Consider the following 72089-nt stretch of genomic DNA (forward strand, 5'->3'; position numbering starts at 1 on the left):
AGTTATTTTACACAGTAGCTCTTTGATAGAAATATTCAGTATCACAATCAACTCAAGAATACTATATCCTGGTGTTTCGTCCAGATTTAGAGTGGGCCTTCTTTCTGGGGGCTCAGAATAGCCAAAGATTTAGTTCATAATATCAATTCTGCCATCATTCTCGTATTGGACTTTAACATTTAGTAAGGGCATAGGCATAGAACACATTAGCTCCATACTGAAGGGTTGCAAGAACACCTGCTGTCATAAGAACAGTTTTTAACTCAGGTTGGAAGCAGATTAAGAAATAACAGCAATTCATCAGACATTGTTTATTGATTTGAATTTCACTAAGGGCTCCCACAGAAATTTGCTTTTGAAGTTCAGAAAACACCTGGCTTGGATATCAAAATTACCCCATCATGAAAGATTTCAGGAAAGTGGAATTGGAACTTAATACCATGCAGAACTTACACATAACCTTACAAAGAATTCATAGTCTATTCATTTTCCCAAATCTTTTATAAATTAACATATATTTGCTTCCTATGTTTAAAGAAAGCTTTTCTCATCTCCCTCTTTAATAGTTTAACGAGGTTAAGATGTTAGAGAGGGAAAATGCATGGGCAGCTCTGAATGGACTTACATGTCAAACTTTTGTACACCAAAAGTTTATTTACATTTTCACTGAAACAGCTTTGACAAGAACTGATGAAGTACGACCTATGCTTGTGACATTAGCCTCTGTAAAATACATAAAGGCTGGTTATTGTCTGATATACCTCATCTACGCATGTGGCTTTACTATATAGTTAATATTTTACTATACTATATATGCATATGTGTGTGTACATTAGAATGGTAGTGTAATCATAAAAGGCGATCTGTTTCAGGAACTGCTACTCAGAAATATTTTTCTTATTACCTCTAAGATTACGTCATCTGTCTGACCACCAGCACCTTTATTTGCAGTCATACTTGAGATTTCTTTAGTATATGGTCCATTCATCAGGTTTTTTGCAATATTTTCTGGAAGGAATCACACAGCTCCCTGCCTTCAGTCTGTTTGGGTAGTATTGTGCAAACATTTTGATTAATACAACTGCATTTTCTTCTCTTGTGATTTTCCAAACTAAATACTGTTGCCTAAAACTTACGTGTGCTCAAAGCCTCGTTTTCTCAACCTTCAAATCAGATGCAACAGAGTTCCTTTACAAACTAGGTGGCAACAAAAATCCCATGATGGGATGGGACTCCTTGCTGGCAAACAGCTGACCAAGGCAAAACTCCTATGCAGATCATTTAATAAAATCCAATGTGTCTTGCTCCCAGTCCAAGGGAGCCAAATATATCTGTAAGAAGTAACTTGCACAGTTAAGTGGGCTGCCTGTGTTTTTTGATTTAATTTACAACTCTTGCAATCTACCACCTTCCCATATTGTCTCCCAGACTGCGGAATGAACAGTACCAACTTATATCAATACAGTTAGAATAAAGTAACGGTAGAATTTAACATTTAGAATTATTCTTAAGCCACATAAAACAATGTTGTGCAAAGTGCGGTTAACCGTAATAACTGAATATTCAGCAGGGGGAAACCCTCAACTCATTCTTCCACAGTGCCGTGCTGGTTCTCCTTCCGTGCTTGGGAGAGCATTGTGTGAGAGATTTTGCTAATTAAAATCCAGGCCCTGACTCTGTCACTGTTTTCACCCTCAGAATACAGCCAGGGACCATCTGTTGAACAGTTATTTGCAGGCCAGCGTGCAGTACAATCTTCTCATTCAAGTCAAGCCTAAATAAAGAACTGCAATTGTTGTATTTCTTAGTTACATTGTATTAATGTTGTCTGACCTGCAAATTGCTTGAGAGCATTGCTAATTATTTTTCTGATTTCAGTCGGGTTATTTTACCTTGCAGGATTTTAAGCTTTTAATCTGAATTTCAAAATATGCTTTAAAACCAACACCTTTGTATCTTTGGAAGGATGTCTTTATGATATAGCAGGAGTAAACATACATCCACAGAGGGCCTTTTTATTTCCTGTTTAAACTGTCAGAGAACAATCGATGTACAGGCAGATTGTAAATAGACTAATATTTTTACAGTAAATGCAACTCACATTTGTACAGCACCATGTCCACCTTAAGATTAGCAGTTAAGTGCTAAGGCAATTCCTTTCTTGAACTAATGTAGATGGACTAATATTTATACAGCAAATGTAACTCCTGTTCGTACGGCATCACCTATACCTGAAGATTAGCACCTGAGGGCTAAAGCAGTTCCTTTCTGGAAGCAGGAATGCAAGAACTGCTGGTTCTGAATTCACAGTAAGAGACATTTCCTGGGATTCCATGGGCAGGATTAGAGTTGTTTGTTGGGGAAATCCTTGTAAAGTGGCAGATTTAACTGAAACAACCCTTGCCTTCCCAGCCACTCATGTCTACATTGCTACCGGTGCCCACTCTGCTGCTGCTCGAGTTTCACTACTTCCAGGCCAAAGCTTTGCAGCAAAGCCCCGGGGGAGCGCTCCGCTTTGGCGGTGTCTTTGGCTTGCCCTGTCACAGAAAAATGAGACAGTCATTTCCAGCCCCCTCCCCAACTCTTCTTGAGGGGCGTAACAGCCTCCGCCCCGCCGCTGTGCGGTACCGGGAGGAGGTGGGAGCTCCTGGGCTGCGGGCGCCAGCGGAGCAATGCCGGCAGCAGGAGCAGGTAAACGGTCTCTCGCTGCTGCGTTCGTCCTCAGTGCCACACGCGTCGGGCCGGCTCTGCAACCCGGAGGAGCATCACGCACACGAGCCGCTGCCTCCCTAACGCCGCCCGGGTGTAACGCCGCGGGCCCCAGGCGGGCTGCGCCGGCGGGGCGGGGCGGGGCCGCGGCGGGGGCGGGGCCGCGGCGGGGGCGGGGCCGCGGCGAGGGCAGCAGGGGCGGGCTGCCGCTGCGGAAGTGGCCACCTCCCGCCCCACCGCCCACCCTGGCGCGCGTCACGGCGCAGCGCACGCGCGTGGCCGGGCTCCCGCCCGCTCCCCGCCCCCTCCCCTTCTCCGCCCGCCGGGCCGCGGCTCCTCCCTGCACCACCTTTGGCCGAGCCGCGGGCGGGGGCGCGCACACGGCACCGCTCCCCGGCGGCAGCGGCAGCATCGCGGCAAGCATCCGCGGAAAAGGCGCGTCCGCTTCTCCCCTCCCTCCGCTGCCCCCGCGGCCATGGAGCTGCCCGAGAGCCAGTGCAAGAAAGTCAAGCTGAGCAACAGGGTGCCGAGCTGGGTGAGCGGGCGGGCGGCGGGGCGCCTGTGGGCGGGTGGGCATGCGGGGGAGCGGAGCGGGGCGGGGCGGCGGGCGGCCGAGGGAAGGAAGAAGCGGCCGGCGCCGCGGTGATGTGGCAGCGGGCGGCCACGGGGGCTGGGACGGGGCTCCCCGCACCGCTCCCTGCCGCGCGCCGGGGACGCCCCGAGCCGGGACCGTTAACGGAACGGTCGCGCGAGCTCCCCGAGGGGAACGCCGCCACGGAGCCTGGCGGGGGCGGCCCTGGGGAGCGGGGGGTGCGCCCCGGGCCGGCGGGCTGGGTCTCCGCCGCTGTCCGCGGGCAGGCGGGGGCTGGCGGTGGGGAAGGGCGGGGAGCCCCTCCGGAGGGGACCGGCGGTCGGGGGGTTCATCCCTGCCCCTTCCGCCGTGAGCCCGCAGCCTCCAGCGTTCTGGAGGAAGGAAGAGTTACGAATGCGATGTACAATGTGGCCTTTCATAAACCTGGGCTGGCCAGAGACTGAGGTTCTTTGTGTGGCGGGTGTTATGTGGAAAACTGGCGAGACTGAGCTTGGAAAAAATCTAGCCAAAGCCTTCATTCTTGCTCATAAAGATGGGGGAAGGTATTTTACAGCAAAGACCAAAATGCAGCTATTTAGAAGATACATTGCAGGCCGTTGAGAACATTTCATAATTTTGATGATGCAAGATGAGTGGGGAGAAAAAAAAAGGTATGATTTCTTTCAAGCAATGCTAAGCTGAAGGAGATGAGAGATAAGATCCAGAAAACATTTGATATGCAAGTAATAGTGTAGAACAGTCTTTGAAGTCTAGCTGTGAGTAGTACAGGCCACAACTTTTCTATTTAAATGACAGATCTATTACAGAAGAAAAGAGGCTTAAAGTTGCCTGAAAACCAGGGAAGATGGTATTGTACTCAAAAGCATTCAGTAGATGTGCCTGTCCAAGTCTCTTCCACTGTGTACAAGTTCAGACTTGTTTATGCAAGAGTAATTGGTAAATTACGTTCAATTTCCATGAGGAAAAGACAAAATCAGATGTTAGGAAGGTGGGAAATAGATCATGTTGGGCTGGGGGTAACAAAGTGTATTTAAAAATTACTTTTATCATTTGTCAGAAGCCAAGCCAAGATGAATTTGTCCTAACCAGGGAAATAACTTATTAAAAAAAAAGAAGTTAACTGACATTAACTGTTTGCTGAGTTCAGCTGAGGTTAGCAACCCCCTCAGTGTTATGTGGCAAGCAGAGGAAGTCTTCTGCTTCTCTCTTTTTCTTTGGAAGACCTCAGCTGAAATGGTCTTTATAACACAATAAGCTTCACCAGGAAAAAGAGTGCTGCTGATTCACATGCTCCACAGACAAATGTTCTGGCACTTCTGACTCTGCATCTGTTTAGCTGAGAGCAAAGTCAAAGCAACCTATTATGCCCCAATGGAATTGGCAGCCCCTGGGAGAGTAGGTAGAGCCTTGTCTTCAAAACTTTCCCTGGGAATCCAATGCTATTCAAAATACACCTCTGTCTGTGGAAACCCCCTCATCAAGCCCACCTCTTGACCATAGCAAACTCTAGGTTACAGAGCAGCAGACAACATAGCCACAAGTACTGTTATTACGCTAGCTTCATAGGAAGACTTTTGGAATACTTTCTTCAGTGTAGCTCAGATTCCTACCATGGCCGTGCTGTTGCATCGTTTTGCAGGTGACTCCTAATAAGATCTTGCTCCAGCTCTTGTTTCAGAGAGCATATTCAACACAGGCATTTCTGGCTTTGTTTTTGTCCATTCCCTCTGATGCCAGCTAACGACTCTGCTCCAGCACTGGTGAATAAGCTGTCTCTGCTTTTGCTCATGCTGTTACTGCAGCGGGTGGCGAGTGAAGATATACTTGTAGTATGGTTAATCACAGAGTTGCTTGTATCCACGGTGCTGTAGAAGATTCTGGCTGCTTTCTGCTGCTGTGATTTTTGAAACTGTGTCAGCATTAGAACGTTTGGCAAAGATGAACTAGTTTGTGTAAGTGGCAGGAGAGCATGCATTTGGCAGAGTGGGTGGTGCTACGTGCAGAGGTGTTTAGGTGTCTTACTGTATCAGTATCACTTTTGCAAACTGCATTCCAGAGGTCAGTGGTGAGGATAACAGTAAGAATTTTTGTTGCAAGTGGGAGAAAATGTAATGCTGTAGGCTATGGCAGAATATGGTTTGGTGAGTTGTTAGTTTTTAGATCACTGTAAAACACCTTATTGTTCAGATATCACTTCTGGACTTGTCCTTCTTTCCCCAGCATGGCTGTCCAAATCAAAGCACAACTTTCACACCAGAATTTGAGAAAGTAGCTATTGGAAGTCATGCCAATGCAGATCTTTTGGTGAATGGTTCCTGAAACTTTATCCAAATACTTGAACAAACAGACTCTCAGGTGAAGTGCCCTTGTTTTAGCATCTGTGGTAGTCAAGATTTTTAGGTTGGAGCTATGTCTGTTCTCCTTGCTTGTGTTTGTATATAGATGAAGAAAACTGGCAACGTTCAGTCTGCTTGAGCTGCTGTTTGGTTATTAGGGAGAGCAGTTTGGAGGGGGAAAAGGAAACCTATTATTTGGTTGAGTTATGAGTGCTGTAAAGATATATTGTTATTGGGGTGTCCCTGGCTTACAAGAGGCACGTGGTGGGCAAGTTAGCAGATTGCCTAGAAAATATCGGAGATAACTGGGAAATGGTAAAGGCATTAAAGATAAGACTACGTTTTAGAGGTGATGCAGGGTATGTTGCTATTGTTAGCTTGTGGAAGTTGTTAGCCTGGGAAATCAACAATCTTATCTTAGAGCAGAAGAATATGGAATTAGTCACAGCTTCCTGAGTATATATGGTTTGTGTAGAAACCGTGCCTGTTCTTTATACAGTTCTTTTCTGATGCTTCCAACCTCAAAGCTGTATCAGGTTGGTGCTGTAGCTTGGGGAGTCTCTGCTTGCCATTGAAAGCTTTACTTCCTACCCCAGAGCTCTTGCTTTGTGAAAAGTTAAAATTTGATGTAAAGTGACTATAGAAGCACAATGTTTCATTGTTGCTCCAAAGTAATGAAGGATAAATTAAGTTAATGTCAGTGCAGTGCTCTGTTAACTATGAAACCATTAAGCAATAATCTTTTCTTTCTGCTGCCTTTTGATCTTGGTGTTGTAACTTGGGTTTGCTCTTCATCTGGATGTGCAATCTGAGCTCTTACATCAAAGGTGTTTGGCACTGATGGTCGGATTTGGGTTTAGCAAAAAAATAGTTGCAACTGGGCAAAACATCAAGAATAAAATAAGAAAAAAATGGGTCAACTCTATCTTGGCAAATGTTTATGTAGAGAATTTGACAAGAGTATTTCCTTTTAGTCCCCATCTTCCTTCTGTTCCCATACTTCTCAGAGGTCTGTATTTATTTCCCTGGTCAACTATCTGCAAAGCTAAAAGGTTACCTTTTTGCCAAAAAAAGCGTGCTGCAGAGGCATCCTTCCTTGCTCTCTTTATCATTACAGCTCTTCAGTGCACAGCTGTAAAAGACTTGTTATTTTAATACTCCATGTTTTATTTTTTTTATTTTCAGTACAAAGTTATTAGCACTTCAGATTTCATGTGAGAAACAAACTAGCATAGTGGGGGAGAAGAAAGGAAGGATATATGGGTCTTCTCAGCTGACATTACTGTTAAAATGAAACAGTGGACTGAAGCATTGTTTCTATTTAACATGGTGAGTAGTAGGGAAAATATTAAAATGCAGTATTTGTATAAGTAGTGTGGAAGAACTTAATGTGTAACACAGCGTGGAAGAAATATTTTTGTGGACAAGTAGGAAATTTCAAATGGTTGTAAAAAAAGCAGATAAATAGACCTTTGAGATGAATGCCCTTTTTTTGTCAGCCCCTTTACAAAAATCTAGGTGCCCTTTCAGTAGTGACTATTATAGTGATTGTAATTAGGCTAAGAAGTTTAAAATAGCTTTTTTTAAAGAGTACTTGCTCATCACATTGAGTTTTTCTGTTACTAATTTTAATGTTTCATTGATGATATGGATCTCAAAAATGAGTGATACTTTGATGTAGTGTAAAAGGAAATGGTTGGTCTTTATTTCTTCTGTCATTTTGGATGGCCATTTAATTTCATCAGCTGATAGTCATCAAATTTTATGTACAGGGGTTTGAAGACTTGCTGAATAATTTAAGAGCACAAGTGTGAGCCACTGATTTCTGCTCCTGAGTATTTTTCTGTGCCACATCAATATTTGTAGTGAATGTATGTCAGAGATAGTAATTAAAAACTTAACCTATTGAGGATCTGGTGTTCAGCCTTTGTTGCTCAGTGGTGGTAGTGAATCATCTAGTAGCAAAGTGGACATGATTAGGAAACGTTACTAGTTTTCTCAGTTTGTTTTTTTTTCCGCAAGAGAGAATCGCTTGCTAAATTACTACATCTTTAGAATGTATCTATAAAAAGCTGTTTTCTATTGGAAGATAAGAAAGATTTTGGTGTTACTTTGCCCAGGAATAGTACGGAGCTGTCTTGTTTGTGTGCATGTGCACATGAACAAAAGGTGGGGCTGCTGGGGATGGGTGTGTTTTTGAATGCATGGAGACTGTTTGGGCAGTTTAACCTTTAGTCTTAGATGCCTGTGTCTGAAGTACAGTTGTGTTATTGTCCTATTGCTGAGCTTGCTGGCTGCGCTGTTGCACTTGTGTGCCTTGTACTCTAGCTATGTTGGCCTTGTTGCTGTGGTTCATCATCTCTGCTAATTTGTTAATTGATACTTTTTTTTGTTTTTTCTTTTTTAAGGTTGTGTCTTTTTCATCATTTTAAGAATCCTGCTTGCCTCAGGATTACATGTGTTTTGTGAGCTTAGTGCAATACCCTGATCAGTTTCATTGCTGCTTTACTAGTTCTGGAAAACAAAGAAAACTGATGCAATTTACTGAATATGGACTGGAAGAAGTCTTGGAGGAGACCAATGTATATTGATCTCCGAAGTATTTGAGTCTGATAAGAGACTCGTTGCCAGGAGTCAGAAGCAAAGCATTTGTGTTTTTATGTTTTAATGTAAAAGACCTTACTGAGACAGTGGCATGGGAGCTGTTCTTTGAGACTGTCTTCTGTTTATCCAGTGTCTGGTACAATACAGTACAACTGGAATTAATGAGAAAGGATGTTGCTGTTAAAGTACTGGTCTCAATTAAAAGAAAGATACGCTATGGGTAATGAACATACACAGCAATTCAAACTAAGTACTGAAATTTTTTTTGTTGTTAATTCCACCATTTCTGCATTTGCTCACTGAGATCTCTTTTTATGTCGTGTATAGTTGTTTCTACTATAAGAAAAATGCCTGATTTTTTTGACTTCTGGTTTTAGTTAGCTGTATTGCAATGACTTCATGTGCAGAACAACTTTGTTTTAGGACATAAATTATTTGAAGGTAAAATGATTAGCAAGTATAACTTCATTTTATGTGTTTTAACCTGTTTGCAGGTGGTGGTTTCTAATGAGTTGGTATTCAGTCTTCATCTAATTTTAGATGCTGGACTGTAACCACTGATTTACGGAGTTGTTTTATTTAAAAACTTGAACATCTGTTCCCACCTTGAGTTTCTGTTTGTATTAACTATGAGTCCAGCTGTGTATAGAAGCAGGGACATACAATCACAGAAAGTCATAACTTCCAATTAAGTTATAGATAACTTTTGAAATCTATTTCTCTAGAAGAATGGTGTAGTAGCAGTTCTTGAAGCCACAATTAGTTGCCATTTTTCTGTTAACCCTACTTTGTGCTGTTTCTCTGTAAAACTACAAACAGCTCGCTGCCAGTACTCCATAGGTTTATATCCTGCCTTTTTCTTTTTTATTAAATAAGTTCTTTCCAGCTAGCACTGATACAGTGATGAAGATAGTGTAAGTATCTTGCAGTATGTTTGTAAGCAAGAGAAGTCAAAAAAGCATTACATATACCACTAATCCTTCCCACTGCCCCCTTTTTTATTTTGTTTAAAGCCTTCTTGTCTGTTTGATTGTTCGTACTTGGTCTGGTTATCTAAGGTCTTGATCTTTTATAATCAAAGTTCATATAACTAGAAACCATTAAAGCTTAAGGGAATGCTGAGGCTGATCTTCCTGTGGGTTCCCTCAGCTTGTGAAATGTGTTTGACAGCAGTGTAATTTTAAGATACTTGTACAGCAGCTTATGATGAATAAATAGCTGTAATAAAGTCTGTAATCTTTGTTTTAATTTTGGGTTTTTTATTTTTTAATTTTAAATTTATTTTAAAATTTAATGTTAAAATTTTTTAATTTTGTTAAAAGCTTTGTTTTAATTAAAATTATATTGGAAAAATCCCATCTTTTCCAGTAAATTCTTTAGTAAGTTGCTTAGAAATAGTACTTTCTTTAAATGCTCAGAATATATGATAACTGTCTCAATTCTGGAGACTTAGTATGTCGCAGATAAAGGCAGAGTGATTTGGAGGTGTGTCTGCTGAAGTGAAAGTTGGACTAGATGTGCAATGAAAAGGCCTCTTCAGAGTTATAAATGAGCCAGTGGTTGACTGTTTTATGATGGAAACCTTTAGCTCAGAGTGAGAGAGAATTCATTTGATTTTCTTAGATTTAAATGACGTAATTACAAGTCAAGTCTAGCAGTTCATCTCTATTTTTATAGTTGATTTTTCTTAAAGGACTCGTATTTGAAAGTAGTAGTTGACTAATCTGGCAATCCCAAGTTTCACAGAAGGAGCAGAAGGGATGCTATTTGCTATGGGTGGCTTTTCTAATTTCCATTGTATCCTTTGAGCTATGCTGCAGCTGATGGATTGGGTATTGATTTTACTTCCACTGGTGTGTCTCCAAGTCTTTCTTTGTGCCTGTGAATAAGTTTTAGTATGCTTTGCCAGCTCACCCTTTCAGAAGTTAAAAACCTAATCAACTTTTTTTACAGGGAATGCAAAGGGCAACCAATGTTACCTACCAAGCTCATCATGTCAGCAGGAATAAGAGAGGCCAAGTGGTAGGAACAAGAAGTGGTTTTCGTGGATGCACAGTCTGGTTAACAGGTACAGTCACAGCTTTCTGAGGATGCTTTTGTTGTAGTTACTTTTCTGAAAAGGCACTTCGCAGCTGATTTTTTTCATGCAAAGTTGAATGTGTGTGGAATCTATGCAATTTTATTATGATTTTTAGCAAGAAATTGCTTTGGGATGGATAGTAACCTGAGAACGTATTTTGTTCAGTGCTCTGGGAGCATTGTTTTTTGGCACTGTGCACAGCTTAATTCCAGTTGAGTTTTGGAGTGTATGGCATGGGGGTTTTTTTTTTGGTGTTTTAATCAATTCTGGCTGTTCTTGCTGTCCTTTTTAGCTATTAACAAATGAAACCTAACTTTTTTTTTTTAAGTCTGTATTTCTGAATCCTTTGTATAAAGGTCTCTTCTCTTTGGAATGTACTTGTCTCCTTGGGTTAAACATTTCAACATAAACCTATGCCTTTGGACACCAATTGCATGTTGAGGCAGTGCATACAGGGAGTTATTTTTGAGATCAGCTCTGTGTTTTTTTCACTGAATTGTTTTGATTGTAAAAAGAGGGGGTAAGTAAATTCTGGAAGACAGCTTTGTTTCATAACTGTGAGGAGATTTTTGCTCTGTCTTTCAATGTTCCTGGAAGCTTTAATGTATTTCCTTTGAAGGTTTTTTTCTTTTTCTGGTTAAAACTTAAAATAAAAGATAAATATCACAAAATGTGTTATTAGTTTGTAAACAGTTTAGAGCACTGTTGTGTTGTGGTACAAAGGATCTTCAAAGAGTATTAGAGAAATTTACTACCCAAAGTAAAATTTGTTTCCATTAGTGTTAATGAACATGCATAAAAGTTAAAGCAGTAGTTGAGAACAAATTGCTGAGAGCCATTCCAGACTGGTTTGAAACAATAGCTTGTTGTCATGTATTTCTTTGGTAAAAGAATGGAGCCCTTTCTCTCCCTATTTTTGTCATGTAGCTCCAGCCTGTCTTTCAAGGCTCAAATGATCTGGTAGGCTGCCTTTCTGTTTCTGATAACTTGTTAATATCCTTTTGCAAAAGGTCATGATAAAAATGTGTTTTCAGTTAGCTACATGGCAACATTTTCCAGTCATCGTTCTTTTTAAACAAATGTAATCCTAATGCCCAGTTTCCTTTTTTTCAGGAGGAAGAAGGGTGGTGGTAGAATACAGAAAAGTAGGAAGGCAGTAAAGTATTAATAGGTTATTGAAGATGTTAGAGCGCTTATGGTAGGGAGTGAGATGGACTATAGGTATTGAACTAAGCAATACTACCCATTCTAGAACTATGCAAACATGTCTCTTCAAAACTCTGCTAGGTTTTAGAGTAAAAGCTGAAATGGTATACTTCCTTCAAGATTCTCTCATCTCATCAGCAGTCATGGGGTGGGAGTGTACAGAAAGTTTTCAGGTGTCACTTTTCATTTTTAAGCTAAGATTTATTTGAGAGCTAAATACTAATGAATGTCTTGTGCTGTCAAGTGAGAGAGTCCTAGTAAAAAAACCAGAGTAACGTATCAAAAAAATGGAAAAGCATTACTTTTGTGTGTAAAATAATATGCCATTTTGGAAGTGTAAATTATTGTAAAGACTTTGTCAGGTCAAAAGATGTTTTTAATTTTCGTTATTATATAACCTTAACTTTTGCATTTAATCACATGTTAAAGACCAAATGATGTGTGAAAAACTAGCGTTTGGGTGAATAGCAAGCTAGATGTGGGGACAGTAACTGCAAGTCAAAGACTGCATCAATGAGAAGTAAATGATGAAGTTGCTGAAATCTTAATTTGGACTACCGTGCTTATTTTCTAAGATGGGGGTGTACTTAATTGCTGCCAAAAGACAACTGTTCTGTTTCCAGCCTTGCTTTCCTTCTCTTGCCTTGCACAGCTGTAGTGCTTGCCTAGTCCAACCTTGAGCTGATTCAACTTGATAAATCAGTGAACTTAATACAGCCTCCTTCCACACACAAAAGGGAAAAAGAGAAAAAGAAAAAACTTGGGAAAAAAAATTAGCAAACAATTGGCTAACAGGCACAAGAGGCAGTGGAATAATAGAGGTAGGATGGAGTGGAGTGGAGACAAGGGAGGGCAAGAGAGCGGGACCTCCCCTTTTGGAAACTGGTTCTGGCCTAAGTTGTAATACTCAGCTTCATCTTGTGTAACTGTTGCTCTTGTCAAAGTAGACAGGTGAACATTGACACAAAAACCTGGAGTTGTCCAAGAAAATGATATTTTTTATAGATTATGATAGGTCATTATTCACAACTCTGCAATTTTTTGAGTATGAGCCAAACCATACTAAAATCTGTGAGATTGAAGAGGGTATTGGCTTAAGTTCTTATATAGGACTTGTCCTGGGATACACATATTCTTACGTTTTCAGTAGGCTGCTCTGCATCTTCTGGATATTGAGTGAAGGTGGAACCAGTGCAGTGACACCTCTTCTTTAAATTACCCCAAAGTATCAAGGTTCCCTTTGCACTTTCTGTTTTCCTAGAAATGGTTGTTAACATGATTGTCATCCTTTGCTGTAAAGGTCTTAGAATTAAAACTAGACCGCTGTTCTGTGTGATTTTTTTTTTTCCTCCTTCTTTCTCTGAAAGCTATAAGAAGTCTTAACCACCACTGATAAAGATCACAATATTTTTATTCAACCACTAGTGCTATTTTTTTTAGACTACCATTACCTTGTATTTTTTTTCCTTACTCCAGGAATTGATGTCATCTTATGAAGATTTGAGTTCGTATTCCATGTAGGAATTGATTGATCCCTAAGCTGAAGCATGTGTTCCAAATAAACTCCTGAAATCTAGTCTGGAAAATTATTTAAAAACATTTCCAACTTAAAGCAAACAGTACGCTTTTTAGCGCCAGCAAAAACTCTCAATTGTTTAAAGGTTTGTTGCTGAAGATTCTGAACTAGATCAAAGTTTAATGTCTTTGCTTGGTGCTAACACACTCCAGTTAGTGGAGCATCACTGCTGCGTGTGAGCCTTGAGTGAGTTTTGTTGTGTCTGTTGGGTCTAATTCAGTGCTGTTATTCTGCAAGGAGTAAGTACAGAGTGTGGTTTGATCTGATCCTATTTCTTTTGTTGACTGAAATTCACTTCAGTGTGAGATCTTCCTCTTCTGATGTAAATATAACATCTTGACTCTGTGTTTGGTTTCTGAATTGAGTTTGCTCAGGTCATAACAACTGCCACCAGCAATGCTGGGAAATGTGCGCCAGCTCTGTAAGTGGCAGCAGGTCTCAAGGCTAAACTTTTTATTTGCTTCTAGTTGCACACTTAACTTTGTGCCTTACTCTCCTTATACCTATTGTCCGTGTAGAAGGCGCTTGGCTTATATTGCAGGTAAGCACCTCTGAGAGGCATTGCTGCTGATGCCTGTCACTTGATTTTTCATACTAGCAGTGGTACATGTGATACAATTTTCCCTAACTTGTTTCTATGCTTATATTGATATTATTATTGAATATTCTAGGTCTGTCTGGTGCTGGGAAGACTACAGTGAGCATGGCACTGGAGGAGTATTTAGTATGCCATGGCATTCCATGCTACACATTGGATGGTGACAATATTCGCCAAGGCCTTAATAAGAATCTGGGTTTCACACCAGAAGACAGAGAAGAAAATGTTCGTCGTATTGCTGAGGTTGCTAAACTGTTTGCAGATGCTGGTTTGGTGTGCATTACTAGTTTCATCTCTCCTTATACTCAGGTAAATGTGAAAACCCTCTAGGTAAAGTGTAGGGAATATACAAAATGCAAAATGTCACCAATTTTAGTTAAAGGAATCCCTTGCTAAACTTGCTTGCCTGTTTTTTTTATGACGTTTTTCCTTTCTAGAGACGATTACTCAAATTTCAGAAACATTAATCTTAAATATAAAAAGTTTATATTAGTCCTATAATTAGAACTGTCCTTCAGTCTATTAGGCAGAATTATTAATCTAATATTGGGAATAAACCCAAATGATACTCCAAGAGTCTTAGAATATCTTGTTTGATCTATGTAGTTTCCAGTACTTCAATTAATATGAAGACCAGATATAGATCTGAAGACTCAGTTAAATTGTTTTTAAAACTTTTCCATTAGTGAATGAATGATGTGAGCTGTATTTTCCCCAGTGGGTTAGGAGAAAAACGTTGAATAGGCTGTAGTTCTTTTTACTTTATTTCATGCTATGTATACAACATAACTGAAAACTAACCTAAATCCATGTTCACATTGTTTTGTGAATACTCTTCATCTGTGTATGAGAACATAGATGACTCTCATCTATGACAGAAAGGATGTGTGAACACTAAGTATCTTGAAGAATGACCCAGACCTTTCACAGCATGAGAAGGTGTTATTTCTTCAGTTATAGTGGTACAGATAGTTCTTCTGATAACCATTTGGAGAACTCAAGATCCTGCAGTAAAACAGAAATCTTTAGATACGAGGAAAAAACCCTATATTCAGTAAAAGATGGTTATAGTGGATTTTTTGAAAATTTTTTTGTTCTCTAAATGAAATTCAGTTGTTTCAATGCTTGGCAAACCATACAAATAAAGTAATATTTGGAGCATACAAGTCTTGTTAGATTGATGAATGCAGAGAAATCTGGTGCTCTGGAGAGAAGGGTGATCATATCAGGAGCTGCAGGTAATACCACCTCTGACTTTAGTGAGCTATGCAGATGTAACTGGGAATGCAGGTCTTAAGATAGCGGCAGGTATAGAAAAATCTGCGCTCTATGCCTGTTTTTTGTTTGGTGGGGTGTATGTTTTTGTTTGGATTTTATTTTTTTTTATTTATTTCGTAAATCAGGTTAATCTAAACTATTTCAGATCTTCATGTCAGCTTTTGCCATGTGATGAACTGTAGCCAAACTGATGTAATTTGCAGGGCATTGGTTGATTTAATCATGTTTCTTTTTTCAAACTTTGAAAGCTCATTTCCATTTTACTGTTGTCTTTCTGCTTTCAAAGTTCATTTTAAAGAAGCTAATAATGATATGTAGGTGCAATCTTTTAGTTTTTTTTCTGTTTTCTTTCAGGATCGTAATAACGCCAGACAAATTCATGAAGGGGCAAGTCTGCCTTTTTTTGAAGTATTTGTTGATGCTCCATTGCATGTCTGTGAGCAGAGAGATGTTAAAGGACTGTATAAGAAAGCCAGGGCTGGAGAAATTAAAGGTGAACCTAGATGTAGTCACATCCTTTCTACATAAATGAACCATTGGTGTAATTTGAGTCCACATAAGTGGATGTGCTCAAGTCTGAGAGTGTACTACCCTTAAAAGCGGCATGGGCTGGGGACAGGACCAAGCAGAAAATCAGGATCAACTTCTAGCTCATTTAACTGACTAGATAAATGCATAGGAGAGTAAAAGGGCAGAAGTGGCTATCCTTAAAAAGCCTTGAGCAGTTTATGTGGTTTCTGTTGTAGGTTATGATTGAGGGTTAGTCTTACCTCCTTTGAGTGTCCATCAACTAGTTAAAAAAGAGCCCGATTCACTCTAAAGTCTATAAAGGTTTGCATTAATAAGAGTTAACTAATGTCTTCCAAAAAGTAAAACATGATCACTGTCTTTCTTTAAAGACCATTAAGAATGCTTCTGAAGAGACTAACTTCTATTTTGAAGTTTAAGGGTCTGTGCTAGTGCCCATGAAAATAATTTCATATCCCCAGCCTCAGATCAAGATTTAAGTACAGCCTGCAATAAAAAAAGCTTAAATATGTGATTACTCATTGCAAGTATTGTTTCAAGCTGTGTTATATTACAGTTGCAGAGGCTGACAATAGCACTTTTTACCTGTATTAAGAAGCAAAGCAGTGTTTAATCACTTTCAGAGGCTGAGTTTGCAGATGCTGTAATGAGGAACTCACCGCTAGCAAAAGTGATACAAAATTCAAGAATCTAAGATATTCCACCTGACTGGTTACTTGATAATTCTAGTACTACCAAATATACCATGTGAAGACCAGGAATAAATAAGGCTGAACTAAGGTTTGCTCAGAATCAAAGCAAGATGGGTTGAGACCTTACAGTACAAAGATAGTTCTGTACAAAATCCTTGTTTGTCCTGTAGAATTTTATTAATATTTTATTAATCTTACAAGACCCATAATGGAATTGTGTTACTTTAGAAGTGGTAGTGAAGTATACAGTGGCTAAGTAAGTTACAAAAGGGTCTAGCAGTGGCTGTATCTTCTGACTTGTCAGATATACGAAGGATGAAAATTAAATGAACTTGCTTGTTCACGAGGAGCGTCAGCAACTGTTTCCTTCTTTTTCCCTGGCAGTGGTAATGGGACACTTTCTTTGCCCCCTCTTCCCACTTCTCCAGTGATCAATACTTCCAAATTGCATGGTTTTTGGAACAGATACTGGCCTTTCTTTTTCACATGGGGTACTGCAGCAATTGATTTTTTTCTTAGATGGGGAATGAAGCTACTAATTTTGAGATTATTTAACTCTGCAGTGAAAAACTCTATTTTTAATGTTTGCATCTGCAGTTGTAGAGGATGCAGATGTTCAGTTGCTGTAACCCAGCTGATACTACTCCTGCAGATCTGACTTGTAGTGCTTACATGCATTGCTGTTGGGCTTGATTGTCCCTTGTTTGTGCATGGTTATTCAGAATCTCCTCGGTTTCAAAGCAGACTGCTAGCTAAGTAAGCTGGAAGAAGTGTCAGAGATAGCTTGTACAGTCTGTGACAATAGTTGTTGTAACTATAATAAACACACAATCTACTTTACATTAACAGCTATCTTAAGATGAGTGATTAGCTAATGTAATAGATGTTGGAATTCCTTACTCTTTGGAGTGCTGCTTGGTGGCATGAGTGTAAATTTACACGTATACTGATTGTTCAGCTTTGTGTTTAAAACCAAACAAACCAAAACCCCACAACAATCACATCACAGCTAATAATGAAGGACAGGTGATGGATGACTAACTCTGGTTTGATGTGCACAGTTATTCTGCCAATGGTCCGTCCTTTATTCGCAATTTAAATCAAATAACTTCACTAACAAAAATGAGCTATGTATGTGCTGCAGAATACCGAAGTTTGATGCAGTCATGTAGTAGGATTAGCGGATGGACTGATGAAGAAAAAAACCTGTTGATTATCTAGAAAACTTGTCTGTGAACAATGTTAAAATTGGCACAATCTTTTGGAAAAAGTCAGTTAAGATTTTTTTCTTATGTTCTGTAGGTTTTACTGGGATTGACTCGGAATATGAAAAACCAGAAGCCCCCGAGCTTGTGCTGAAAACTGATTCCTGTGATGTGAATGATTGTATACAACAAGTTGTGGAACTTCTTCAAGAAAGGGTGAGCAGAAATGCAGATAGATCTTAGTAACCTTTTCAAAACATTTGTGCCTGCAATTTGAACATCTGTACTTGGAAAAGCAGAGACAGTTTTTTTTAATAGTTGAAGGCTTATGCATCTTTAAAATCTAGCTTTCAAACTTGTCCTATTATGTGCATCCTTTTTAAATCTAAACATTGCAGCAACATTGATCTCTAAGTGAAATAAGATTTGGACAAGTGGAAAATTATATTAATTATCATAACTGATAACTGGAAGGGAGAGAAGGGTGTCTCAGCTGTTACAGAACCAATGATGAATGCAGACTTTAAAACTGGTTACTGGCATTTGTAAGGGCCTGAAATGTTTTACTTTGTCTCTATAGCAAACCAATTAATATATACTGCAGATGTGAAGAGACAGGGCTGTATTTACACAGTAATTTGAGCTGGCTTAGATAGGGGCTGCTATGGTTGTGTCTGGTTTCCCTTGTTCCCAATGTTTTTCTTGCACTAGTAAAAGTGGTTCTGCAACTGTGTAATGACCGCTTCAGGAAGCTGATCTTCTTGACGTGGCTGAGTTAAGTTATTGGTTCATAGCTTCTGAAAAGGTAGGTCTCTTTCTTTGTTCATGCCTATGATCTACACCAACACTTTTGAAGCCTCTGGGCCTCCTCCTGTTTGATAAGTGGATTCAGCTCACTACCCAACCTAAAAAACACACCAAACCAACAGAAAACCAACCAACAAAACAAAACCAAACAAAACCCCTCACAAACAAACAGTAGTATGCCAGCAAACCACCTACAGAAAACAAAACAAATAAACAACCAATAACCCCAAACCTGCCAAAAGTGGAGGCAGCCATGAGATGGCTTTATTCTCCTGAAACCATACCCCCAGAATCTACTAATCTTCATCTAGAAGAAATAGGTCTCCTTCCATTCTTATCTATAGTCTGTGGATAGTGGGATGACATTTGAGACAACTAATTTAGATACTCTAGCAGGCAATTACTCATATTTTTGTGAGGTGCATGTTCTGGAAATTTAGAGTGTAGGCAGTAGCTTGAGTAAAGCTCCATCAAGTGTTGAAGTTGGTACAAGCAAAAGACCTCATCATGTAGCCAGCGTGGAGTTGATTTTAATCCTCTGTGCCACTACAGCTCTGGAGAGATTTAGTCCCTTGTATCTAAATTTTCAAGAAGGCCCTGTTAATAGATCACTGCTTGCACAGTGTTGCTCAGGAGATAAGACAGGGCAGAAAACCGCAGCAGAATTATTTATTCTTACCCTAATGCTAATCTGAATATTTTCTGGAAGAAAAAAGGAGACGCCTGTGTAGGAGTCCTACCTATGGGAGGTGGCATTTCGTGACTGTGGGAAGCCTTGCGCCTTCTGCTCAGAACTATTAAGTAAACTTCATAATTGTAGAAACCAATGTCACGTGTGCCAAGATAGTGATCTCCAAAGTACATTAACACACTTGGTACATGGTGCTGAATGCTGGCTCCTGGCCCAGTCAGCTGTCCTATGCTTGAGGCACAGTTTTAGTGCTTTTATTTTTTGTCTTTATAGCCAACAGTGTCACAAATGTCAAGATACCTTAGTGGTTGCTTACTTAAATGAGAGAGAATGAAACTAAGGCATGGCTGAACAGGCATGTGTTGTTCTCAGGCCATATTAATACAGTGATATCTTGAGAAAATAATTTTTCTAAGTTTCCTTTAATTGGAACAAGCTGTGCCTGTGTTCTTTAATAATGGATTGTGATTAGTAAAGAAGAAGACCATAGGCTAGCAGGATTAAAAATAATTTGGGATATTCGTTTTGTTTCAATAGCTGTGAAAACGTTTAGGAAGAAGTCTGCACAAAGTATTGGTAAGCCTTGAATTTCAAGGTCTGTTTTTATAGTAGTTCAGATAATAATGGCAGTAAAGACAGCTGGAACTGTATAAATATGTGTTGAAATAGAGATACAGATATACACACATACGTATTTATTAAACTAGAATTTGAAACATTGTTCTTTTGTAGGTAGTGGAATTATTTGGTTCTTAGAATTTTTCATAATATTTGAGAAGAACTCTGAAACAAATATATCAGGTCTTTTCCAAAAACATGTTCAGTCCTTTATGGAAGAATAAGGGAGAACCACATGGAAATAGGAGTAGTAAACAGCTGTGGAACCTGAAAACTTCTTATGTGGTATAACTTGGTTTTGAGGATCATCTGGCTTGGTATCTTTGCATGTAAATGTAATAGATACTTCAAAGTTCTTTTTAGGGACCTAGAATACAAGGTACTGATGAGCATCTCCTAAAGCTACTGAGTCTGAGTCATATGAAAGTTCCTTTCACCACTTCTCCATGCCTGCACACCACCACCTCCCCCACAGCTCCTTTCAGTACTACACAAATTGGTGTTTGCATGCTCGCCCCCTCCTCCCCAGCCTAGTCAGAATGGCTTATGTAGCTTTTGAGCTTGATAGTTTTGGATTTCAATCAGCTGATACTTTCCAATGGAGTCAGACAAGCCTAGTGTAGGTGTTTGGCTGTAAAGATCTCATTGTGTGTGTTCTTGTTTTTCCTGTCAACAAGTATAGTTGATCTGGCCCCTTGCACAAAATTCATGCTTCCTTACTATGGAACAAGTTCAATATTTAGCCTGGAAAATATTTTCTGAAGAAGTCATAACTCAGGAATGCCATCTTTATTGTTGAGGAAGTACAAAGTGTACAAGGAAAGAGTTGCATTTCTAGTAGGTAACTTTTTTAATTTTTAACTACCTTTTGTATAAATGTCCTGTTAGGGACATCACCTTACAGTGGCTCTACAAATACAACCTCCCAAACTGGAATCTGATTATGCACTTTACTACTATTTAGTTCAGTCCACTGTGAGTATACGGATCAACGTTCTGTCCCTTGTTCCATCTCCCATCCATCCCCCAACAGTTACAGCCAAGTTCTTACCTAAGCTTAGCATTATACTTGTATTTGGGAAGGTGGTCCTCATGGTATCTTATAGTACTGATTTCTTAGACTTACTCACACGATTGCTTGCAATTGTATTCAAATTCTGAAGTTTGGAGTGGCAAGAATTTGAGGCAGAATAGAAGTTAGGGGTTGTTCTTTGTTGTGGTTTATAAGGTCAAGTTGTGTGTGTGGTTTTTTTTTTGGGTTTTTTTTTTTTTTTTTGTTAATGATGTGAAGCTTGAGGCTGGCGGTTCCTGGAAAATATAAAATGGATTCTACTGTTCTGTAAATCTGTTTGTTTTGTGGTTTTTCTTTTAACCTCAAATTTTACTGTAGCTATCACTATAACAACACCATGGTTCTCTCTGGAGCAAAGTTCTCAATCCTGTCTAGTTCCTCATTCACTTACCAAAAACTTGGTAATAAAGAATACTCTGCGTGATCATGTTGGTCATCAATGCGAATTACCGCAGGCTCCAAAACATCTTTCGGTATTTTTTTATTAAGAAACTTGCAAACATAGGAGCTTAGTATCTGCAACATTCACATAGAGCAGGCATTACAGGTCTTCAGCTCACTTTGTTATTAGACTGTAAATTAGACACTCAGAGTATATTTGGGACAATTGATTATACCCAGCTGCTAGGTGGGTTCTGAATCATTATTTTTTGTGAAACTTTGTTTCCTGTCTCCTCCTGCTTTCAAAATAATTTCAGCAGAAAAACTGTATGAATACAACTGTTACTTGTTCAGATGGCGATGCCTACAGGAAAAGGCGATTGGATGGAACGAACTGGGATTTCTAAAACAAAATGCAGATCATGCAGATTTTATAAATGGTATATAATGCTGGTAATAAGCATTTGTATGAAATACAGTACAATGACATTAACTTGCAGCATACCTATCTTTTACCTTTGATACATGCTGACATTGTGTGCAATGACTGACCTTTTGATAACTAAACAAAGTATCTTTCTTCCTAAGACATGAGAAAGAGACGAGAGAACCCAGGCCATCATCAGCTTTGGTGCAGGTGCATTCTACAACAGAGTGAGAGATTGAGGCATATGGAGGGTGGTTTCCTGAGCCAGGGAGTCCCAGGGGAAGGGCAGAGCAGAGACCCGCCAGGAGCCGACAGCTCCCATGGGAGCAGCTGACCAGGTGTGCGTGGGCCCGGGCGTAACGGTGGCCACCCCCACTCCCACAAAGGGCAGCCCTGGGGAGTGCTGTGACCAGGGTGGGCAAACGGGCTGTGGCATGGCATGGCTGAGCGGGAGGACACCTCTTCGAGGAATGGACATTCTGCTGGCTGAATGGAGAGACTTGAAGTACACACATCCCAGCAACTGGGCACTGGTCAGTGACCATCTGCACAGGTCAAGGGCGCTCATCCTACCTGACCCTCAAGGCAGAATGGTGGATAGTCATCTGAGAGCAAAGGCTGCAGCTCCAGGGGGGCTGTGCCACCTACCCCAGCAGTGGCCAATGCCTCCCCAGACAGAGCTGCTGAAGGAAGAGGCTGCAGCGCAGGCCTCAGACTTGCAGGAAGGGCCTCGACCTTTCTCCTTGGGGCAGGGACAGGCAGCAGACCTGCCTGCAAAAGGTGTGCTCAGGTGGAGAGGCTCCTGCAGAAAGTGGCTGCAGAATGTCAGGTAGGCTGAGGAGAAGTTAGATAGCTGTTTCCAAGTTGCACCCTGCAGTAGACTTACAGGCCACAGGTAAACAGCCAAAACCTCCCCCACCAGCACATGCAAGAGGGAGGAGGGGGGCCAATAGTGCAGGGGAATGGAAGCTTGCAATGGCAAGTACCTGGAGGAAGAAGAGACTTTCCCTGAAGCCTGAGGTGCCCTTGCAGAATTGCCTCGCAACTCTGCAGACTGAAGAGGAAAGATGTGCCACATCAGGAGAGATGCTGGAACAGGGAGTAAGGCAGCCTGATCTGTTGCCTGTGTAATACCTAGCGCAACTAAGAAAAGGTGACCCGTAATGGTGGTAGGTGACTCTCTTCTGGGAAGGTACAGAGGCACCTATTTGCTGACCTGACATACTCTCTAGAGAGGTGTGCTGCTTACTGGGAGCTTTCATTGGGGACCTTGATAGGCTTGAGAGGTGCACCCATGTGAACCTTGTGAAGTTAGCAAGGCCAAGTGTAGAGTCCTGCATGTGAGTCAGGGCAACTGCCATTATCGGTACAGGATAAGTGGAGAATTGATGTAGAGCAGCCCTGAGGAGAAGGCCTTGGGGCTGTTGGTTGATGAGAAGCTCAACCTGACTCAACAATGTGCACTTGCAGCCCAGAGAGCCAACCATATCTAGAGCTGTATCAAAAGAAGCATGGCGAGCAGGTTGAGGGAGGTGATTGTCCCCTTCTGCTCTTGTGAGACCTCACCTGGTGTTTAGCTCTGCAGCCCCCAACATAAGGAGGACATGGATCTGTTGGAGTGAGTCTGGAAGAGAGCCACAAAGATGGTGAGAGGGCTAGAGAACCTGTCCTGTGAAGATAGGCTGAGGGAACTGAGGTTGTTCATGAGATGAAACATAGGAAATTCAAAGTAGACATAGGGGAAAACTTTAACTGTAAAGATGGTAAAATATTAGCACAAGTTGCTCTGAGATTTTGTGGATGCTCCATCCTTGGAGTTAGTCAAAACTTGACTGGCCCAGTTCCTGAGCACCCTCCTGAACTGGGACCAGGTTTGAGCAGGAGTTTGGACTAGATGACCTCCAGAGGCCCTTCTGTGATTCTGTGACATGGCTCGTAATTGTTTTGTGTGAGAAGCTGGGGAAAAAAACCCTATGCTCTGTGTAAAGTATATGCAAGATTATACTATTAGTTTTATACTGTTATAGTGAAGATTTAAACATGCAACAGTGAAGATGTAAGCAAGAGTGAGCAAAAACCAGTATAAGCTTTTAATCATAATTTAAAAAAAAACACCTCAGTATTTGACTTCTGTAATTCCCACATCAATAAAACACAATTTCTTCTCACGCTTAGATTAAATTAAGCAGAGCTTCCTGTACTTTAAGTTATGGATTTCCTATTTTTGAGGTATGTGTGCTTTAGTTGTGGGTGCTTTTTTCTGAAAACATACTACTGAATGTTACAGGAATTTCAGTACCTCAAATTGGTAAGAGGGCACATATAGTTTTGGAGTTACTATTAAAGAGCAAGCTGCGGTTACATGGAGTTGTGTACCTGTTAAATACTGTGATGGTGGTGTTATTTATTTCTTTTGCTTTCTTCTCTTGTTTTTAAACTTCTGTGTTCTGGGAAAAGGCACAGACAAGGTTTTGGTTCAGAGCCATTCTGTATTAATTGCAGGGATTCTCCTTTAGGCAACAATCATCCAGTTAGATCTGCTGACTGATAGGTTTGTATGAATATTTCCTAGGTGTTTGTGGTCAAAATTATTTAAGATTATGCAGATGTACATAAGCTAAACATGAATTATTTTGACCAAAACAAATGTGTAAAGGGGTGTCTTTACACATATGAGAGGAACATCATTTAATGTCTGGGGTCAGAAGTTCCTATTCTTTGCATCAGTGGAGGAGTGTTTCTATGGCTCCAGTGAATTTACAAAGCGATAGAACACAACTGGTGGGCAGAGAAGAGGCAGCCCTCAGTCCAGAAAATAATGTCTCCTTCTGTTAAGATCGTGGTGGCCACTACATGTTTCAGTTTTCCCTATACTTAAAAGTACTGACAAACTGCCTTGCAAGCTGTAGGTATCAAGACTTAAGTGATTATTATAGTCAAGCAAATACCTCTGTTTTTTCCATATATAAATAATACAGTGGCCTTACACCTCAATATGATCTTACAAGGCTAGTTATTCAGTAATGTAAATTGGATGTCACTTGTGAATGCCCGTCTATGGGAAACCTGCCTGAAGGCCCTCTCTTTACAGACTGTTGAGGATGTTAGATATCAGCAAAGAACCTACTATCACAGTCTGAGGAGGAACAGTCCCATGAAGTATCTGGTTTATTTTTTTATTATTTTGTCATTATTTCTATGAATGCATCGATAAATAAGAAATATAGTGGAATATGGTGTAAATTATCCTTTGGTAGAATGAACCTTTAAGTAAACTTAATACCTTGAAGTGGTCACTAGATGGCTTGCTTGCCTAGCATTTTCGTAAAATTCATGTGGTTTAAAGACCTATGGATTCCTCTTACTGCCTTTTTTTTTTTTTTACATCTAAGATACTGATGGTTTTTTATAATCTAAGATGCTGTTTTAAATACCATTTTTATGCCTGCAAGGGAGTCTAGGTTTACTAATCCTACAAATTCTCTAAATACCTGACTCAGTGTTGCAAGAACTGTCAAGATATTTACATCCTTATAGTGAAGTAGATTGTTGGCAGAAAATACATTGTGAAACCTTTGTTTTCTCCATTGTTTAGACCGTTAGTGGGGCACTAAAAACAGGATAATATCTGAAGACACCCTTTCAATAGGCACATCTATTTTAGGATTTTGATGGTTTGTAAAATCAGGACATTTTAGCATGTTAATGAATTAGGGTCCAGAGGGGAATCTTCTATGGAGCAGCTTAATGTGTATTCAAGTCATATTTGGCTTGTAAGGTCTGCTGTTCTTTACAGCAGGCAATGCCTTTATTTGATTCTGGGCTTATTGCTGTGGCAGGAGTCTGCTGCAGCTCTCCTGGGCTGTAATGCTGCTGTGCAGTCGGAGAAAAGAGAAGGCAGGTTTTGCCTAACTTGCTGTCTAATAAAATTAGCTTCCCAAATGATGTCTGATATGTAATGGACTGAGCTTTTCCATATAAAGGATAATTTCTAAGTGCTAGTTTAATTTGATTTTCTTTTATTTGTCTTTGGAGATATGAATTATGTAACAGCCAGTGAGTCTGACTCACTAGGTATTTTTACTCCCGCAGTCATTTTATCTCCCACTTCCTTTCATCATCTCACTTCCTTTGTTTTACTTTCCACAGAGGTAGTGCCTAATGTCTGATAAATCTTGGATAAATGCTTTAAAATGCTTAGGCAAACTTTATGTTTCATACAGGCATACCTATTTATTCTGGGCTGCATATACTGGAAAAATAAAGATAATTTCTTTATTCTTGTTATCTCTGTATATAATTTGCTGTATGGGTGAGCATTTTTCTCAAAAAGTAAAGCATTACTTTACAAAAGTTTCCAGAACTCTGAGAAATGTGTTTTAAAAAGACTGTCAGCTGCTTTTCACTGATATTTTGCTACTGAATATCACTTGAATATTTGACTGGGTTTTGACATTTTGCACCATCCTTTCTCAGAGGATACTCGAAGTTTTATCTAAGTTTTATGGCCTTCTTTCATTTCCCCATTTTTTAAAGCAAATGTTTTTATCCTTATATTCATATCTTACAAGAAGTTTAAGGTCTTGAGCATCGTGGTGTGAGGATGTCTTGCATGGAGGAAGTTGAATTTTTTTCAAATAAAACTGGTTATAAAACTAGATTTCAGTTCATTGCATATATGCGCACAGATAGCTTCACATTTAAATGTTCTAGCTGTTCATATATAGATTAGGACACTGATGTTATGTCATTAATTGTAAGTAATACATTTAATTTGTATTTCTGCATTAATCACTTTGAGAAAGAGATATTTTTTTTTATCTCCATGTTACCACTTCTAACATATGTTGTATAGCGAATGACTTAAATTTATAAATGCTCAGTCTCTAAAACTTTTTTTACTACTTTAGCAAGTATAAAAGCATAGTGTCTTCCTTTCTGCTGTAGATAATGTAGGCATTAATAAGTCATAAACCCTGTACATAATTCAATAGTTAAATATTTACTAGGTAAATATTATGTGGGGTATTTAAGGTTTTTGAAAAAATCTCGTCAGGATGTTTCGCTTCAGTTACTCAAGCCAGCAGCTTGGCTAGCAACGTATCATAATCTTGGAACAGTGCTGGCTTTTAAATTAGTAAAAAATGTTTAATGAATAAACTTTTGCTACACAGTAGTGTAACACTAGAATTTTATTTCCTGACTAAGTGTTCAGTGTCCAAGAAGCTTTCTGTTTATTCCTTTTATACAGGACATTGTACCAGTGGATGCCTCTTATGAGGTGAAAGAGCTTTATGTGCCAGAAAACAAGCTACAGTTGGCCAAAACTGATGCTGAGTCTCTGTTAACCTTGGAAATAAATAAGGTATTGTGTGTTCACTTATCTCACTGAAATTGAAAGACAGTCTAATCTGTTGCTCAGTGTAAGTAGAGATAGTCGAAATACCTGTACTGGTTACAGAATGTATCACAATATACTTTTACCCTTTGTTCTTGAGAGAAAGCACAGCATCTGTGTGTTCTTTGATCACTTATTAGAGATAAACGAATCTCTGTAACTTCATAAATAACGGCTGGTATAGTGTTACTTAGCTTATCCCGAGCCTGAAGATTAAATTTACAGTGACTTCCTCCCACGCATGCCCCCTCTCCAGTCCATGGACTAAACCGTGGCTGGCATGTCCTGTGTGATTAACTATTTCTTGAAGAATTACTAACTTTTTTTTTACTTACACAAACCATTTTACTTTAAATTGCAGTGACCTAGAAATATGAAGACAGTTACTGCTTCTTGATTGTCCGTGTTGGTAACCTTCAGCTGAACGATAGTAACCTTGTATAGCAGCCTCAAGCAGCTGCAAATTTAAGTCTACAAAGAGATTATCAGAAGTACTTTATTTTTTTTTTCTGGTTAGAACGTATTCATGCTACTTTTCTGGCTTCCAGCAGAGAAAATGTGGAAAAATATGGATCAACTTGATCAACTCTGTTCTTATTTTGGTTAAATACACAATTTTCCAGCTCAGATGAATTAGACAAAGCTGCTTCTGGCTGTGTTTCTGTTCTGCTTTATCTTCGTTTTCTGAAGAACTAGGCTTAAACACTGATAAAATGCATGAGTGTTTTCAATGGCTTTTTGACAGTATTACTAAACTTAAAGCTCAGGATTTGATCTAGGAGCTAAGCTCAGAATTGGGCATCTGCAGTGAGTAACTTGACTTTGAAGGATTGAGAGAACATACCAAGCACTGAATTAAATAGTTCTAAAATTTGCCTAGCCTTCTACTACTAGCAAATTTTAGTACTTCCTTTCACCGCATCATACTAGATTCCTTTCACATGTGTCTTTAAAACTTTTTATTACTTTGAGGAATAAATATTTAAGGTCACCATTATTAAATTTCTGTAGTGTCCTGTTCTAAATTGCTCCCTATCTAGAAAAACAAATCCTTTCCCCTCCCACCCCCAACCAGTGTGTTGTTAAATATCAAGCAAGTATGTAATGTAAACTTGGGAAGAAAATGTGTGTTGTACTTGCTTCAGCATAAATTATACAGTGTAATAAAATTAGTCATGCTCTTTGCAAAAGAGACTTGCACAAGCAAAGCCTGTCCTTGTCATACTTGACCAAGTAGAAATAGTAGAGGCCACACACTAAGTCATAATGTGACTGTTTAAGTGCTAAGGAAGGAAATTCCCTGTAAGCTGATACCTCTTAAACTAAAATAAGTACTAGTCCCAAGAGAATTTTACTTCTGGATTGTCTCACTAGTTTATGCAATAAAAAATTTCTTTCTAATCTGTTTTAAGATTAGACCTCTTAATATTCACCCCCATAATTCTGTTATTTGTGTGGTAATTGTATGCATTGTTTTCATTGTTTTTTCTCTTTTTTTTTTAAATATCGTGGTTATCTTCCTTTGTTAAAAAAATAAATGCAGGTGGGACTCTCTGTTAAGTTGAACTTTATCAAACACTTACAAATAAAATCTGTGGTTTGTTTCTTTTTTTTTTTTGTTTGGTTTGTTTTTTAACACAAGGAAACTTGATCTAGTGTAAGGACTGGAAAATAGCCAAAAATATCAACATTGAGGAAGAAGTTGTTCTTTTTTTCTTACTTGTAGAAACTTTGAATTCTTTGTGTTTAAAAACTGTGATACTGAGAAAACTTTCATTTACACTGTTCTGTATTTTATAGGTAAATCATGATTTATTATCGTTAATACCTGATGCCAATCATGAAGCAACAACTTCTATCTGTTCTGTTTCTCCATTTCTTTACAAGGTGGATATGCAATGGGTGCAAGTGCTAGCAGAAGGCTGGGCAACACCCCTGAATGGCTTTATGAGAGAGAGAGAATACCTACAGTGCCTTCACTTTGACTGTCTCCTTGATGGTAAGGTGAAACTTCCATTTGTAAACCTGAGCAAGCTAATCCTACTTCTAGAATATTGTTGACGCTTTGCTTCTTGGTTCTGTGGTAACACGTTACCAGGCTTGCGCACAACCTGGGGTAGGAGAGTAGGGTGTTATAGTAAGCAATTTTAAGCTTGATGGTTTTATTCTTTTTGTATCTATCATCATGTTTAAAGTTTGAATGTCTTGTCTTTTTTTGCCTTACAAATTTTATTTTTCAAATGTTTTCATTTTGGAAAACATTTAAACATAAAATCCATATTTCTAATTTGTTACAAGAAATTGTTAGAATTCAGAATTGCAATTTAATTGCTGTTTAACTCTGTGCCAAAAGATCTGTTCTGTGATAGTAATGAAGGAAAGCACAACAAACTGACTTGAGTGCTGGAGCTATTGCAAATATGAAATTAGAATTTGACAAGGTGGCTTCAGTATGGACAATTGTCACATGCAATCAAATTACTATGACTTAGTGATTATTGTAGAATCATTTAGGTGGAAAAAACCTTTAAGATCATCAAGTCCAACTGTTAACCAAGGACTGCCAAGTCCATCACTAAACCAAGTCCCTAAACACCACATCTATGCATTTTTTTAAGCACCTCCGGGGATGGTGATTCTACCACCTCCCTGGGCAGCTTGTTCCAATGCTTGACCACCATTTCAGTGAAGAATCATGTGGTGATTTAAGTGAATATATTTTATTTTGTATTACCAGTTGGCTAAGAACAAACATTAGTTAAGGTACTTAACAAGTGGTAACATCCTTAAGTTTTTGAATTTGATTGTGATCTGCTGTCATTTTTCATTTATTCCTTTTTGAAGGCTCTGTTTTACTCCAGTCTTTGAGAGTTTTTGCTCTCTCTATATCAAAGAGGGATAGTAAAATTTCCTGTCTCCCCACTTCCTTCTGCATTATTCTTCTCTTACTGGACACCAAATAGCAGGAAAAAAAAAAGTTACTTGTCTGGATCATAGAATTGAAAGACATCAGTTGTCCCTGTTACTCTTGTTACTCTTTTTTTTTTAAAGTTCCCTTTTCTATAAGCATCTCGGATACTATCGTAGGCAATATAATGCCATTCTGTTATTTTGGAGTATCTAAAGTTAGCCGTATTGTTATGGACTGCTAGTTTTATTTTAGTTCCATTTGCCTTCTGTGTGTCCATCCAGGTGAAGTGTACTCTGCAGATGACGTGCTATACATTCAACTGCTAAAATAGCTTGTAGCTCCTTATTCTGCCCTGTAGTCTTCTGTAAATTGGAACTTTTATGAGGCTTTTAAGACCTTGTATAGCCGAGTGTTTCAGATATGGCAATGTTACAAGTTTTTAAACCTCTCTTGCAGTTGTTTTTTGGACCTCATGTATGCTGCAAAAAATACGAGCAATGAAAATTAACAAATAACTTATTGATGGAAACAATTTTCAGTCCTATGCCTGAACAGAACAATCATGTTCTTCTAGATGCTACCATATTTCCTCTTCTTAGTTATCTACTGTAATATGCACATATGAGAACCTATTTAGCAAAGTGTGATTGCTTTAAAGCTGCTTTTACTACTTGAAGCAGTGGCAACTGTTAAGTCAGAACCACATCCTGAAAGGTTCTTCCCTGCTTGGTACGTTAGTTCTGGTGTATCATAGCAGCAGTAATTTTCCAGGGTTCTGATTTTGAAGAGAAGTAAGTATTGTTTAATACCTGCAATGCATTTCATCCTCTGGACTCTAAATGTGATGTTCATACTGACTGACTTCTACGTTATGGAGATCGGTTCAGGTGTGTTGATAATTCTCTCTTCAAAGCTGAAGTAATCTGAAATAGTCTCAAGCTGACACTGTGCTCATCCGTGACTTAACGAACTCACTCCTACCTTGTCTGTTTCTCATTTGTACAGTGGCTGAAGATAATGGCAAAGATATTATATATTTATTATTGGTCACTGACAAAATTGTAACAATTAATGGCTTTGAAATATGCTCCCAGTTTGGAATTATTTACCTATTTGCAAAGCAAAAGGATTCTTTTTGAATTATCAGGCTAGGGGTGGCAAATCATCTTCTCTGTGACTGTTGCCAAGCTCAATTTTATGATCTAGTTGCTTTGAAAATAACTGAGTGCTAAGACTGAACTTAGGAGGAGGTGTAGAGCATGCTTTGCATTTTGAAGGGTACCTATTTTTCTCTTAAACTTTTCATCCAGCTTCATAATTTTGAACTTGCTACCACTCTTAAGGTAAAATTGAGAAACGGTTGTAAAAACCGTATTACTCAAATAACAGGGAAATCAGCGTTATTTAGAGTCTTGGCCCCATTACAGCCAATAGCAAAACCCCCATAAACTTCAAGGGGCCCATGACTTTTCTCCTGGAGACCATCCAAAAGTTTTGCACTCTTTCGGCAAGTGTTTGCTCATTAGAATTCAAGCCTTTGTATGAGACTTACGGTATTTACTCCACTGGGTTTCTCAAATCTCACTGTTGTAGTCAAGAAAAATAAGACTTCTAGCATGTAGCAGTGAAGTAAATACTTAAACATGAGGACCACGCATAACATTAAGATTCAGATACATTGGTTTAGTTTTAGAAGTAGCTGGTAAGTTTTCAGCTGAACAAACTATGCAAAATGTCTGCCTGACTCAACAGTTTTTGCTGGAATATAGCTTTAAGTGAAGCGCAAAAGTTACCTTTTCAAATTGTTGAATTATATATGCTGACTGCTTGGGTACATCTGGCTGCTTCTATCGCATTGAGCTTTTCTTATGGACAAAGTATGGCTGCCAAGAATACTATTTTTTTACTCATTATCCACTACAGTACCAATCTTGCCTGTATTTTAGATGATGTCAGTTGTGGTTTTTTTCTTACTATGTAACATCTTGAACAAGATATTAATTTGAGATCCCTAAAAAGTAGTATCCTCACAGTCTAAATGCCTTGTGTGGGGTTATAAGTGCTTGCAATTTTAAGTACTGTCATTGCTCTTAAATCTCAGTGCTTGCACATTTTATAGGACATGTATCTTATGCAAGAGTTCATTCTAAAAGTTACTTTTAACTCCTGGTAAAGTAAGTGCTTGAACTACCTGTTGTGTGATATACTTACAGTCTGGACTGTAACTTGTTAGGTAGGTAGATTTTCATATCATCATTGATGACCATTACTAAAGATAAAGACTTTTTTTAATTAATTTTGCAGGGGGAGTTATTAATCTGTCAGTGCCTATAGTACTAACAGCCACTCAAGAAGACAAAGAAAGACTGGATGGATGTACAGCAATTGCACTGGTGTATGAAGGTCGCCGTGTGGCCATTCTCCGTAATCCTGAATTCTATGAGCACAGGAAGGAGGAACGCTGTGCTAGGCAATGGGGAACAACATGCAAAGAACACCCCTATATCAAGGTGTGTGTTTAAAAGTTGAAAACTTATTCCTATGAGCTGTATTGTTTGTGGAGCTGCAAATTAGGTGAAGCAGATGTCTGTGGCTGGCGTGAATTTCCATAGCAAAACTACTCGAGAACTAATTAAAATATTTGAGCAGAAACAAAGGTGATTTTTTTTGTTCTATGCAGCTGTTGAATAGTCTGCATTTAATGTGGAAATCTAATGTCAGTATGTACACATGAAATGAATTTAGAATGTACTGTAGAATCTGTGCTACAGAAGAGGGAATTTTGCCCTCTAGTGTGCCTAGGAAACACATCTCTGTAGCCAGATGGATCATCAAAGCTCCTTAATCAGCAGGTATATGTATTGTGAAGGCAAGAAAACTTCTATTCTGTCTGTATGTGGAACACCTGAGAACTGCCAGTTTTAGATGCTTTTGAAATAGGTGCTGTTCCTGGAGAGTTCATCACTTAACTCTCTGGGGAGTTATTTCCCATCCACTGTGTTCAGTATGTTTTATTATCTTGATCTTATGTGTATGTCATAGTGAAATATTTTAGTTGTAACATGCTCGTTGCAATGCTGTATTGAGTTTTGCAAGCTGATGTAAATGTTGCATCTTGGCTTTGCAGAGCCAAAATATGATTCTTTCTCCATTTGTCTCTATAGTGTCTTTTTGTTTACAAATATGACTTAAAATCAGGTAAAAAGAAATCAAACAAACCTTGAATTATGAGCTTGCTTTTAAAAAGGGAAAGTCTTTGATCTGTTCAAAAAGTATCTCTGACTAATAGTTATACATATGTGAAAACTATGGATTTTTTTACATCTTTATTTTATTAATGTGTAATCAATTTTTTTATTAATGTGTAATGACATCCTTCTACTGACTGAAGTTGTATTCAGGAGTATAACTGAAAAAGAGTGTCTGCTTGATATGAGTAAGATTATTTTGGAAGATTTTCTAAGCCCTTGATGTGGTCTGTGCTGATGAACGTAAGATTACCCCGTTACTGAAAACTTAACACAAATTTAAGAAATTATAAAGAAATCTCATGCAGACAAGATTTGAATAACTTGTTATAATGCATTAGCAATTACAGAATGACATGGCTCAAACTAGTATAGAAGATGAGGATGTTATTATGTCTGTACTGGGATGTGTAGTAGTATCATGACAGCATATGAATGTGTGCATAGTAGTTTCCTAGAATAGTGTAAGTTAGAAAAGACCTTTAAGACAGAGTCTAACCATTAACCTAGCACTGCCAAGTCCACCACTAAACCAGGTCCTGAAGTGCCACATCCGTGTGTCTTTTAAGTATCTCCAGAGACGGTGACTCAACACTTCCTTGGGCAACCTGGTTCAATGCTTGGCAACCCTTTTGGTGAAGAAATTTTTCCTAAAATCCAATTTAAACCTACCCTGGTGAAATTGGAGGCTGTTTCTTCTTGTTCTGTTGCTTGTTACTTGGAAGAAGAGACCGACACATACCTTGCTACAGCCTCCTTTCAGGTTGTAGGGAGTGACAAGGTTCCCCCTGATCCTCCTTTTCTCCAGGCTAAACAACCAAGTTCCCTCAGATGCTCCTTTTAAGACTTGTGCTCTGGACACTTCACCAGCTTTTTTGCCCTTCTTTGGACGTATATCCAGCACCTCAGTGTTTTTCTTGTAGTGAAAAAACTGAGCACAGTATATTTGAGGTACAGTCTGCCTCACCAGTGCCAAATACAGGGAGATGATCACTTCCCTAGCATGATAGCACGTGAATCCGGTGGCCCTTCTAAATTAATCACTAATCTCAGAATACCTGAAAGTTACTGTAATGTAGAGTTTTCTTATCTTCCTATCTTTATCACACCTTCCCCTCACCTTGGTGAGATGTGAAAGTTTAGCATTTTCTTTGGGAAGGGGGTGGTGACTAGCATAATCTAATTCCAGCAAGTCCTCTAACTCAAAGCAAAAATAAATTGAAAAATCCACACTTAACTTCAGCATCTTGGCTTTTGGGTTTAATATATGATGTCTTACATTATATTAACATTTGTTGTCATCTTTAAGCTACATAAGGCTAAAAGATTATTATAATCAAGTTAACAACTATAAATTATTACATCAGAAGAACATATGTTGCCTTGGTAAAGTGCTATTGTAAAACAAATCCTAAAGCGATCCTACCCCAAAGATTCTGATTTTATTCATAAATTAAAGTGGTTAAGTAGTTAATCAAAACTGTTTTGTTTGTTGCTTTATTGCTGACCAGAATCTTGTAAACTGCAGGGCCATACTGGAACTGCATTTGCTTTGACCAACAACTATAAAGTGTGCAGTTTATATATAGGATTTTATAGGATTTCCAGGCACTAGCTCTTTTTGTCATGTAATAATGTTGGTTAAGAATGCTGGCTACTTGCATTTCTATATATTAAAAAAATTTTTTATTTTGAAAAAAAGGCATATGCCTACTGAAGACTTGTGCATCTCTCCAGCACCATGGTATAACATGTCAGGACTGTGTTCCAGTGATGATTTTTTTTTTTTTTTTTTTTTTTTTTTAAAACATTGACGCTTGACGTGAGACTGTCAAATAAAATTAACCTGGAACTCTTCCCTTTGTAAAGATGTGTCCCTAGTGCAGTACCCTAGATGCTCAGGAGAACCTGAAAACCAATCCTAACAAGGATTTTCCTTTCTTTTCTTAGATGGTTATGGAGCAAGGGAACTGGTTTGTAGGTGGAGATCTACAGGTCCTTGATCGTATTTATTGGAATGATGGACTTGATCAATACCGTCTCACTCCAGCTGAACTAAGGCAGAAATTCAAGGAAATGAATGCTGGTGAATGAATTTTTCTTGTTCTGCTTCTTCTGCAAAGATTTATCCAAATGCCTGCCGTCTTGGTACCCCAGGGGCTAACTAGCATTGTTTCAAGGATGAAGATTTTGAATGGTCTCTTAAATGTCATTCTTTGCCTTTTACTGGTATTAATTTTTATGATCTCAGGCATTGCCTAAATACACAAGAGAAGCTGGTAATGCCTGAGATTCTGAATTTTGTCTTTCCATGCATGCTAGACATGGCACTAATGCAAGAAAAGATAATGTGAAAATGTGGTAGAATATGATTTAAAAATTGTCAGGTATGGCTGAGTGCTGAGCTTTCATGCTCTATTTTTAAGTCTGTTCCATGCTGCTTCTGGGGAGCAAAGCTTATGACAGTAATGCAAGTAGACTGGTGCAAGTGGAATGTATCACAGTTAAAAATTATGAGTTAACTGCTGGCTTTATATTGCAGAAGAAACTTTTCTCACTAATTCAGTTGTGTTAGGCAGTTAAATAAGAGGCTGAGTAAAGTCATAAAGCAGAGAACAACCATACAGCTTTCATTGTGGCAGTGACTGGCAGGTAGCTGCTAAGCACTTCTGAGTGTGAGGGGAGAGATTAACATCAAGAATGCAAACTGAGGTTGGTCCTGAGCTCCTGTAATTTTTCAGTGTGGTCAGTATTTCCAGGATTTGCAGATTTGAGATACCAGGTTGTTTTGTTTTGTTTTGTTTTGTTTTTTTTTTTTGCTAGCCCCTAAATAAGCATATCTGATACCTGAAAAAAACCCTGTTCTCTAGATTTCATTGGTTCCTTACTAGGAAACCTCTCAGTTAGGGTGATTTGCTGTCTTCATCTCAGTTTGCAGAAGAGAGAAATCCTGTTTGTGTCAGGGTTTTTCATCGAAAGGTTTGTAATAGCAGTTAGCCTTCCTTTGTTCTTACTGTGTATAAATTCTACTAAGCTGTTTAGGTGAAGGAAACTAATTAAGGCACATTAAATACCCTTTTATTTGTTTTGTTGCAAACATGTCCGTTTGTTCTCCTGATGATACATTGAGCCTTTAAGACAGGCAGCACAGTTGGATTTCCTCTTAGAATTTAACTTTGTATTATATGCTCATGCCAAGTGAAAAATCCAAAGAGAAGATTATAGCTATTGGAGAAACTTCTCAAAAGTTAAGGAGGCTGATTTGTGGGTATTTTTGTTTCGTTTTTTTTTTTTTTGTATGGTTGCTTTATTATTAGCTTTGTTTATTGAACATAGTGATTTTATAATAATTCATAACCCTTAATCACATATTACTACTGATATTATACTTGATTAATAGAGTTCAGAGGAAAGATAATGTTTTTCTATGGTTGTACAACTCCTGATAAAATAACTTTCTTTTCTAACTTTTTTTTCCCTGTTTTTTTCTCTATAGATGCTGTCTTTGCATTCCAGTTACGCAACCCCGTGCACAATGGGCATGCTCTTTTAATGCAGGATACTCATAAGCAGCTTTTGGAGCGTGGCTACCGTCGCCCAGTTTTACTCTTGCATCCACTTGGAGGCTGGACAAAGGAGGATGATGTTCCTCTCATGTGGCGCATGAAGCAACATGCTGCAGTACTGGAGGAGGGAATCTTGAATCCAGAAACGACAGTGGTGGCTATATTCCCTTCCCCCATGATGTATGCTGGACCAACTGAGGTAAATATACCAAGAATTTAAAACAAAACCCCTTTTGATTGTGCACTACAGTGTTTTGTGCTATGCCTGCGGTATGTTTGTTGTGTTTTTTTTAATGGAGAGAGGAGCCTAATTTTCCTTGGGAAACCAGACTGTGAAGACACTCTCGGTCATCAACCAAAACCTTCTGTATATATTACAATACTTTGGTGGAAATGGTGGGAGACAACGTTGGTTTTATGTGCTCTTTTCTTTACAGTTACAAGGGTATGATAATGAATTAATCCTTCCTCCTTTTTTACAGTCTCTTTCAGAAGGAATTATAAGATCTATTAACATACCAAATAGTTGTCCTGAATGTTAAGATACTTAAGTTGTATGATTATTAAGCAAGAAATTTGTATGTTGGAGGACTATACACAAAGTAGAGAAAGAAAAAAAAAAAGCTTGCTTTACTTTTTGGCAAACTTAATTCAGAGATAATTGTTTCAAGGTTTTTGTATGAAATAATTCTTTGGCAACACTTTATTTAGAAGCCAGGTCTTGGGCTGGAATCCCTAGAGGTTTGTGGGAAGCAGCAGAGAGAATAAATGCTCTCGTTTTGAGGGCAATTCTTTTAAGGGGTATTGGTTCTCCATCTCTCCTTACTTCCCGCTGCCCTGCCCCCCAGTCACAGGAAGTTCAAATTCTGACCAGGCTCAAGAGGTTAACTCTGTGGTAGCTTTTGATAGATGGAAATCTCACCAGTGGAATCAAATGAGACAGGTGTTGCTTATTTTCTGCTGGCCAGTTGACTGATTGAACAGAGCTTGCACTGCCTTTCAGTCCAGAGAAAAAACTGTAGTCTGCATCTAGTTGAGGCATGTGAGTGAGTTACTGTGGGGAATCTTGTACTGTTGCTACAGACCTTTTGTGAGAATTAACAGAAAACTTAAGTTCATGAACACAAGACTGATCAGGAGGAACAAAATCCACATCCTTATCCTGAACAGAATAAAAGTTTTCTCCTAACCTATATAGCATTTCCAGTGACCTCAGAGTACAGCCTGACAATAATATTTGTAGCAAAGTAATAAGAGACTCTTTCTGTAATATTTTTCCAGAGGTCATTTAAAAGACATAGGTACCAGATTTGTTTCTGTAGCACAAGTGCTTTACAGAACAAGCAACTGTTAGCATGGTTATCTGAAGGATGGATGTGGCCTTCCAGTCTGTAAAGATTTTAATGGACGTGTTTCATAAGCATCAATTTAGCATTTTTATATTTTTAACGTTCCTGATAATTACCATGGAAGAAAAGAAACAGTTCTATAGGGGAAAATTCTGTATCAAAAATGCAATGAATTCACCTGCTTAGGGGAAAGTAAATATGTTCTGAAGTAGTATAGATGTATAGGAATATGGGACAATAGCTGCTAGTTTTATGTCTCAAACATGTGGTTAACATTGTTCTAAATTGCCTTAGTCAAATAGCTTCACTTAATCAAAATGGTGTTCTTACTTGCTGTTACCCACGTGACAACATGAAACTTAGATTTCTTAACTATGCTAGAATAGTTTCAGAAACCGTGCTGCTTGCTGCTGTAGTATGCTGGGATTTCATGTGTATGGCCAACTCTGTGCTTGTAACGTAAATACTAAAATTATTAGTCTAGCTATCAGCATCCAGATGCTTCCATAGCACCCTGTATGCTTGAATAGTGGTGGAATCCATCATGTGTAACATCTGGCTGTGGTCAGAATGAAAACTGGTACCAATGGTACACTCATGACTGGTTCCTAATTTCATTATCTGACTATTGATTTACAGAATTCTGTCCATATTGACTGCAAAACTTCCTCTTTGAATCATTTCTGTAATGATTAGGTGTAGAACTAAGGTAGGGCTAGCAGTTACCACTTTGAGAAATTACTTTTGAGCTTCTTGCCTAAAGCTTGTTAACGTAAACAGCATGCACAGTGACTAAAATATGAAATACTGATTTTGTTTTATGTAAAGTAGGCAGATGCAATTTTTTTTTTTGTAATGGAAAGAAAATTTATCTGTCATGTTGCCAGTTTACCACAAGGTAGTGGCAGAAACTTTTGTCCTGTGATTTGTGGTTTTTTTGCCCTCCTGCCACCCCTTCTTTTTTTTTCCTCTTTAGTGCTTGACAGGTGTTTTGACAGGTGTTTGTTACTGTTCAACTTGCGAAGCTATTTTATCTTGTTTAGTTACTGGGTAGGCCTTTAATTTTGTGTGAAGGTAAGGCTACAAGAAACTACTGTTAACCTACTTGCTTTTTTTTTTTTCTTAAACTCTTCTCTGAATATCCTTTGGCAGATACTAAACTATATAGATGGTATGACAGTTCTTTTAGAGGAATACTTCCTAGTATGAGAACATACTGATATTTCCTGAAGTGATGTGTCTTTGTTACCTAAAATAAAGTAATATTTATTTTACTTTTCTGGACGATACAGTTGAATTTGCTATTGAAAATATTACATATAAAAATGAATTAAAATTCACTAACATTTGGATAGTGTAATAAGTCTAAAATCTGTTGTAAGTGTAACATCAAACAATCTGCGATTAAATACTGCAAACAGTCTTTGGGAGAAAAAAATCCTCTCACCATAAAGGAGGTGCATTTCTAAATAATTTGAAAGCATTTCTTTGGCTGTAGGGAACACGTGATTGAATAATCTGTGTGCAGAATTTCCTTTGAAGTATAATATTTTTTTTTTTTACTTTCAGTTATAACTGAGCTATAAGGGAAAAAAGTAAAAATCAACTTGTTAGTTATGAAACCACTCATTGTGAAATATGCTGCAAAGTAGTGTGGGAAAGCCGTTTGTCAGTATGTACAGTACTTGAAATATTAAGTGGAAGGGAGTTGGTGCATCCAAGCAAAAATTCAGTAAAGCTAAAGTTTCTGTTTTTGACTTTGGTTCCGCCCCAGTTCATATAGATGTGTTAGAAAGGAAATTATTTCAAAATGATCAGGGAAAGTGAATATATCAACATAACTTTACCAAAGCTAGAATTGCTTGATCAGTTTTTGTCTTGGAAGCTCATGGTATGAATAGGCAGCATTAGCGCTGCGAAAGCATTATGTGCAGTATGTGCCTGGTGTATGTGTCCTTTGGGTCATAATATTGATGCAGACTAAGTGTTGAAGTCCTGCCTTGGACAACATCCTTGCCACATGCACCAGGTGAAAATGCTGAGCATGGGTAACTTTTTTGATGTGTAAATAAGTTGATTAGATCACTTGTGACCACTGTGTTTAAGTAGTCTATCTTGTCTGTCTTCCAATGAGATGTTTGGCAGCTATCTATTTGTCAGGGTGTCTTTTTTTTTTTTTTTTTTTATTAGAGAAATTACTGTGATTAAGTAGAGCAATACATTGCTAGAGCCCACTAAGCTTCCCAAAGCAGTTGCTTCTGTGTTAATCTTTTTATGTAACAGGAAAGGGATGGAAGGTGACAACATCAGGAAGAACTGAGCTAAGGAAGTGATGAGCTCCATCTTTCTTGCTCCGATTGTGCTGTTCCAAACGCTGTACAAAAGTAGCTTTTAAAGTATCCTAACATGCACATGAAACAGGGTAATAGTATGTCTCAGCAGCAAGCTTGGTGGTGATTCACGTAATAGATTCTTTGTGTTGTTGTACCACCACAGTAGAAGTCACATCTGATTAGGGAAAAAGTGGTAATTATACAATGCAGGCACACTTTAAGGGTCATGCTTTGACAGTTTTCTTCTGTTAACAGTTTTTCCTGGTTTCTGTTCTAGGTTCAGTGGCACTGTAGATCACGGATGGTCGCAGGAGCTAACTTCTACATTGTAGGGCGAGATCCAGCAGGGATGCCGCACCCTGACACTGGGAAAGATTTGTATGAACCAACCCATGGCGCCAAAGTGTTGACAATGGCTCCAGGCCTCCGAGCACTGGAAATCGTACCCTTCAGAGTTGCAGCTTATAATAAGAAAAAGAAGTGTATGGATTATTATGACTCTGATCAGTAAGTTGTATTTTCGTTTTAAGACTTCTTGAGCAATAGCTGCCTTTTACCCCCTGCCCACATAAAAAAAAGTTTTTAATTAAATTCATATTGAGCAAAGATGGCAGTGTTTAGATGTGGTTTTAGATCATGAATGCAACTTGACTTCAGCATGATTTGAATGTAGTTTCACAGCACAGCTAACCTGATCCAACTTTAGTTGCCACTGGAAGCTCCCCTTTTCCTCACAGGTACTGGAGTTTCTCTAATTCTGGAATATGTTGGCACAGACTGCCAAATCCACAGAGAAATATTACTATTTATTATAATGGTAAGATTAGCTCTCTAGTCTAGTGGTTTACCTTTCTAAATATGCTTCTCACGTGCCAGGTTTGCATCAGCTATGATGGAAGGAGAAACAATGAGAGAGTTCAGAGGGAGAAGATAGTGGGCAAGAGGGTGACAAATAAGTGTTTGCTCTGTCTAACAGTAGTGCAAAATGGTGCTCTAAATTCATTGAATGTCACAGTGTTTTCAGCTGTTTGGGTTTTTTGGTGTCTTGTTTTTGTTTTTTTCATCCAGTTCCAGGACAGGTAATTTCACCTTCTGCATGTTCCAATATTTTCTTTCACTCGTGGAACAGCAGAGTCCAAAACTCACCGTATGTGTTGCTATGGTGGCATTGAGTGGGACTGGGAAGATGTCAATTTAGTTTAAACATCTTCATTCAGATTATTGAACTGTACTTTTGGTTTTCATCAAACTGCAGTTGAAGTTACTATTGAAATACAACCTGAATACTGAAATACAAAGTCAAGCAAGATTTTTTTTTTTAATTTTTCTATTTATTGTAACTATTTCCTATTACTTCTAACTGAAGAAGTATGTCTGTACAACACAGTTCATCTTTCAAAGCATGAAATCAGCATGGGATGGACTGATATGTAAAAATGAACCTGTCTCTTACCTCTTGTAACCACAGCGTAAGCAGCTGAAGAACACTTGAGTATAAGTCTTCAAAGATGTCACTGTGGCTTCTGACAATCAACCAACTGACAATCAACCAACAAGTTTTATTCAGCAGCTTGTGTGTTTCTTACCATGAATTATATTAGTAGATAGTATGCTGGCTTAACCTTGATTGTAAGTTACATAACTGCTTCATTATTTCAGCAGTAAATTACAAGCACCTGAATTAGTCTGCTTTTATTTTTTAAGGCTGTGAAGTGTTAGTCTCTTACATGACTAAATATAACTTTATGGCATGTTCTTCTGTTGTTTGGAAATCATAAGCAGCATGGTAAAGGCAAATCTGTTGAAACCTGACAAGAATTAAAATAGTTTCACTGTATATTACTCTGTGATGTCCATATGTGTTTAGAAATTTGATGATTTGCTACATTGCAGATGTTTTAAAATTGAAGCTAATCAGGGAGTCTTATTTAGCAGTTGTAGTTTGCCAATGTTGTTCTTTCTTCCTCTTCCCTCCCATATAGGCAGCATTCCAGCATAATGTTCTCCTTAGTACTGTGAAGCTTCTCTTTGGATGGCATTGCAGCAGGGTTTTTTTGTTTGTTTGTTTTTTCTTTTTCTTTCAAGTGATGCTGTAGACAGTAGCATCAGATCAGACCTATGCCCTGATACATATGGTATTTTCATTAGGAGGAATTAAATCAGAGGGAAGGATATTTCTACTGTATCTGACATGAAAGCCTTTACCTAAACTTACTACCTCTTAGCTAGCTGTTGAACACTTCACTACCTTTGTGCCTTTCATTGAGATGCATCTAGAAGTCCTGATTGCTCTGCACAGTAATTATTGTGATGCAAATATTGATAATTTTATGCAAATATCTATAGATTATAACATAAGGTTCAAAAGGTTGTTATAGTAAATACTATGGATATTTGTCCTGTTTAAGTAATTCAGCAAGTTTTAGACAAATACATAAAGATTAAAGTGAAATAGTTATACTGGTATGTCACTTCTTAATAATTTGGAATGGAAGGGGAATGGCAATGTGAGAGGCCAGAATTCCCATTACATGGAACATAAAATCTTTGTAGAATAATACTGATTCTGTTATCATTGATACTGTACTCTTAGGAGGATAGATTTGATTTAAATCAAGGAGAGTTAAACTATACCTCTGTCATTAGCCAGAGCAAATGATTAAAAAAAATCTCTGTGGTAACAAGTTTTGCCTTTTGTCACAGACTGCATAGGCACACTCTTATCCTCTCATCACGCCTGTGGGGACCCTTTGGTTTGAAGCATTTCTTTCTTGGTTCTGTCACTGTTTTGGAAAAAGGACTATGCAGCTATTAACATGCAGTTTTGCCCTGCTGCTGTCAGAATGTAAGAACCATTTGTCTCGTCCTTCCCTAGGTGTCGTTTGCAAGCTACAGAGTGTGCTGGAGTATGGCAGCAGCCCCCTAGATGGCAATGTGGACACATGCAGGCTCCCTGAAGAGAGAGCCATTATTGCTCCTGCTTGCCATAGACAGAACATTGTGGTAGGCTCCAGACAGAGCTTGGATGGATGCAGCTGGCTGCATTTCAAGATAGTCTATGTAATGCTGAAAATGTGGCAGACTCCTGGACCATGCAGTGTTTGACTCTGTAAGGAGGATGGCAGGGAACACAGGATTGTTTGGAAACAGAAAGGATTCAGTACTGGTAGAAGACCCTTGGGTGCGAAATAGTGATGTTCGTGGAAATCATTCCTCAGTTCACCACTTAACCTGGTGAAAAACAGCATGAAAATGTAGGGAGGAGGGTTGCATGCATAGAAGCATTGCTCTGACTTGTTTTGGAAATGGATAACTTGATTTCTATTGTACCTTTCTTAGTTCTTTGAGGCTTAGAGACTTGACAAAAAAACTAGGCAATTCAAGAATTTCCATCACTAGTGGATGCGTGGAAGGTTATGGCAAGCAGGTTTCCCTTGGACTGAGCTGTAGCTGAGCTGTGTGTCTCAGCTGCTGGAATCAGTTATTCTTTCCCAGAGTGGTCATGTCTTCTAGTCTTTCAGGCCTCCTATACTCCTTTACCTGGGAGAGCTACCTGTAAGAAGCCATAATGGACACCATCTGCTATCCTGGGTGTCTCTGTAATTTGGCAGAGTTGAACCACGCCTGGTTTAGCAGCAAAGACATGCCAAGTTTCTAGCACCCGGACTCTTTGCTGATGTTAGTGAATTATCTTTCCAGTTTTGAAGGCAATCCCAAGCCATGGGGATGGTGAGGGATGAATCTTTGGCTAGTGGTGAGAGGTTACCAAAAGCTTGATTCAACTGCCAGAAGGATGTCTGCCAAGTTGGGGCTGCAACATTAGCAGTGGCAGAGAGTTGCTTTCCTCATGACATCTCTAAACATTTATGCTCAGCTTTTATGAGAAAATTCTAACACTTGCTGATAACATTCATAGTATGCCTTTGGGGTTAGGTTTTCACATGCTGGGTTGGTGCTGGTCAGCTATGTACCATAAGATACTGGGCAGCTGTGTGATACCTTACTGTGGCTGAGCTGCTCGTGGCCTTGTGGCAAGCCTAGGAAGCATCAAAAAGCCTGCCACTGGCTCTGCTTCCAAATCAGTAACAAAGACCCTTACTTCTCAGGTGTGCTGGCCGTGATTCTAAGAGGTCATTTTCTTACGGCCTTCGGTTCCCAAAGGTGCAAGTGCTGATTTTTGTGGAGCTGATACGGAAGTTAAGTTTTGTTTCTTGCTTCCATCAGTGTCCTCCAGAATGTGTGCTGCCCTTAGAGTTTCAATAGATCTGGTGCATCTGCTTGGGAACAGCCTGGAGAACGTGACTGTTAACTTCGAGTGTCAAGGCCTCATGCTGCTGGTTAATGATGTTGAGCTGCTGTGGTGCTGTGTTGGAGCTGAAGTCGCCTGTCAGCACTGTATCTACATGTACCCCTGTTTATAAGGAAAGGCAAAGGTATCCTGGTTGCATTCAGGAAAAACCATGGAGCGTTGTGTGCAAGGAAAGGGGATAAAAAAAGACTGATGTAAAAGCCTTTATTCTAGCTGCACAGCAGTTGTAGTTGCAGAGTGGTGCACAAAGTTTAACTGGTATAAACTGGTTTACTAAAGTTACCCTTTAAAGTAGTAAGACCTGTGAACAGCCAATATCTTGGAACTATATTTGTATTTTACCTCATGAAGCCAGCACAATTTTTAATTTGTTTCTTGGACCTCTTAGAACTAGGTTTAGCACCTCGTGGAACTGCATTCTTAAAACATACCTTTGAAAAAGATGTCTCTAAAACTGAGATTTAGGAAGGGGATTTGAGGAATGCATTTGAAGCAATGTATTAGCAGGACAGGTAGAAATAGTTTCAGTTTATTTTCCCTTTGGTAAAAATGAGGATAATAAAGGGATTTTTTTTAAAAAATATTATTTTATTGTTGAAGTCAGATAGCAAGCCTTATCTAAGTATCTATGGGAAGCTTGAGCATTCCACTTGCACAGAATTCTGAGGAAATAATACAAATAAAAAATAGCATGAATATTGGTATAGTCCTTTGCTTATTATAGTTTTTATCCTTTCAGATTTCATAGACATTTGAATCAGTAGTTGAATATGTCCAAACATGTTTTGGAAAAATGTATAGGAATTATTCTAGTTGTAACAGAGAAATTCTGAATGAATGTCTGACCTATGAACCACTATTAGACAGAAGTGTAAAGAAAAAAAAACCAAAGAAACAAGCAACCAACAAAACCCACCACCATTCCCCCAAAAATCCCTACCCACTGCTGAAATCCTTTCAGAAAAACAGTTAGTGTGTTTCTTCAGCCAAAAAGGCCTCTCAGTTACCACAGACAAGTGTAATTTGGGATTGGTGGCTTAATAATAGTAGTTGTTTGGGTGAGCAGAGATTCCCAATTCTTTACAGAAGATCAGTCCTATAAAATGCAGCCACAGACTGCTGCTGAGAAAAAACTCAATTAAGAAAGGAAATTAGTTTGGCAATTAAAAAAGCCACAGCAGTGTCTGGAAAAATGGTTGTGTGTGGGTTTTTTTGTGTTTTTTTTTTTTTTTTTTGTCCTGAAAGAAAACTGATGAGATCATTTTGGCTAAAAGAAACCCATAAGTAAGGTTACTAGAGCAAACTGTTAATGCTTTTTGTAAAATGTGAATGAAATATGTGTGAAAAGGAGAGATTTTAACTTTAGTTTATTCCCAGAACCTTTCATGTGTTTGGCATGACTGCTTTAAATACTACAAGTCATACGGGACAGCTGTTCCGACTAAGTATGTACTGTTCCCAAATTTGTTTGGTGTGATACCTGATGTTTAAAGTGATATTAAGAGGCTAAGATGAACATACTTGACTGTCCTCCTTAATTTAGCTAAGGGAAATAACGTTAGTACCTAATGTAGGATACCCTGAAACACTAAAGCAGCTCAGAAGACTCAAACACTGCTGCCAGTCAGAAAGGAATTTCATTCACAGCAGGTAAAGGATTTGCTATGCATATGTTGATATTAATCTCATTATTATGTTCTACTTTCACAGAGAGTTTGTTCACGGCCAGTTAGGTTTTGAACCTAGCTGATAATAGCTGGTTCATTCAGCATCATGGGGCATTCCCAAGGCATAACACAGACTGACATGGCAAAGACTTGACACTGTATGGGGCAGTGTTCTGTTCCTGTAGAAGATATGGTGTAAGTCATGACTTAATGCTGCAGATTTAAATACAGTGAAAATCCTTCTGAAAAGGGTTGTAAAGTTAGGTTTCACCTCATGACAGATCCTGTCCAGGAAGTTTGAAGTTGGAGAAGGAAAATTGTTATGGGACTAAACCCCAAATAAGGAGACTGGGAATAGTCTTAGGAATTAATTGGATCTAAAATTTACCAGCTGAGTAGAACGTGGCAGTTGTTTCAAAGCCAGATGAGGGCAAATAAGTCATGTTATTGTTGTATTTCCATACATTTGTTTCCAAATAACCTGTATCTTGACGAATGGGCAAAACTATGAATGAATGGTCTGTACTTTTATTCTGTTTCCTGTATTTAAGAGTAATTTCTTGGTACCTCTAGAGCACTAGGCATTACTCTCCACAGAGAATGGGAATTTCAAGAATGTCGTTTGCACAGTGCCAGATACCCTAACAGAAGGTGGGGGTTCCTGAGATTGTGATTGATCTTCATTGCTCCCAAGTGAAAAAATCAGTTACATAACATATTTTATACTTAGATTAAACCTGTAGGGAATACTTGTTGAAGCGGAAAAAATATTCTTCTCAGTCATTGTTTTAAGGTACTGTATTGACACCTCAGAGATACAGCAGAAGTTCCGTGTAGCACTGTGGGCATCTTCATGCAGTCATTTCCTGCTTGCAAACTGGTGGTAACTTCTTTGTTTTGTCACAAGAGCTGTAAGGTCTTTGAAATCTTAGCCTCACACACTGCTCTTAGTGTCTGAGTTCATAACAAAGTGTAAAGAGCTGTCATTGCTGCTGGGGTTACTTGTGGTATTATAGTAAAAAACAACTACTGAATGCACGAAAATAAGGGAAATCAATTTAACAAATTAAAACATCAGTCTTTGTAAGTGACGTGTTTGAAAAGATTGCTTTTCTCCTTTTGCGAGACATATGAGAGCACATCAAAGCTACATATTTTCTGTTGGCCTACCCCTGCCCAAGTAAGGAGATTTCATAGCATGTGTGTGTAAGGCTTTTTCCACACTGCAAGTGTAGTAGGGTTCTAGGTTGCTATGCCATGGAGCACATACCAGTCTCAATGTAATATGTCTCAAGACTGGTTTTCTGTTGACAAGTTTTGTTGTGGCTTTATTTATGCCTTTTTTCCTCTTTCTTTTGGAGAATGCTTTTGATTGCATTGGCACCAAATATTATGTCAATACTAGTCAAAATCAATTGGTAGTAAAAGGTCAAATCCATGTTCCAGGCATTTGCTAACATATGATGTGGCTCAAAGAAAGCTAATTCTAGCACCCACTGAATAAAAATTTCAAAAACATTTAAGTTCCATGCGCAGAAAAGGCTTGGGTTAAGTTTTATTCATAGTCATTCCAAATCTCACTTGAGAATGAAATTTGAATGGCTTTGGCATTTATATTTCACGGCCGCTTTAATGGTCAGATATTTCCCCCCTGTCATGTTCTGCTCAAATGCATTTTGTGTAGAGTAGCTTCTAATATCCTCAAAGTTCACTATGAACAAAATTACCTGACTCTTCTTTCTGGTTCCTTTTTCAACAAAATCAAATTATTCATACTGATACGTTTTGCTTTCATAATGCTGGTGATTCACATCACAACACAGTGCCAGTACTATTAAAGCATTTCTGGTTAGTGGAGATCTCAGTTTCTGATATTCAAGAGATTTGATCTTTACTATCAGTAAAGACAACAAGTATTGAGTGGTTATTCAAATACTCTGTTTTAGGTATGGAAGTGGAGGTTAAACTGGAAACAATAAAATTGAAAATGCAGTAATTTTAAACAAGGCAGGAATTACTGTGTTGTTTCAACATACAGTATATGTTGCCAAAGCTCCATTTGAGTCACTTCAGTGTTTACTAGTTAAGGTGTTTTTGTTTGGTGGTTTTTTTTTTAACTAAAACCCCATTCAAAACAGTAATTTTGGATAAGGAGAGGTTATCATTAATACTTTTGTACTTGTTAATAGTATTTCTGAAACATTTCTAGAAATGTTATGAGATGCTGAATGTAGTATGTTTCTTAAATAAACCTTGTCCATGTTTTCTTTCCTCTTAGGGTTTCTATAGATCTCCTTAGCTTCTTTTAATGTTTCTCTCCTTGATATCTCTACTTCCTAGAGGTGCCTTTTATGCAACCAGCGATGAGAAGAAGCTAAAGGAATTGGGGGTCTTACTGAAGCAAACTTATATGGCATATATAAATGTGTTGTCTTAGTACTTTATTTCACTTGTAGGGCATGGAAATTGAGTGTTTTTCTGAAAACTTAACAGGCAAAGTGGGGATAAAGCAGCTAAAATTTTTTAATGCATGAACTTTGGTATTGCTACCACACCATAGAGAGAACCACACATGGAGCAACTTTATAGTACTTACTTTACTATTCTCTTCCTGATCATCTGAACACTTAGTATTTTTTCACTAGAATTAACCAGGCTTATCACCTCCCCACATATGTTTTATAGAAATAGTTTTTGCAAAGAACACAGGTTGCCTTCAAGCAGTGTTAGTGAACAGTAGGCGTGTCTCTGCCAAGAAAGAAAATTTTCAGGCATTATAAATAGCAGTGACATAACTTTTTCTCCCATGGGCCTACATCAACTTTAAGTTTTCATTTTTGCATAACTTATATTTTGCAGAATTGAAGCACAGTAGGGTTTTTTTGCCTTGTGACACTTCAGGAACCCACAGTCCAAAATTGAGAGCAGTAAGAAAAAAGCATGTATGGCAGTGCTGTTGTGTAAATGTATGCGATCCAAATCAAAAAATTATGGGGCTAGTGGTTTTGTGAAAGGGAACCATGGAGTGCTTTCTGCATCTTGCTAACTTCCATACCCTACTGAGCATAGTTCAGCACTTAGAGCCAAGTTCTGCCCTCTGATGTGCACACTTGGCTCTTGTTTCTATCTGAGGCATGTGCATCTGAGACCAATACTTGGCTATTATTTCAAACAGACAAGTGAAGAATGAGTAATGCATACATGTTGCAAATTGAACAAATGGCATGAGTAAAATTGCGTATTTAATTTAAGAATAAATTATTTTTCCTTTGGAGCATTTGATATGCCTCTGGTGTTCTGGTCTTGTTTTTCCTGTTTCAGTCCTGTGAGGAGTAAGTGTTTAACTCGTAGAGCTTCTGCTGCTTATGACCACATAACTGAGAAGTTAATATTCATTTAGATTGTCATGTTAACAACGATAAACAATCCTGATCTGGGTTCATTTGTGTATTTGTCCAACTGAATTCTGTTTTTCAGGAAGAAACATTTTTAGGGGAAGGTAATTTTATTATTCTGTAGGTTTTTTGTTTATTTTGAACTGTATGTGCCACATTACTGATATGAATATATTTGTATATGCATGCTCAGTGGCTTGCAGTGGTCCAGCTGTGGAGCTTGCCTCTAGACTCTGAGGCTTTTACTTTCTCTGTTCTGCAAAGTGTCCTTCCCTAAGGTTTCATGCAGTGTTGGTTTTTTGCATTCCGTAGTGGCACTGAAGTGACCTTCTTCAACCAGCACATAGGGTTGGTCCACTGCCATGGCAGGGCAAGGTGCAAAATGGGATGCCTGGCAGAGAGCTGAGACAGGAGGTGGAGGAGACTGTTGTCTCTCAACAGCAGTTACCTGTTTCCTAATAGAGAGAAAGCCAGGCTAGATGGACTCATTTCAGTCCACAGATCAGTTTGACCATGCCCATGCTGCTAAACCTCTGGAGTTACCTAGTGGAATATTGTAGAGGGCGTAGAGATTTACTGGCATTGCTGGCCAATGTCTGGAAATGACAGTTGCTATACAGCATTATACTCCCAAGAAGAAATTTATAAATTATCAAGAAAGCAGAAGGAATATGAGCAACTTTTCTTGCTTTTAAAATGTATTATTTTTCCCTCCTCTCCCTTGCTCCTCTCCCCTCTTTCCCCCACTCCTACTTTCTCAGCCATGAAGACTTTGAATTTATATCGGGGACCCGCATGCGCAAGCTGGCTCGAGAAGGACAAAACCCGCCAGAAGGCTTCATGGCTCCTAAGGCTTGGACTGTGCTGACAGAATACTACAAATCCTTGGAGAAGGCTTAGGCCTCTTATTAACTGCAGATCAACCTTTGACGCCTGATTTATTTACGAGAAGGGGACCACACAGTCACCATTCATGTTGCTTTGTTGTGGTGTCTGTCAGGAAGTTCCTCTCTGAAAACAGACTCTTTCTCCTTAACTTAGCATCATTCTTTGCCTGGTCTTATGGGTTCTATTATGTCCTGGCACCTAACTAGCTGCTGGTTTTAATGTCTTCTCTTTTATTACAGTTAATATTCTTGCAGTAGGATTTTTAACTCTTGTCTTTTTTTATATTTTACTGCCTCTGTCCTATAAGTTCTGCAGCTGTTAAATAGATGCAGCATTTTTCACATGTTATTTAAAGTGCTGAGTAGTGTCTGGTTTTAGTAGTTTGTAGGAGAAAAAGTAATGATTAGACCCTTAACTATGGATAGATTATCTATAAATCAAAAAAGTAAATACGTTCTAAAAAATCTGTAAAAGTGTCCTCATCTTTATCTCATAATCATCTCCAGAAGCACTTAACATTAATTTCTCACTATATGTAATGAAAAAGCAGATTTTTTTTAAAATGTTGCATAATTAAACTTTTTTTGCTTTCTTTGTTTAGTTTTGGAGTTCATTGAGTTGTCTGGTGATTTTATTCTGCTTTGGACCTGTAGAGATGGCCAAGTAATGAATAAAAGAAAATATCTGTTTTTCACTTTTAATTGATAATTAATTAATCTAGGTAATTGGGTTTATATGTGCTTGTTGCCATAGGTGTCAGTAGGGAATGCTGTATTTTATTTGATAAAAGTTGCCAGATTTTGATTCCAAATATACTTGTTCAGCCTTCTACAACTTTAAACAAAATATGACAGACCAACCTTGAATTCATGTGTCATTGTTGCAAAAAAATTTTTTTAAAAAAATCCTTAGATCTTGGCATTCCCTAACAAACACTTTGTCCTGAGGTTAATTTTCTAGGTTTTTTCCAAGTGTCCGAAGAATAATCTCTCAGTTCAGATTTGCTTGCTTGAAAGACAAAGCATATGTTCTTCAAGAACTCCTAAAAAATCCTGAAGTTGGTGAATTCGGTATGTGAAACACTAACTGCTAAAGGAAAACATAAAAAAAAAAATAAATGAACACCCCCCCCACCCCCCCACCCCCCCCACAGTTCTTTAAATGTAGAGTAACACTGACCTATTGGGATCTTTTGAAGCATTTGCAAGTAACCCTTCTTAACCTATTAGCTATAAACTGTCTCATACCCTTATCACAGAAACTTATTTTTCTGTTGTTAAACAATGTATATAGGAGGAACTGCTGATATGGCCTGCTAGTGAGCCTGGATGAAGCATATGTTCGTCTAGAGTTTTTTTGGACAGAGGGCAGGTTGTGATGATGTGTAATGAATGTGATGATTGCTACTTGCAGTATCTACTTGTTCACAGTAGTATTTAAGACAAATGTTTTGAGAATTACTTCCTTCTCTTTTCTTCCTCTGTCTCTTCAAAGAGATGTAGGAAGTATCTTTTAATGGGATTCTTACCTCTGATAGAAGGTAAAGCAGAATTGGGAAAAGACAAGAGGCATATTTATTAGCTAACCACAACAATTACTTGAGACTGTGTTTTGGTGCTTTAAAGCTTATTTCTTCAGAACTGCTGAACAGATTTTCTTCAAACTTGGCTTTCTTTTTAGATTGTATCAATATGTAGAATGTGTGAAATCCAGAAGAAAGAGTCAGTTCATCTGTTTGCAGCTGTTCATGCAAAACTTCAAATTTAACTATGAAGATGAACAAGAGTTATCAGCTGCTAAATTGGGATTTGCCATTGGGAGTTTGCACTCTTTGCTGTCAGGTTTGATTCTTCTGCTAGCTATGATGAAAGGTAATAAAAATATTTTGGCAGAATACAGGTGAAAGTATATAGAAGTCAATGTTTTAAAAATGCTACATGTAGTCCAGAAAATAAGTGGGAGTGGTAAGCATGAATGTGAATCAACCTGTAAAGTTAATTTGGAAGCAGGAATGCCTTCAAGCAAATTAATACAGCTATAAAAAGCAGATCTAGTTTTCATACTTAGCTGGTTTGATGCTGAGGCCCTGTTGTTAGAGTGCTTCTGGAAAGCATTCCTTGCAAAGCTCTGTATTAAAGAAGCTTTCAGGTTTATTCTAAATTTTAGCCAACAGCCGTGGCATTCCCAGCGTAATGCTGATTAAGAACAGGAGCATCTGGCTGATTTGTGGGCAGAGCTTGCTCTATACAACAGTATTTTCCTGTATCATATGAGTTTTATCTGTAGAGTTCAAATTTTATCTCTTGTCTGCATCCACCTTATTTAAGGAAGCTGTACTTCCAGGAAAAGGCTACCCCACAAACTGTTCGTTTGCCAGTGTGTCTCTTTCTTTAGCTTTTCTCTCAGTGCATAGCATTGTCAGTTGGCCAGTCCTAACATTCTGTTTTTAACAGTAGGTTCCCCTTTATTAAGGGTGCTATGTTGTTTGAGGTCTTCTGAGACAACAGTTGGGTGTCTTCAAGGAGGCAGTAACAAGGACTAATGAGATAATGGTTGTTGCACCCAACACCTGTCTTCCCACACCTGCTCTGTCACCAAAGAGCAGTGACCTCAGGAACACACCGTACAAAAGTAATAATACTCTTGAACCATGTGAATGGATATGGGGACAAGCCTGACTTAACTTTCCAGTGGGGAAAAAATATAATTCCATTGTCTTATTTCTTCAGTTCGTAAAAACAACTGCCTTTTTTATTTTATTTTTTTTTCAAACTGGAAAAATAGAGGTATCATGAATCTAAGCAGTTATATAGGTGTGTTCTTTTCTTATGAAGAACGGCAAAATTAAATCTTCAAGTATGTCCTTTTTCTAAAGGTCACTTTGCTTTAACAGTCAAGAGGAGTTTTACTCTGTTCATTCATCTACCCTGTAAAAGGTTCTTTACCTGGTACTCGTGCCCAGAATAATTTACAGCTATTATCCTGTGCTTTTGTATGGTCTCAGGATGATTATTCACTTCTAGTTGATCGTTCTGAGGTATTGGGCATGTGATGTATGAAAGCAATAACACCCTTGATCCGTATGGCTGATACAAGGACAATGTGGACCCAGTTTTCCAAAATACAGGGATTAATGAGGTAGGTGGAGATTGCCAAACCCTAATCCTTGGGATTAAATGAATGGTACAAAATTACTACCTCTCCTAGGTGACAGTAATAATTTCAGATGACTTTGATTCCTGCAGTACCTGTGAGCAGCTTAAGAAAAAGGCAAATTGTTTTTTTTAAGAACCTCATGGCTGAGAATTCTGTTTTCCTATGTGAGCTCCTGTATGCCTGTTTTTGACTAACGTGAGTATTCAGGGTAGATTTTCAAGTAAGGATCTACACATTGTGATTGAAAAATAGTAGATGAATTCTAAGGATGATTACTTCTCCCCTTTTTTTCTTTCAAGAGGGGATCTGAGCACTAACAACTCAGTAAACCATCAGAAATGTGAAATGGGAAATAATAGACCAGGTCACAGTGGGTTTTTAGATGCAGTTTGGAGCTAACCAAGCTTGTAAATCTGGAATAATTCAGTAGAAGTCAGCAGGGGGAGGAAATAAGTGGATGTCTTGGTGTGGTGGTGGAAATAGAACAGGGCTACCATGAACTGTGTAGCCAATACTGTAATTGGCTTGGGTTTGGACCTCCCTTGCATTTCATTTTTCCTTAATGTCAAAAAGTTCCACAGGTAGGTCACATGGAGGGTTAAACTTTCTGCCTTTCCATACTGCAAAAAGAATAAAAATTAATTTGAGCATCCTGATCAAATACCAACAGAGTAGCCCAGATCCTTTTCCCTTCCCGATGTACTAAATGTGCTAATGTATTACTCTGTTCCCCTGTAAATGCTGACAGCTTCAAAAACAATAACATCCCCTATATCTCTGGTCATGAGCCTTTAAGCTTTTGTGCTAGGCACTGTAGGAACACAGAAAAAAAACTCTCATCTCTGCTTCTCTGTGAGTCAGAAGATGAGTTTAATGCATCTATGGCATCATCTCCAAAGACAGGGAAAGGGAAAACTATTCCTTCACTTAACATAGGAGAATCCACAGGAAAAAGTAAGATGGAAACTGATTCTTCTTTTAACTTTGCATGCATGTCTGTTTGTCCATTTAGAGGGACAGGATTTACTGTGGTGCTGTAACACTAGTAAGAAATATGTAGGAATTCTCCTTAAACCTGACACAGAATCCTTTACAACCACCCATAAAATAACAGAGAATTCAACCTGGAGTAAATTGGCTGAATTAAATGCAAGAATGAAAGCAATTGATAGCTCAGAATTAGTATTTTGTTGTTCTTCATAAACTTGCCTTGGAAACTTGCTTACCAAAACTCCTCATTTAAATGCTGTTGAAGAGGAGAGTGACACTTGTTCCATTTTTTTCATGTTAAAGAGTTTTTTTTTTTTTTACAAGGTGGAGCTGAGATGTTAGATTGCCAAGGGTAAATTTAAAGCCCCAATGGCCAATTTCTTGGATAGGAGAGTTCCTTTCCAGCAGCCAAACAGGTGTTGGGTAAACGTGGTTTAAAGGAAGACTGTGCTGATGTTTCTGCTCAGTTGTGTTATTTTACCATGGAGAAAGCCTGAGGGCTGGAATAGCAGTGTCTCTTTTAAGTTTGCTTTCTCATTCACAAAAAACTTTTAGATTATGAATATAGCTAGATTTTTACTAGGCTTTTGAAGTGTCCGTTGAAGGGTTGTCTTTATGCAAGCTCAGTGTCTGCCACTGTGGTATTAGGATTTTTAAAACCTGTATCACTTTTCATTATTTAGTCTTTATTAAAATCACTTACTTTCTTCTTTATGGGATAGGATATGTGTGCATGAGCCAGAATCACGCTTTCAGCATTTCCAGAGCTGTTTGCCCTAGAAACCTCATCTTGATATCATTTTGGAGTGGGGAAGGCAACTACACTGAAAGCTAGAAAACACTACTATAAAGCCACATCTGGAATTCTTAGACAGTAAATGGCTCCCACTTTAAACAGAGAATACAGAGATTTTTATATGCCATAAAACTTGAGGAGCCTTGGATTCAATATAAGGACTGTCACCTGACCTTCATGTTAAAATACATCTACACAATGCTTTGAAGTATGATCGTAGTCAGAATGCTACCTGTCTATGTATAAAATGATTAAAAAAAAATGGTATAAATTTCAATGGGGTGGAAATAGCACCCAAGTTTTTCTTTTATCTCTGCAAACAAAGCTGTGTTGTCTGTGGAGTCCTAACTCATCACTCTAAATTGCATCATAAAGAATTGCATCATTTTGACCATATTCACTTCTTTTAATCTCATAACAGCAGTTACGATTGCAAGTAAAAGACTTGCAGCCTAAGCTGTGAGTTTTCAGTTTTTGCTGAGCACCTGCAGATCTCCACTTTCCACCCAGATGACTTGTGTCTGAATTTTTGTGGTCTAAATCACTTATTCCTGTAATGATTGACAGTAGTTTGTTGCAACAGTCGTGATGAGACAGATGAGAGACACCAGTATCCATGTGTTAATATTCCCTGAACATTATTGGTGCATTTTATTTATTACAAAACATGACATTCTGTTCAGGAGGACAAACCCACGCCCCTAACATGGAAACATTTCTCTGATTTCAGGATTGTTCCTCACAGAAAAATGTTTAGGCTTTTGTACTAGATTTCATCAGCAGCTTTCTCAAAGGCTTAAGTGGAAGCAGAAGGGACTCCTTGACCCTTAAGCATTGGGTTCAAATGGGTTGCCTGTAGAATGGAAAACTACAGCTGAGTAATAAATGGAAGGTTGTTTGTAGGATTGCTTACGTACCATTGAGTTCTGCCTTGTTTATAGTTCATCTGCCACCTATGAAGAACAATATTTTGATCATTTGATTGAATTTTTTCCAGACAGTGAAGACAATCATGAGACAAGATCATGTTTAAGCGTAAATTTCCACTAGGAAAAAGTTTAGCACTGTTATAGTTTAAAATAGGATACAGTCTGAAAGATCCAGTGTTAAATGAGCAAAAATTTCCTATCATACTATGTGACAGCAGAGCAATAAACATGCCATCAGAGTCAACATCAAAAGTACAGTGCAAAATGCAAAGTATTTTTGATACTTCTTAATTAGAGACAGTTATAACTAACTCCTCTGTTCATAATTTCTTCAAGGAAAAACACTGCTGCTTTCTGAAAACTGAAAATGTGTTTGCTTTACTTGGTAGTTAGGAGACACTCAATGGCAGTGATTCATCATAGTTTCTAATGTTTTGCTGTGAGTATTTTTAAATACATGCACACTTCTGAGCTCCACAAAGAAATGGCTTTGTTAAGAACATGAGAAAGTTTTATAATTTTTCTTTGTATACATTCTTGGCTATTTTACTTACAGTAATTTGGTCATTTTTCCTTCTGTGCAAAGGAAAAAAAAAGTCTCGTAAAGATCAACCTTATGTAGAGAATGGCTACAGAATTTTCATCAATTGTTAAAACACCTATAGCTGTTTTCCTTTTCATACAGACTTTTGGTTCAGGGATGTCCTTAGTTCATATTATGAAGATTTCTTGAAGAAAAGTGTGTTTAAAAATGGTGAGTTGCTGGTGGAGAATTCCAGCATAGCCTCATTCAAGTACTGGCAATAAAAGACCATGTCTTGTAATATGTAATTCTTTTTGTTGTGGTTTAACCCCAGCCAGCAACTAAGCCCCATGCAACCACTTGCTCCCTCCCTCCATGTGGGATGGGGGAGAGAATCAGAAGGGTAAAAGTGAGAAAACTTGTGGGTTGAGATAAAGACAGTTTAATAGGTAAAGCAAAAGCTGCACACAAGCAAAGCAAAAGAAGGAATTCCTTTGCTGCTTCCCATGGGCAGGGAGGTGTTCAGCCATCCCCAGGAAAGCAGGGCTCCATCACACATAACAGTTACTTGGAAGACAAAATGCCATAATTCTTTGCATCCTCCTTTTCATCCTTTTCCCCCCAGGTTTATATGCTGAGCATGATATCCTATGGTATGGAATATAATCTGTTGGAAAAATGAAAGAGTGACATTGGCCATAGGCTTGCCAAGCTGGTGCAGGGGCCTCTAAACTAATGGTGATAGTGGAGAGGAACACCAATGTGTGGAGTGGAGGAGGGGTTGTTGCCCTCTATGTCAGTGACCATCTGGAGCGCATGGAGCTCTGTCTGGGGGTGGATGAGGAGCTGACCGAGAGCTTATGACTTAGGATCAAAGGGAAGGCAGGGACAGGAGACATTGTTGTGGGGGTCTGCTACAGGCCACCCGGCAAGGAAGACTGAGCGGATGAGGCCCTCTCTAGGCAGACAGGAAACACCTCACGTTCACAAGCTCTAGTCCTCATGGGGGACTTCAGCCACCCCGATACCTGTTGAGGGACCACACAGCAGGGCCTAATCAATCTAGGAGGTTCCTGGAATGTGCTGATGTTAACTTCTTTGTCCAAGCGATAGAGGAGCAAGGAGGAGAGATGCCGTGTTGGACCTTGTTCTCAGCAATGAGGAGGGTCTGGTGGGGCATGTGAATGTCAAGAGCAGCCTTGGGTGCAGTGACCATGAAACAGTCAAGTTGAAGATCCTTAGGGCAGCAAGGAGGGCACACAACAAGCTCGCTACCCTGGATTTTGGCAGAGCTGACTTTGGACTTTCCATGGATCTGTTTGGTAGAGTACCATGGGATAGAGCCCTGGAGGGAAGAGGCACCCAGGGAAGTTGGTTAATAGTCAGAGATCACCTCCTCCAAGCTCAGGAGCGGTGTGTTCCAACACTGAGGAAGTTGGGCACAAAAGCCAGGAGGGACCTGGGGATCTACAGGCTGGTCAGTCTCACGGAGCAGATCCTCCTGGAAGCTATGCTAAGGCACATGGAAAATAAGGTGGTGATTGGTGATAGCCAATAAGGGCAAATTGTGCCTGACAGATTCGGTGGCCTTCTACAAGCATGTTACAGAGTTGGTGGATAAGGGAAGAGGAAAAGATGTCATCTGCCTGGATTTGTGCAAAGCTTTTGATACTGTCCCACATGACATCTGTGTCTCTAAACTGGAAAGACACAGATTTGATAGGTGGACCATTTGGTGGGTAAGGATTTGGCTGGAGGGTTGCACTCGAAGAGTTGCAGTCAATGGCTCAATGTGCAAGTGAAGACCAGTGATGAGTGGTGTTCCTCAGGGGTCAGTACTGTGACTCGCGCTGTTTTAACATCTTTGCCATTAACATGGACATTGAGTTCGAGTGAGTCCAGAGGAAGGTCACGGAGATGATGAGAGGGCTGGAGCACCTCTCCTATGAAGACAGGCTGAAGGAGTTGGGGTTGTTCAGCCTGGAAAAGAGAAGGCTTTAGGGAGCACTTACAGTGGCCTATGAATACTTAAGTGGGCTTATAAGAAAGATAGAGACAGAATTTTTAGTAGTGCCTTTAGTGACAAAATAGGGTATATTTAGATTAGATATAAGGAAGAAGTTCTTTACTGTGCGGGTGGTGAAACACTGCCACAGGTTGCCCACAGAAGCTGTGGGTGCCCCATCCCTGGAGGTGCTGAAGGCCAGGTTGGATGTGGATTTGAGCAACCTGGTCTAGTGGAAGGTGTCCCTGCCTGTGGCAGGGGTTTGGAACTAGATGGTCCTTAAGGGCCCTTCCAACCCAACCCATTCTATGATTCTCTAATTCTAATATCCCTTTGGTCAGTTGGGGTCAGCTGTAGCAGCTGTGTCCCCTCCCAATTTCTTGGACACCCCAAGCCTTCTTGCTGGTGGGGTGGTGTGAGAAGCAGAAAAGGCTTTGAGACTGTGTAAGCACTGCTGAGCACTGACTAAAGAATCCCCGCGTTACCAATGCTGTTTTCAGCACAAATCCAAAACATAGCCTATACTAGCTACTATTAAGGAAGTCTACCCCAGCCACAACCAGCACGCTTTCAAAGGAATATTATGCCTTTTCTAAAATTATAGTTGAGATATAAATGGAAATTCAAAGCAGTATGTTCTGTCTAAAAGATGTGCAGAAAGAAATGGATATTCTTCAGTCAGTGGTTTTCTGGATAAGAAAAAGCTTCCTTTTCACATTTTAATGAACTTGAAAAATAAACCATAAATGTCCTAATCTTTCTATGTGCATCCTTAAAATTGTGTCTTGATGAGGGAGCAATGTGTTTTATCTCTTATTCAACCAGTTACGCTGTCTTCAGGTTTAGGATTTGCTGAATATTGGCAGTGAACTGAAAATCATGGTCTATCTAGACCAATCCTACACTAGACAATTTCAGACAAGTAAACTCATGTTTTCATTTAGTCACACTTAACTGACATTTTTCACCTGTATGTAACTTGCAACAACACCTCATTTCAGTTTTTCTTCATAACTGTGTAACTAATGAAAGAAAATTCAAACCATTCTTGGTTTGATTAATGTCTGTATATCTTGAAACTAATGCTAAATAAATAGGTGCCTTTCCACATTAATTTTGTGATGTTAACTCTGGAAGACATCACTGATGTTCATCAATGTGAACTTGAAGAAGATCTGGCTGCCTGTGGAGAAATTAATTTGATTGTTTTGAGAGCCTGCAGAGCGTGTGCTGACTCTCCTCTCTCTAAGTCTGTGACTGAATGCTGGAACACACAGGTCCTTTTTGTTTTGAAAAAAGGGGTAAGTCACTGATTTCTTAAATGTGACACAATGGGGGTTTCCAAAGAAATAGATTTATCTTAACTAACCAAATAAAGACAAAAACATGGCTTACAAAATGATCAGTACAAATTAGAGAAGACCTGCCCGCTAAAACCCAGACATTTGTGCCTGTGTTCATCCCCAGGGAGACTACCACTAATGTGAAGAATTCCAGCATTGAAGAGGATTTTATGTAGTATGAATTTATTATGCATTTCATGGTTCCTGTGGAATTTTCAATGTCTGCTCAATCTCCATGTGCAATTTTAATAAAATATGTGCTCATAGTGCATTCTGCTCTTATATCTTTTTCTTCCTTTTCTCATAAAATACTCTGTTATTGTTTCAGGCTGAAAATTTTCTCGACTTGGATGTGCTGAGGAAGCATCGCAGTTTACAGGGGAACTCATGCAGTTTATAGTTTCATCAGGCAGCCGTGAAAAATATGAAAGAAGAGGCTGGAGAGTATTCTGAGATGATGGAGTTTCTGATTTTGGTCAGGGCCACTATAAGAGGGACCTACAATCTTTTTTTCGTTTGCAGACTACTACAGGTGTGTAGGGTTTTTCTGTTTGGTTGGGGTTTTTTTTTTGTTTTAGTAAGCATTAGTCAACCTGTAATCTTGGTATTGTTTAGTTACCTTCTGAGGTTCCTTTAGTGGAAGTGCAGTTCACAAGTTAAAAACCATTGCTCTAGAATAACAGTTAATGTTTTCTTGAAGTTTGTCTATATAAAATTATGAAGTACAGAGGCATTCAAAGAGACAAGAATAAAAATAAAAGGGAAGAATAACAGAAGATTATAAGTGGAGCAGGCAGTATTTGAGGGGTTAACGTGTTCCGATTTGGGCCAAACTCCGTTTTACATCCACCACATACAAAAAAGTTGCTGGTGTATGTTGATTCTCTGGGTTTGTACATTACTACAAATGCAGGTAAAAACACGGTGTAAAGCTAAGACAACAGCTCCAAACCCCCCAAGGCTTAGAAGGCAAGCATCTGAAGGGAAGATGACTCTTGCCTTCCCGTTAAAGAAGAGGAGCAAAAGAGGAACTGAGACCCTGAACTTTGGGACTGGATCTCTTGTACATTAGATATGGAGTTAGAGCCAAGGCAAATACCACTACTTTATCTGGTGGAAGGTTCATCTGTAATAGTCTTGTGTACACAAAATGCTGAACATTATCGGTGTAAGAAGAAATCATGTAGACTACTAATTTTCTTCCACTTGGTTTTCTCATTTGAAAAGCAAGCATTGTCTGTCGTGTCGTTGCTGCCTTAACCTTGGCTGCTTTGGGATTATTTTTCTTGGGCTTGATGGCCTTGACCTTTCATATTTAGGGTTTACCTAGACTCTAGATATCTTTGTGGGGCTCTAGGAGCTGGTTCTCTTTGGAGTCTCAGTTGCTTTCTCACTGTAGCAGATGCTGGATCTCTTTCACAGGCAGATTTTTTTGGGTTTTCAGAGCATGCTTTTCAGTGAGCTTTGCTATTTTTACTATCTCTGGAGCATGTTTTTGTGGTCTGTGGTTTTTGGGGTGTGAGTTGGTTTGGTTTTTGCTTCCCCCTCATATTTGTGGAGCTGAAAGCAACAGTTATGGTAGTATGAACCAAAGTGTCCTAGTTCACCATCTTGCTATGCTTCTGCTGCTGTTTTTCATGCCACAGCTTCCAGTCAAGAGCCTAATTGCTGAGAAACAGAGAAAGCCTTGATACTGTGTAAGCACTGTCCAGCAATAACCAAAATATCCGTGTGTAACCAATACAGTTTTAGTCACAAATCCAAAATGGAGCGCCATTATGGGCTGCTGTAAAGAAAGTTAACCATCCCCACTGAACTCAGTAAACCTTGCTGCTTAACTCAAGCTGTGAAGGCTGGAGCAGCTCCAGCTCCAGAAATCCTGCTATTTTTCCATATTGGGCAGAAACCTCTCTTCTATTGTAGACAGAGAGATGGCAAAGGTAGCTGTGATTGCTTGTGACTACTCTATTTCCACATGCTACTATATCTACTTCCACATGCTTCTACCTCTACTTCTATATGCTTCTATCTATGGAACACCAAGTGGCAAGGTAAGTGTGAAGCCTGCTGAAAGAATTTGTGCTAAATCTGGAAGTAGAGCACTGCAATTATTTGCAGAAAGATTTTTATTCTTGCTATGATGTATCACTTTGTTAATACAACAGTCAGAATGGTTTCTCCTCAGAAATGAAGAAAAACAGTATGAGCTTAAGTGACATGGAAGTAACTGAAGTTCTGAACAGAAATTAAGAAAGTGAGGAGCTCTGAATTACTTTTCTCTTAATGTCTTTTAATAATACATACTACATCTTCTGACCTCATCTCTCCATTGTTCTATATTTTGTTTTCTCTAATGCTTCTATGATGAGCAAAATGGATCAAAGAGTTTTTGTTTGCTACTAATCTGAGATAAAGACTGTAATTCTTCAATATTTCACAGTAAAATGATAAATAATCATGGTAGCTAGGAAAGCCTTCTTGTTCGTAGTATGACACAATTAAGCTGCATCTGGTAGCACTTCATCTGCAAAATGTTCACAGAACTGTTCCCACATCATCCATGGTACTGATGCGCAAACTGGGTAATAATCAAAAAGATACATTTGTTACAGGCTTCACTGGAAACAAAGAGCAGAAGGGAAGCCTGCTGTTCTCCAAGTAAAAATGTACTAATCCTGCAATGAGGGGGACGACAACAGGGGAACATTAAAAATTCAAATCAGCACAAATGGGACAAAATACTAAAGGAATTTAGTGTTTTCACTAATAGGGGTCTTAAGCAGGGCTCTTTAGTAAAGAGCTGATTGCATAAAAGCTGTAAGACTGATTGCTCAAAGAACTTTGTTTTTAAACTGACTTTCAATTGTCGAAGCTCCACTGGATTTGTTTTAATCAATAGCACTTTTAAATTGTAGGAGGACAGAAAAGTGCACTTGGAAAGTGATAAGTTTCTTGATGATTTAGATTTTTCCCTTGTCTCTGGTACCATGAGTGTTTTCAACCCAACCTAAAAATACAAAGCCCAATTTGCAGGTTGATAAGCATATCTACGAGCTCTGTCACAGCGTCTCTATGGGCCTGTTCACCTTGTGCTAATTAGATGTCATTCCCAATAGGATAACAGCAGTTCTGCCCTTACTGTTCATGCTCTGGGATTAATTTAATGGGTGCAGTGCAAAATGCTACGTAGACTGCTGTGAGAACAGGCTGCTATGGGAACAGTTGGCTTAGCACGCTCTTGCCTTGGTAGACTTTCAAGCCACTTGGATCTTCTTTCTGTGGCAGTCAGTGGTGGCAGATGCCCTGTTATGTTCAGAGGTGAATCTTGTCCCTGGAAAAGTAATTTTGTAAGTGCAAAAAAAAGAGTGTTGCGGTTTCACTGCAGAAGTCAGTATTAGATCTTTTCCTGACACTGTTGAAGAGGCCTTACTGTCTTGTACACTAGAATAACTTAACTGGAAGATTGGAATATTGTCAAAAACTTAAGTCGTTGCTGAGGGATTTCTTTTTTCCCTTCTGTCCTATTTGGTAAAATTGAGCATTCTCTGTAAATACATGTAGAAGAATAAGTGTCTTCCCTTTGCAGAGTTCTGCTGAACAAGCAGGACTGTATTGGTCTTCCTCAGAATTAAATACCAGCCAGACCTGCTGTTCATATGTGACATGCTTATTTGCATCTGCTCTGATCTTTTGCCCAAACAAAAAAGCAGGAACTGAATAGGATTTAATTACGGCTTATTTAAGCTTTCTTTTATGCAGACAGTTGTGGGGTGTATATTTATCTAAGTAGAACTTTGGAAACCTGGTCCTTTCTGCTCTCCATTTTCTCTTTTTAAGAAAGTTATCTACCCAGTGATATTTGGTTTGTTGTTGTTGTTTTGTTTTCTTCTGATAGAAGTCTACATTTAGCATAATAACATCAGGCTACTTCTGTCATAAAGTAAATAGACTATTAATTTTTATCTCATTAGAAGTTCTATGCAAAAATATTTGCATTTTTCTTTCTGAGTTATGTAGTTTCATAGGGCTCTATTTCATCTGAAGGAATTCTTATTCATCAGGGTATGAGAGGAATAAAATTAGACAAGATTCATCTTTCTCCTGTTTGATAGAGCTTTTAATTGCTTCTCAGAAGAACTTGCCAAATCTAACTTTTATTACTTTTTTTTTGGGGGGGGCTTCTCTGGATTTTTACTAAATGATACTTATGCTTCTCACCTATAAACCAAACTGTTTTACTTGTGGCTTAACCAGTTCAATTAACGTTAAAACCAGACATGAATCTCTTGCCATCTTTAGAAGCAAATTATTTTTTTCCAAACTAAATTTGCATTCATTTATCATGTTCTGATAGTTTTCTCATTTACTGGGAATGTACCTTAGAAATGCTAGCTTGTTTCCACAGGACACGTTGCCTGATGGGTGAGTGAGGTATACTCAGCATGATGAAATCGTGTTCCTAAATGAATCTTATCCTAATTTATGATCAAGAGGTGAATTTGTTACTGATCTTTTCTGACTTGCAGAATCAGTTCTGTAGAATTCTAGTGCTAAGTGTTCTTTAGAAGAAATCACATAACGAGAAACATGAGAGCTTTTTTTTAAAAAAAACTCTGCCTTTAATAGAAAGTTTTTCTGATACTGAAGTGACAATTGGGTGGCATATTTTATTCCTCAATGTTGTTCAAGTTCAAGACATACTAAGGTATTTGTAAGTGTATATACAAGTATAGAGCTATAGACAGAGAGATATGTGAGAAGAGAGAAAGTTTCTTAACCACAACATATGTTTTTGTTGAGTTTCATCTGTTTTCTTCAGTGACAAAGCCACAAGATGATCCCTGTTGGGATTGCAGGCTAATGCAGATATGGAAGAATGAGCTGGATGCCATATTGCTTAATCAGCCAAGTGTTTGGTTAGCCTGGCTATTTTGTGCAGAGGACAGATGCGTAGCCCCTGGCAGAAGTAATACAACGTGAGTTTTCAGATCCTGTCATTCTTTTTCTGGTGGCAGTTGGGAAAAATATATATGCTATACAACCAAGCTTTGTGTAATGGAAGTCAGTAGTATGAAAGTCGGTGAGGAAGAGCAAACAGTATCTTTTTGGTGTTGGCATGTTTCTTGGAGATTAAAGGACCTATACAGAGTATTATTTTAAGCACTTTCAGTTTGCTTACTTCAGTTGTCAAAGTTACCTAGACAAGCCTTCTAGGCCTCTTAATATTGTCATTAGAGAGCTAAGTCAACATATAACACAGAAGGGAAGCTTTTTCGAATTCAGGATGGTGTCCTCCCCGCTCAGAGAAGTACACTCAGTGTGGTTTTGCAATATTTTGTTTTAACTTAATGGTGCGTGTACAATGGCAAAGAAAGAATAGTTAATATCACTGAGAAAAGTTTTCCTGTTAAGCTAAAGGTAAAAATACTTCCACTGCTATCAGATTTTATTACTGTTCAGGATTTCATAAAGGCCGTTTTGGATTCAAGCAAAGCTCTTAACATTTTTTTCTCTTGTAATATATAGGATAGAAAAATCATGGTTTGAATTAGCTTGATATCCACAGAGAGTATAGAAAGGAAAAAGTCTGCTTTTAACTTCTATTTAATTACTTGGTAGAATTCAGTTTTATGTAATTCTACTTAATTCTGCTCTATAACACTGAGAAGTTCTGTGAGAATTAACTTTCTTAGTAGGTATAACTTTGTCCCATGCTTAGGATTTTTTTTTTCTGTTTAAGCCAATGGCAAATCTTGAAGTCATTATGTTTCTGATGATGCAAGGGTATTTTTCTCCATGTCCAGTCTTTTAATTAAGTTGCAGTACAAATGAATGGTCATGATTTCATAGGACTTGATTGCCCTTTCCTCTTATGCCAGAGAATATGCTGGCTATATTAACAAGAAAATGTTTCATACCTAAAAGTGGTAATAAAGGAGAAAATGGGAGGCTGATATGAAAGAAATCTGTGCACACACACACAAAAAAAGCCTGTTCTGTTGCTGTATAACATAAACATCACGATTTAAAAATAATGCATTAATTAAAATGGCGTATGATCCTGGAAAGAAAAGGGTCATGTAGAACAGCGTGTAACCTCTTGAAAAATAAATCAGGATAGTTTCCTGGAATTGTTTTAGCTTGGGATCCTAATAGTACCTCTGGATAAACCTGTCCATGACACTTTTCCACCTTCTTTTGTTGTTAGGCTTCTGTCAACCCCATTTCCCTCTTTATTTTGAACTTGTGTTATGTTCTAATGTGTCCTATGATTCTGTGTTCAGGACTATTGTGGTTCAGAGGTATGAAACTTGTTATTGTGCACAAACTTAGTATTTTCTGAAGTAAAGCCTTCTGCACTTGATTATGTGCTACCATTTAATGTCCTTGATTTTGCTTAATACTTTAGATGGTTAGAACAAGTCATTGGAATACATTATTTTTGCAGCTATCTCATCCCCGTTTTATTCTTTGCCTACATGTTAAACTTCGTAACTAGATAATCTCAGAGAAAACCTTATTTGTTTAGCAATGATGGCAAAAGAACACTTTTGGAACCAAAGTGTAGCATGACAGTGGTTGTTAGAAGGGACCTTATACTTTTCTGCCTTTAAGTGCAATGGTAAAATCTGTCCCTGTATAGAAGGCTAATAAAGCCTAAATGAGAAAATCCACGCTGATGGAAACGGGTGGTGCTCTGCTGACTTCATGGGAGCAATGGAAATGTACACATTTGCATTTGGCTCAGAAACCTAAAGGGCTGTGGGTCCTTGAAGGTTCAAGTGGAGAACAGGCCTTTTAGCCTGGTCTTTGCATAAGAGTGAATTTTACCCTGGGTGGATTATCCTACATAAAAGGCCTTCATCAGTTTTTACCATATGGTTAAAACACATATACATATTTTTTGTGTTACCTCCAGGCAATGTGAAGCAGCTGGTATTAATGAATAAAAATAGCCAGCAAAATCATGGCATGTGGTTGCTAGAAGGAACAATTTATAGCCAGGAGTCTTGTAGATTACTAGAAAGAAGAAAAAAAGAACAACCCCAAAACATATGACCTCCGAAAGCATGTATGAACTCTAAGTTTCATCTGTATTTTGGGCACCTGGACTGCTCAAGGCAACAGAATACGGAACTGATTAGAAGATATTAATTCTGTTCCTATTGCTAAAAATGATAGGGAAGGGAACTGGAGACAGTGTGGTGTTTTGGGTTTCTTTTTTAAACACCGTTGCTGTGTTTTGTTTTCTGGTTGATCGTAGCATCAAGATATTTCTAGCTTCATGGAGAGCTTTGGAAGGCATAATGTGATTTTTGTCTCAGAATAAATGAAATATAACTTACAAGCTAAGCTTTTGAAAAGGTAGTCTTACTCTAATACAAAACTGTGAGCCCCAGTAATTTATTTCATAGCCATGGTTTAGATTTTTACCTGCTAAAATGTAAAGCAGACATTCTTTCTACACAGAGCAATGACAAAATGCAAGATTCTCATGTTTCAGAAAATGACTCTTTAATGGCCTTTACTGTTTCATAATGAGTTACCAAACTCAGTGAATGAGCACTGAACTTTCTTTAAACCTTCACTGAGGCTCAGCTTATGTTTTTTCTTTTTTTTTTTGTTTGTGTCTTTTTGTTTGTTTGTTTTTGATGTGAGCCAGTGAATTCATCTTTTATTTCTCATAAAGGCTGTCATTCAAATATCAATATAGCATGCAAATTCTATAGGATGTGAACACTAAAAGGGATTATGGCTTTGTAGTGAGAAAAACGTTGAAACTCTATTTGCAGTTGAGACTATAATGGCCACTGCAGTTCTCAAATTTTATAAACAGGGTACAGGTGCAGCAGTAGGAAGAGATGTGGCATACTGTTGTTCTACAGGGCTGGGAAGATTGGCATCAGATTCTATCTTCGGTTAACACAGGAGGGAAGAGTACCAAAAAATCAGAACAAGATCAAAATAAATTTAGAACTGTAAAATATTTTACAGAAAGACATTTGAAATGCTCCATCATTCATTCAAAAAGACGCTGAGAAGTGCCCAAATTAGGTTAAAGTTGGGGAGGAACAGAAATCCTTGATCTACAGAGAGATGCAGCAATTGTCTCAAAACTGGTCAAAGAAATTCAGATGAGAAATACGGATATATTTTTGTAGTGAGCATGTTTCCAAGTTGGAACAAACGACTTAGAGATGTGATAACTTCTTTTTCTCTCATTTCATAGAAAGGCCATGTGCCTTTGAAAGGTTTTGTAGACAAAACTGGGCATGATGTAGGAGTATCCAGGTGAAATACTATAGGTAAGAGGATGGGCTATACACAGGTATGCAGTTGATCCACAAGGAGATCCTTCTACAGAATATATTTGTCTGTACTATAATTTGTCCTGAATGAGAAGTTCCCAGATTGTATATGTCACTCTGCAGTGACAAAAGAATGTGACTTGCAGAAAAATTCAGCTGTGACCAAATTCTTCTTCCTTATAAGGTTGAGGGGAACATAAGCAAGCTAATGATGTCAACAGAGGAACAACATATTTCCTGATTATGCTGCTCAGTGGATCTATGAACTCCAGAAAATCCAGTGGGGTAAATGCCTGGTGGTTTTGTGGTTTCATTACAGAAAAAAACTCTTGGAATATGGAAATCATAAACAGCAGGCAGGCAATCCTAGTGAGAACTCGTTTCATGATTAAAACTGCAAAACTGTGTTTTAGCGCTTTTAACTTCTTTCAAAAGACAATGCTGCTCACTGTTGTTAAGTTTATGGGTTTTTTTACCCACTATTGTTGGTAATAGCTTATTGAAAGTTTGAAAATAGGTATATTATTAACCAGCATTACCCATTAAGCTTTTCTGTTTGGCAGGTGTGAAATGCACATGGATGGATGGTTCTAATACACTGCTTCAGCTTTGTGTTTGGAAGCTCATCACCTGCATTTTTTGCTGATTTCCGGTAACTAGTGTCAGCAACCATTTGCTGTGAATGTCAGATGAACAAGAGTACTTAGGAGAGGCATACCTTGATTTCACCAAGAAATGTATGAAGATGGAAGGTTCTTTTAGTTTTACATGTTTACCTAATACTAACAGAAGATTAATTGCAAAGAAAAAAAATAATTAGGACAATTAGTCTTTCTTGTGACAAGATATTAATACAAGCCTTGAAAAAAAAATAGTTCATAGTAGTTTATAAAGATGGAAATAAACATCTGTGGTAGTGAGGGACTTTAAAACCACTTAGAACAGAAGTGTTTGTACACAGAATTGTTGCATTTTTGTTAGGCAAATTCAATTCCTAAGCTCCCACATGTGAGGCATTTCTAATTTTATCCAGCTGAAATATAGTGTGCCAGCTGCCAGCCCTGATTGCTGTATTTTTTGTTGCTGGGAGAGGGTTGAAACTCTTCATTTTTGGAAAATTCTTGCTCATAAAGTGCAAATTATTCTTCATTGTGGTTGAAAAAAAAAAAAAAAAGAAAATCCTTGAGTGTTTTATATCAAGTAGTGTGACTCTCCCTCTTAATGTATTCTTCTTGCTAACGTTTTTAAGTGGAACTGATGCATGGCAACTTGTAGTATACAAAGTGTGTTCAAGAGGAAAGCGCCGATTCACTCATAGCTCGGTGGTGCAAACTCACAAACTAGTAGTGGAAAGCAGTGATGTTAACACAGAGGGAGCAAGCTGACCCCTGGAAACTGCTTGTGTGTGCAGGTTCTTACTTCTACTGCCTCAGTGCTGAGCTACTTCTCTTTCAAAAGGCGTAACCCAGGTTAAGTATGCACATCTGGTTCTTTTGAAGTAGTAAGCTTGCTGTAACTATGCAGTCCAACCCCTACCAAGGTATTTTTGTTACCTGGTGGTGGGAAAATGTGTAGGAAGTAAACAGCTTTTCCATAAAAACCCTGGGCCCTATGTGCTCTGTCATGCCAGTGTGATGTTATTGTTTGTTACACAGAGTTGTAACAGTATAAATTATGTGTAAATAGAGACAGGGAGTAATAGAATTCTTGTCCCTGCCGTGGTCAGAATGCCTTTCCTGTTTGGTTGAAGCAAAAGCTTTTTTTTTTTTTGCACTGCAAGCACTGTTTACAAGGAATTTAAGTATTTTCATTGCTAATTTAACTCTGTAATTTGAATAAACCCTCAGTTATAGCCCTTTATCAAAATCCCGAGAGTCCTGATGTATGGATTTGGATGTTGCTGTTAGTGTCCCTAATAAGCCCAAAGGGGAAAGGCAGGGTGGAGTTCACCCCCAAAACACCTGCATTTGAAGGTGGCCATTTTTCAGATGGTTTCAAGGTTTTTATATATATTTGTATTCAGGCACACAGACATACATACTCATAATCACAATCACAGGGTTGCCATTTGAAGAGTGGATCATTAGCTGGCTAAAAATGAAATACGTATAAAATCACACTGATACTCGTATCAAATGGATGTATCACATCATTGCCTACTATATAGTTGTCTTGTGCACAAATTGATATCAACTGTCCTGTACAGAATACTGTAGTTGTTTAAATGTGCTGTTTATTCTGAAAAACAAACTTATTTTGCTACAGAATATTCTATGCCATCTTAGAAATATAGAGTGTTAGGATACATCTAAAATTCTCTACATTAAAAAATTTGAAAAAAAAAATCTATATAAAATCTTCCTAAAAGTCTATATAAAAATACAGACGAACTATTGTATGCTTTTTAGGTACATGAATTTAATACCACGCTTCTCTGTATTCAGTATACTGGAAAGTCCATTCAGAGTGTATAGGATATTATACTTATTCATGCTTTTACATTGACACCTGAAAATATAATTTTAAAATCTTACGGTACAAAGTGTGCTGTTCTCATATCAAGTTGTTGAGAGAGATAAGAATTATAGAAATCCCAATGGCTGTTTTATTGCTAGCATACGTTGCATGTGCCTCCTGAAATGAACACTGTGTATTTGAGTTAACTGGGAAGCAGTCTGCTAAAGACCCTACAGCCTTTCGGTATTGTAGAAGAAAAAACATTGCAAGATAAGAAAATGTAACAGTAATAAGGCATCCTGTTATGAAAAACAAATGCTGAGTACATTTGGTCTCCTGTATTTAGATTTATAAACTATTTGAATTCCTTTATTCTCTTTCCATGCTTGAAAGAAAACTATACTGTCATTTACCCTAAGAACAAGGTCTGAGGAGGTGATTTGATTAATCTTGATAAAGTAATGCTAGGTAGAGTTGTGGGAGGAGGTCAGAGATTTACATGAACACTACCTGGATCCATTTGTATTACTACAAATAGTATAGTTTTGTTTGTTAATTATTTGTACTATGACGTGCAAAATTAAGTAAGCAAACAAAATATGTAGTTCTTTCTGATACAGGAATTTAATACAATTAAGATGTTTCAAAAATATTTTGTAAATGCTGCTTAAAACTTTAAATGAATAATAAAGACTTTCTTTTTTTTTTTCTTTCTTTTTGTGTTTGGTTTTTTTTCTGTATGATGAGGACAACATAATCCTTTCCCCAGAAGGCTTTTCTTTCAAAAGAGTTTCTTTATGAATTCATCCTGTGTCCTGGTATTATGTAAGCTAAGAGTCCCTTGGCTATAATAAATATTGGTTAGCTGACCTTTTTAAAAAACAGTTTAAACAGTTTGGTTTCAGCCCAAAGTTATTTGTAAATGAAGCAAATGAAGTTATTGCTTTTGTTTATTACTCACATTGAGTCAGTTCTTTTTTCCATAAAAATCAGATTATTAAGATGCAAAGTTGGACTGAAAAGTAAAGATAACCTGACTCATTATTCATCATGGCAGGTTATGGTAGAATAACCCAAATAACACATGCAAGAGTGCTATAATTACAGTTTTGATATT

At 38.4% G+C, this 72089-nt stretch overlaps 1 protein-coding gene across 2 annotated transcripts; it reads left to right on the plus strand.

The window, feature by feature from the left end:
- The first annotated feature begins 3017 nt into the window (after window positions 1-3017).
- PAPSS1 (3'-phosphoadenosine 5'-phosphosulfate synthase 1) lies at window positions 3018-51064 on the plus strand. 2 transcript variants are annotated; one of them, XM_055795466.1, is made up of 12 exons: window positions 3018-3244; window positions 10195-10309; window positions 13775-14010; window positions 15334-15472; window positions 17502-17620; window positions 26652-26765; window positions 28686-28797; window positions 32014-32219; window positions 34908-35043; window positions 36454-36722; window positions 40483-40712; window positions 50338-51064. In XM_055795466.1, the coding sequence occupies exons 1-12, from the start codon at window positions 3185-3187 to the stop codon at window positions 50474-50476; spliced, it is 1875 nt and encodes a 624-aa protein (XP_055651441.1). In that variant the 5' UTR covers window positions 3018-3184; the 3' UTR covers window positions 50477-51064. The 2 variants fall into 2 exon arrangements, with proteins under 2 accessions (XP_055651441.1, XP_055651442.1); XM_055795467.1 differs by lacking the exon at window positions 3018-3244 and adding an exon at window positions 6913-6966.
- The last annotated feature ends 21025 nt before the right edge of the window (window positions 51065-72089 follow it).

The sequence above is a fragment of the Falco peregrinus genome, chromosome 2 (assembly GCF_023634155.1).
Source record: "Falco peregrinus isolate bFalPer1 chromosome 2, bFalPer1.pri, whole genome shotgun sequence".
Lineage (NCBI taxonomy): Eukaryota > Metazoa > Chordata > Aves > Falconiformes > Falconidae > Falco > Falco peregrinus.

Coding starts and splice junctions, on each gene's coding strand:
- PAPSS1 (XM_055795466.1), top strand. CDS start 3,185: ATGGAGCTGCCCGAGAGCCAGTGCAAGAAAGTCAAGCTGAGCAACAGG. Junction 28,798..32,013: donor CTTTGACTGTCTCCTTGATG/GTAAGGTGAAAC, acceptor TTAATTTTGCAG/GGGGAGTTATTAATCTGTCA. Junction 35,044..36,453: donor ATTCAAGGAAATGAATGCTG/GTGAATGAATTT, acceptor TTTTCTCTATAG/ATGCTGTCTTTGCATTCCAG.